The 72,089-nt window shown below is 40.6% G+C and overlaps 3 protein-coding genes across 3 annotated transcripts; 1 reads left to right on the top strand and 2 right to left on the bottom strand.

Annotated features, from left to right (window-relative positions):
• Positions 1 to 8,483: 8,483 nt before the first annotated feature.
• On the top strand, positions 8,484 to 19,896 carry LOC127577836 (ZP domain-containing protein-like). The gene is made up of 6 exons (XM_052029438.1): positions 8,484 to 8,530; positions 9,091 to 9,257; positions 10,592 to 10,974; positions 13,425 to 13,524; positions 15,980 to 16,136; positions 19,486 to 19,896. Exons 2-6 carry the CDS (start codon positions 9,114 to 9,116, stop codon positions 19,623 to 19,625), a joined length of 924 nt encoding a protein of 307 aa, XP_051885398.1. The 5' UTR covers positions 8,484 to 8,530; positions 9,091 to 9,113; the 3' UTR covers positions 19,626 to 19,896.
• Positions 19,897 to 23,618: 3,722 nt separating this feature from the next.
• On the bottom strand, positions 23,619 to 35,126 carry gatd1 (glutamine amidotransferase class 1 domain containing 1). Its single transcript, XM_052029384.1, has 8 exons — positions 34,970 to 35,126; positions 31,112 to 31,188; positions 30,605 to 30,710; positions 29,759 to 29,866; positions 27,524 to 27,618; positions 26,385 to 26,478; positions 25,690 to 25,801; positions 23,619 to 23,933 (listed from the first exon to the last, which is right to left on the bottom strand). The coding sequence occupies exons 1-8, from the start codon at positions 35,016 to 35,018 to the stop codon at positions 23,927 to 23,929; spliced, it is 648 nt and encodes a 215-aa protein (XP_051885344.1). The 5' UTR covers positions 35,019 to 35,126; the 3' UTR covers positions 23,619 to 23,926.
• Positions 35,127 to 41,758: 6,632 nt separating this feature from the next.
• Positions 41,759 to 64,074, bottom strand: tnnt3a (troponin T type 3a (skeletal, fast)). The gene is made up of 10 exons (XM_052029690.1): positions 64,002 to 64,074; positions 58,029 to 58,047; positions 55,452 to 55,497; positions 53,976 to 54,092; positions 53,577 to 53,654; positions 52,680 to 52,793; positions 52,076 to 52,185; positions 51,132 to 51,222; positions 47,608 to 47,648; positions 41,759 to 42,001 (listed from the first exon to the last, which is right to left on the bottom strand). Exons 1-10 carry the CDS (start codon positions 64,072 to 64,074, stop codon positions 41,953 to 41,955), a joined length of 738 nt encoding a protein of 245 aa, XP_051885650.1. The 3' UTR covers positions 41,759 to 41,952.
• Positions 64,075 to 72,089: the final 8,015 nt, after the last annotated feature.

Genomic DNA, 72,089 nt, shown 5'->3' with positions numbered 1-72,089 from the left:
AGAGCTCAACTCTATAAAAAGAAACACAATTTTGCTTTCGGAATCATATATTAAATACGTACCTTTCCTTTGGAAACAACTTCATTGCCTTTCATCCCATGTTTTATAATTTTCTGCTGTTATTTTTAGTGTTGGTTGGATAATTTGTTTGCGTCATGTTGAGTACATGTAAGCTAGAAAATCAAATCAAGTAAGGCTTCAGCTTGTTCATTAAAATAATTCCCATTCAATAGCAAAAGCCTGGCTTTGATCTTTGTCCTGAGACAGTAGACTTCATTGGTTTTATCTCTGAACAAATGAGGAGAATATCTAACCAGAATTTCTGTTCCTTATTATTCAGGAATTCCTAGTGCAACATATAATGGTGGGAACGTCAGCTCAAGAGGAATATTTACTTCTTATGATGCCCTTTATATAGCAAAATTGTGAAATAGGCAGGATCTTAAACCACTGCCAATGATGTGGAATGGTAACCAACAATTTCAGGATAGGCGGGTAAACAGGGCTACATTTGAAAATATGACAATGGAATTCAAATTTGCAAGGCTTAGTCATATCATTAGAACATTAATATTGCCACGTACAGCTGTGGAGGCCCAATCATTGGGGGCGTTTAAGGTGGAGATAGATAGGTATCTAATTAGTCATGGTATCAAGGGATATGGGGATAAGGCCGGAATTTGGGGCTAGATAGGAACAGTTTTTGGTTTAGCTCATGGAGCAGACTCGATGGGCCAAATGGCCTACTTCTGCTCCTTTGTCTTGTGATCTTGTGAATATTTCAAATGAATAAATAATTGTAAACTAGGATTTTAGTAACTATTATAATTGCACATTCCTCAATCAACGGCCAATTATTTATTTAATTGCATGCAGTCACCCAATCAGAAATCTCCAGAGGCTCCAGGAAACAGAATAGGAATAAATGGGACATCCTTGGGATGGTGAGGGATGGCGAGTGGGGTGCCACAAGGGTCAATACTTAAGGGTCAACTATTCACAATACACATGAATAATTTGGATGAGGAAGCCAACTATTAATTGTATTGGCTGATGACACGAAACTGGGTAGGACTGTGAAGATGCAGAGGCTTTAAGGTGATTTAGACACATTGAGTAATTGAGCAAATGCAGATGTAGTATAATATGGATAAATATGATGTTAATCCACTTTGATAGGAATAAAAAAACAAAGATAGGGCATTATTAAATAGTGAGAGATTGGGAAATGTCAATGTTTAAAGGGGCATGGGTGTTCTTGTACACCAGTCACTAAAAGCATAAATACAAATGCAGCAAGCAGTTAAGAAAGCATTATAGTATGTTGGCCTTCACTGCAAGAGGTATTGACTACAGGAGCAAGGATGTCTTGCTACAAATATACAGGGTGTTTGTGAGACCTCACCTGGAATGTTGTGATTGATGGTATGATAGCCTTGTCTAGAAAAGGATATACTTGCCATTGTGCGGTAAAGGTTGATTAAACTGATTCCTGGGATGGCAGCACTGTCCTATGAGAAGAGATTGGTTTGCCTAGGTCTACATTCACTAGAGTTTAGAAGTATGTGGGGGCATCTCATTGAAACAAAATTCTGACAGGGCTAGACAGACTGGATGCAGGGGGGATGCTTCCTCTGGCTGGAGAATCTGGAACAAGGGGTCACAGTGTTAGGATACAGGGAAGACGTTTAGGTCTGAGATGAGAAAATCCTTCACTCAGAGGGTGGTGATCCTGTGGACATTTCTACCACATAAGGCAGTGGAGGCCAAGTCACTGGAAACAAAAGGCATAAAGGAGTGTGGAGAGTAGGAAAGAGTAGGAATATGGTATTGATATGTTTTTGGTTTATCCTGATTACTTAGAAATGTAATAATCAACCTAATTTTTATTTTTTATATATAGTTGCAGATTGGCTTGAAGAACAGCCACTAGCCCCAGGTAAGAGTTTTCACATTCAACAAAAAGCGGCTGTTTCATTTTGAATTTTCATGTCATTACCCTGAGTGCATTCAGTACTTTAAAGAAACAAAGTGCAGGGCTAAAGGGAGGAGGTGCCTAACAGTTGCAGAGAGCTGGCACAGACACAAAGGGCTGAAAAACCTTTGTACTACTGCGTTCTATGCTCTATTCTGAACGGCAGCTGACTGCAGGAAAGAAAGCTCTATTTAAAGCTCCTTCTCTCTTTCTGGTAGCTATAGCCACAAACCAATATAATGCAAATTGATCAGAAAAGTTCTTTAGAATGTAGCTGTGACCTATTTTTGGATGCTTTGACAGATTTAGATATGGTTTTAGATGGATTTATTGGAAAGCAGGTTGTATTTCTGTGCTAAATGAAGTCCCTGAACAAATGCAGTGTTTGAAATATTGGTTGTGAACAATAATTGGTTCTTTAGGACTCTCACCCCTTATAAGGATTGTCTTGTGATGCTTCCTGGGCTGTAACAATGTGTGTAGTAAGTTCCAGTGGTAGAATATGGAGAACCCAGGAATAAGCTACACCTACCTTGTTGAGCTCCTCTTGTCTCGTGTGTATTAATCTATACACTTTGCGATGGACTTTAAAGAGAACCCAATGAGCACGTGTACTTTACAGCAATGATGTTTTGTTATGACATTCTTGTTAATACAGTAAAACAATAATCCGGTACCCTTGAGACTTTGGTACTGTCGTTCTAGTAGATTTCCCAGACTATTGGAGCAGGAAATACACAAGCACTGTGGAGTCTGGCTCCAAACCTACCAAGACTTCTAACCCCCTGGGTGTTTCCAATACCAACCCAGTCTCTGGCTGCACACCTGACCCACAGTCTGGACCCCAGCTCTGGCTTCACACATTCCAGACGAATGAGTGAGCCAGATGCTGGATTATCGGAGTTTCAAACAGCTTTATTTGGAGAAGCTCAATACAGTAAACTACTAAGAGACTACATCTGGAAAGGCCAGTTTGATTCACAGCTGTTTTATCTCTTTCCACTGAGAGCCAGTGCTAAGTCAGAGTGATGCGCTTAACTTTGTCTACTTAAAAAAAGGTTTGTGGAGAAAAAGGCACAGAATGAAAATTCTCTACCAATGTTTAACGCTGACTGGTATCAGAGTAACTAGTGTCAAGGGAGCAGGAACACTGTGGCTTGTTTCATTATTTCTTTATTTCAGAATGTTTGTCATAAGATAGATAAAAAAAACTACTGTGATCCTTAGTCTGTTTGATCATATTAGCTAAAATAAATCATTTGCTGGTTTATAATTCCAGCTTGATTTTTTTGGGGTTTTACTGACAATAAGAAAAACACTCTTGAAGTCAATACCTCAACATTTTGTTTTGACAGTGAAACTCTACATTGGCAGTACATTCCAAAATGTTAATTTTAAGAATAAAACTTCAAAAATACAGTTATTGTGATTAGATTACTGATCAATGGCATCTGTTTGTGAATACATCGTACCGCGTGCTAGGCAATACAAAACCTGGGTATGGAGGGGTAGCTGAAAGAAAAACTGAATAATGAAAGACTGGGAAACATGAGATGACTGTGAATATGCAGGTATTATTTATTTGTCATTACTGATTTACTTCAACGTATTATAGAGATCAAAAGTTAATGCATTTACCTCAAGTTTTAAATATTTGAAAATGTCCAATATTGCCAAATATTATAACTGATAAAGAGCCCTTGAATTGAACCAGAAGTAAAAACTGAAAAAATTCAATCTGTAGCGACTCACCATCCGAGCAAGCAAACCGGCTCGGCGGTCGGGTCGCGCATCGTCGGAGCGGCGAGGCCCAAGATGGCGTTGGGCCTTCGTCTTCCCCGAGTGACGGGAAGAACCCGCGCGCGGGAAAAGTTTGATGACATAGCGTATACGTCATTTCCGTCTTCGGTGGGCGGGAACCGTTCCTCTTAAAAGACCTGCGCAAGGCGAGAAAATAAATCAGTTTTGTTCTGCAGCCCACCGACTGGTGTCTTGCTTTCACATCGCAGTAGCAGCCGCTACATTGGTGACCCCGACGGTCCAAATGGATTTTGGACCCACACAATAGATGACAACATAGCAGCCAATGCAGTGGCACTCAAGCTGCCCACCTTTTGGACACTTCGGCCCAGTGTCTGGTTTGACCAGGCTGAAGCACAATTCCACCTTCGGCGGATCACCTCCGACTCCACAAAGTACTTACCACGTGGTCAGCTCTCTGGACCAGGAGACAGCCGCCCAGGTCGGAGACTTCATCCAGTCTCCTCCGGAGGAGGATAAGTACCCGGCTTTCAAAGACCATCTTATTCAGACCTTCAGCCTCTCCCGTCGCGAGCGCGCCGCCCGCCTGCTTCATCTCGGCAGCCTGGGGGACAGATCCCCATCGACCCTAATGAACGAGATGCTGGCCTTGGCTGAGGGACACAAGCCTTGCCTAATGTTCGAACAGGCCTTCCTCGAACAACTAACCGATGACATTCACCTGCTGTTGGCCAACGCCGATTTCAGCAGCCCACGTGAGGTAGCTGCCCGGGCAGATGTCCTGTGGAAGGCCAAACGCGAGAGTGGGTCGTCCGTCGGCCAAATCGCTGGGCCACGAGCCCAACGCCTACCTAAACCAGTCCCAGCAACCGAGCGACCACACCCCAGAAACACAGACGACGACACTGGCGACCAGCTGTGTTTCTACCATCAGAGGTGGGGCGTGGAGGCCCGTCGATACCACCCACCCTACAAGTTTCAGGGAAACGCCAGGGCCAGCCGCCGCTGATAGCTACGACGGCTGGCCGCCAACACAGCCTCCTATTTGTTCAGGACAAGTAGTCCAGGCGTCGTTTCCTCGTCAATACTGGAGAGAGGTCAGTATTTTGCCCCCGACTGGCCGCGACACTCGTAACAGGCAACAAGGTCCTGTACTCAATGCTGCAATCGGCACAATGATACGGACTTTCGGTACCCATATAGTTCAATTACAATTTGGTGATAGCCGTTTTACCTGGAACTTTACCCTTGCCACCATCGCCCAGCCACTCCTGGGAGCTGATTTCCTTTGAGCCCACAGCCTGTTAGTCGACCAGCAAGGGAAGCGGTTGGTGCACTCCAGAACTTTCCAAACCTACCCCCTGGGAGAAGCCAGACTATCAGCCCCGCGCCTGGACTCCGTTCCCCTGTCTGGCAACGAGTTCACCAAGCTCCTAGCTGAGTTCCCATTGGTTTAGGCACCTCAGTTTACAAATTGGATGCCCAAACACGGGGTGCAGCACCACATCATTACAACAGGGCCACCCCTTCGTGCCCAAGCATGACGACTACCTCCAGACAAGCTCTGCCTGGCAAAGGAAGAGTTCCACCGCATGGAGGAGCTGCGGATCGTTCGCAGGTCAGACAGCCCCTGGGCCTCCCCCCTGCACATGGTCCCCCAAAGCCACCGGCGGGTGGAGGCCCTGCGGCAACTACCGCAGGCTGAATGATGCCACCACCCCGGACCGCTACCCAATCCCTCACATCCAGGACCGCAGCGAACCTACATGGGGCCCACATCTTCTCCAAGGTGGACCTCATCCGGGGATACCACCAAATCCTGGTCCACCCTGACGATATCCCCAAAACTGCGCTCATCACTCCATTCGGCCTCTTCAAATTCCTTCGAATGCTGTTCGGCCTTAAGAACACCGCGCAGACTTTCCAGCAGCTGATGGACACGGTAGGCTGAGACCTGGACTTCGTGTTCATTTACTTAGATGACATACTAATCACCAGCCGTGACCACCAAGAACACCTTTCCCACCTCCGCCAACTGTACTCCCGTCTCCGTGATTTTGGCCTCACTATCAACCCGGCCAAGTGCTAACTTGGACTTGACTCGATCGATTTCCTCGGCCACAGAATCACCAGTGAAGGAGCAACACCCTTACCTGCCAAGGTAGACACTATCTGCCATTTTGCCTGTCCCGACACGGTCAAAGGCCTGCAGGAATTCCTGGGGATGGTCAACTTTTACCATCGGTTCATCCCTGCAGCAGCCCGTATCATGCACCCTTTGTTCTCGCTGATGGCTGGTAAGGGCAAGGACATCGCCTGGAACGACGAGGCCGCGGCTCCTTCGTTAAGGCCAAGGATGCCCTGGAAGACGCCGTGGTGCTTGTACACCCTAGGACAGACGTCCCAACTGCCCTCACGGTGGACGCATCCAACACTGCGGTTGGTGGAGTACTGGAACAACTAATCGAAGGCTGTTGGCAACCCTTGGCATTTTTCAGCAGGCACCTTAGACCACCCGAACTGAAATACAGTGCTTTTGATCGGGAACTTCTAGCGCTGTACCTGGCGGTCCGGCATTTCTGGTACTTTTTAGAAGGCAGGCCTTTCACCGCTTTCACTGACCATAAGCCTTTGTCCTTCGCCTTCTCCAAGGTCTCCGGTCCCTGGTCAGCTCGTCAGCAGCGACATTTGTCCTACATTTCCGAATTCACAACGGATATTCAACATGTCTCCGGAAAGGACAATGTCGTTGCTGACGCGCTTTCCAGACCAACCATCCACAGCCTATCCCTGGGTGTTGACTACACGGCCCTGGCTGACGCACAGCAAGCCGACGACGAGCTGCCCAGCTACAGAACCGCAGTCTCGGGCCTGCAGCTCCAAGATTTCTTAGTTGGTCCAGGTCAGCAGACCCTCCTTTGCGACATTGCAGCAGGTCAACCCTGCCCTATAGTTCCTGCAACCTGGCGGAAACATGTTTTCAACTTGGTACACGGGTTGGCGCACCCGTCCATCGGATCAACTGTTCGACTGGTCACCAGCAAGTTTGTCTGGCATGGCCTCTGCAGACAGGTCAGTGAGTGGGCCAGGACTTGTGTGCACTGCCAGACATCAAAAATCCAACGACACACCAAGGTCCCACCACAGCAGTTCGAGCCTACCCGTAGAAGGTTCAACCACATCCACATCGACCTCGTTGGCCCTCTGCCAGTTTCAAGAGGAGCCCGGTACCTCCTTACCATTGTGGACCGGTTCACGAGGTGGTCAGAGGCAACTCCTCTATCCAACATCATGACTGATTCCTGCGCCCGGGCGCTGCTCACAACTTGGATCTCACGTTTTGGTGTTCCGGCCCACATCACTTCAGACAGGGGCACTCAGTTTACCTCCAGCCTCTGGTCTGCATCAGCGAACATGCTGGGGACGCAGCTGCACACCACCACGGCCTACCACCCTCAATCAAACGGGTTGGTAGAACGTTTCCACCGCCATCTGAAATCAGCCCTGATGACCCGCCTGAGAGGTCCTAACTGGGTCGACGAACTGCCTTGGGTCCTGCTCGGCATACGCACTGCCCCCAAGGAAGATCTCCACGCTTCGTCAGCTGAACTCGTGTACGGTGCGCCCCTGGTCGTCCCAGGGGATTTCATACCTGCCCTTCAGGGCCAAGAGGAACAACCCATGGCAGTCCTGGAAAGACTGCGCGAGAGGCTCGGCAGCTTGGCACCGATTCCCACTTCGCGGCACGGTCAAGCCCCATCCCGTGAGCCCAAGGAACCACGAAACTGTAAGTTCGTTTTCGCTCGCAGGGGCACACCCCGGGCACCGTTGCAATGACCATTCTGGGTCATCAGGAATAATGGGTCCACCTTTATTTTGGACATTGGGGGCAAGGAAGAGGTCTTCACGACGGACCACCTCAAACCGGCCCACTTAGATTTACAACAACCGGTCGCGGTCCCAACACCGCGACAGAGGCCGACCTCCTAAGCAACAGCTAGCACAGCCCACGAACCTTGGGGACTGATTCTCTGGTTCTGGGGGGGTGGGGGGGGGGTGGCGGTGGTGGTTGTGTAGCGACTCACCGTCCAAGCAAGTGAACCGGCTCGGCGGTCAGGTCACGCTTCATCGGAGCGGTGAGGCCCAAGATGGCATTGGGCCTTCGTCTTCCCCGAGCAATGGGGAGAACCCACGCGTGGGAAAAGTTTGACATAGCGCAGACATCATTTCCGTTTTCGGTGGCTGGGAACCGTTCCTCTTAAAAGGCCCGCACAAGGTGGGAAAATAAATCAGTTTTGTTCTGCAGCCCACCAACTAGTGTCTTACTTTCACATCGCGGTAGCAGCCACTACAAACCTCTATTTAAAATTAAGTTAATAATTTCCAACTGCTTAGCCCCTAAAACTGGATTCCCCCACCTAAACCTCATCACTGACCTCTACGTTGCCCTCCATCGATTCGACATCTGGAAGATGCAATCCTGATTTAAAGAAAAGTTCGCTCATCTCAATAACATTAAAGCAAAACAACAAGACTGAGGCCAGAAAAAGGGATAGTGCATTTTAATGTTTAATTTAATATTTAGGATTAGCATTGATGTGATGCCTTTCAGATGTCTATACCCAAAGTTCTGGATTTCCTCCCTAAACCTTCCTGTCTCTACCTTCCCTCCTTTTAGATGCTCTTTTAAAGCTCCTTCTTTGGCGAATATCCTGATGTTTCCTTCTGTTCCTCCATGTCAATTTTTCTTTATTGACAACACTCTTCTTAAGTGCTTTCTTTGTCACCAAAAAGGTATGAAAATGATCAAAACTGGATTTCTCGAGAACTTTCATAAACTGGCTGGCAGTGAAAGCAGTAAATTACATACAAGGACTCAAAATTCCTCTAAACAAAAACACTTTTGCAAAGAGAACCAGCCAAAGGCATTGCTTAAAAAATGTACTTTTGTTTGTAGATTATTAATTACAAAAAAAAATTTCTCCATCCTTCATCAGCTGCTCAGTGTTGGAAGATTTGTTGTGTAAGCTGGCTCCTCAGAACTTGGTCATAAAGGAGTGAATGGCCTGTTCTTGGCTATAAATTTCTATGATGTTGCAAGGTTGTGATGCACTTGGCACATTACATTTTTGGATTGTCCTGTTTTATTGATAGAGAGCGGAGACTGTTTTATAACAGCATATACTGGGCTGGAGATATAATGGCATCATTTGACAGTTGACACCAAATTAGGAGTTTATATTGAGAAATAGCCCCCTTTGTGAAATAGGAATTTAACACTGCTCAATGTGCAAGGACATGTAGGTTTGTTGCAACATAACAGAAAGGCTCACTCATGTCTCTATTTGCCACAGATCTGCGGTGTTTGTCCAATGCCATGATTCTGTCTGCCTCAAGAAATTTGGTAGCAAATCTACCGGACGACAGCTTGCAACTCAATGATGCTTCCTGTAACGTCACTGGCAATAGCACTCATCTGCTGCTAACAATTCCCTTCTCTGGGTGTGGCACTGAATTACTGGTATGTAATAAGTACCTGCCTTTGGGATCATGAGGGGAGGGGAGCTTGGTTACAATTCCTCGTCTACTTTAGATTAGCTGATCCCAGGTGGATCAACAAGTTTTGGTTAAATATGGGGAAATGGCTCGGAGTTCCCAGCTCTAATTATCAGCCATTGAACTAGTATCAGCATCAGTTGTGGATGTGCTTATTTGTGCAGTCCATGCTGACACTCTGACCAGAATTAAATCCTTCAGGTCTGAATTCCAACTGCCCTTCCATATCCTCTCTCACCCACCCCATTTCCCTGGTTCGGGGGACATGGAATGTCTGTGAATAGACTGACGCCACCAAGATGGAGCCAGCCATTGACTGAGAGGAGGGTATAACAGGACTGCGAGGACATAATAGACAAAAGTTCCCCAAGAATAATGAGAGAGGCAGCCCTGTAGGCCTCTGGAGAGTTTGACACTTCCACAGAATGTCACTGGGGCCACTGAAGAGAAAGGAGGCTGCTGGAAAGCCTTCCTTATGCAAAACCAAACCATAGCTGCCACTTTCTGGTACATCCTCTCCACAGCAGCTTGAGAGAGATCGGCTCAAACCGGCTGCCTTTACCCAAGCTATGGTGAAGAAGTAAGAGTCCTTGGCCGTTCTGCCAGATGCAGTGGGCACATCTTAGTCAGGGGCTGTGAGTTCATAATAGGCCTCAGAGCTCATTTTCTGTCCACTGGGTGAGACTGCAGTGATGAATCACAGCCTCATGTTTTAAGCTGTACACTGAGTTGAGCCTGGTCACTGCCCAGCAACCTGGTTTCTCTGGGTATATTCACACCAATGATCCACCAACCCTGACAATCTGGCACTGTGGAAACTACCATTGTCAAGTGTGCCCTCCTTCATCAGTGGCCTTCATGGTTCTTCTGGCTGGCAAAACAACAGTGGATTGTTTTCCACACTGTCACTTCCACTGGTACACTGATTACAATGCCTTGCTTACCCTTTTGAAGGTACTGGAAGGTTATTGCCTGCCCCATTTTAGACCTGCAGCCTGAGAAGGTTGCCTGTAATCTCCAAGGGAAACTTGCTTGTGTTTTGGCATTTTACAGATAAAACCCCAGGAAAAGGAAACATTCTGTGGTCATGGCAATGTAATTACCATATTGCATAATAGCTCAACAGATTGCAGGGTAACTGGAAAGGTAGTAGACAATTTAATTACTGGGTTGCACTCCAATGTTCCTGCTAGTACTGCAGAACCAGGGAAGGGCAAGAGGAAGTTGCCCCACTGTGAATCTGTAAATATGAGTATTTCCCTCACACCTGGATTAATGTTACTTATTTCTTTTTCTCAGGAAGATAAATCTCATTACATCTTCACAAATAAAATTGTCAGCCAAAGCAGAAGTGAAACTTCAAAACAGCTGGAGAGGGTGGCCATCCCACTGATGTGCAAATTCCTTCGATCCAGCAAAGGTAGTGAACGAGCCAATGTACTGAATGATGCCATAGACAAGATCTTTGAAGTCTACAGCTTTGAAATCCAGTTCAGCAAAGAGTTCAACTCGAGCTGGAGGGCGGCTAGACCAGATTCTCCATTTATTGCCACCAGCAAGGACCATTTATACATAAGCATCATTGCCAAAAGCAACGAGACTGCCCTCTCACTCTATGTGGAGTCTTGCCATGTGTCTAAGGAGTATAATTCTTCAACAGGAGTTATGCTTTTACGACAGGGGTAAGGAAGCATTTATACTTTGTTGATGAGGCTCCTTTTTTAAACCTTATTTTATCTGGAACCCCGACACACAATATATGTCCTTCCAGATCAGGGATGGTGTATGATAGCACAGGCTATTAAACGTTAACATAGAGGAGGTGGGAGGGAGGCTTCGGACGTGTCATCCAGAGGCTTGGTTGCCACTTACAAACTGCTCCATTCACAGAATAGCCACTAAACAGAGGCCTTGGGTCCTTTGGGATTTGAAGGGCCTCAAAAGTTTAGTGTGGCCACACAGCATGGGCAGGGAGCGAGTGCGGGCAGCAGGTTGGATTGGGTATTATCCGGCCTATTGTAGCTGAGGTAGATGGATGACTTGATTGTAAATACATGTGCAATCTGTCTTATGGGAGCCATAGAGGTTCACAATGCAGGAAAAGGCCACTTGGCCCATCATGGTTAAACTGGCTCTCTGTTACACTAAACCAAACCCAAACACTCTGTTCTCCTCTCTTCCCTTAGAAATCTTTCTTCATTGACATATGGAGTAGATTATTGGCAGGCATATTTATTGTGTTGGCAATTATCCTTGAAAGGGAAAGTATCTCCATTAAAAGTAAATGCCTGAAAGAAAGAAAAACTATAAATGTTGAAAATTTTAAATGGGGAATGAACACAGGCCTAGTAAGGACATTAATATTTTTGGTGCAAAATCTTCATTTTCTCGTGAAGAGGGGGGAGTAGAAATTCTGAAGGACTCTCTTCGCCAGCAGAAATGTGGAGTATTTGGGCCATAATGTCCATTAACCCAGCCCCTGACCAAACTCAGAGTATGGACTCCTTAACAAGGTGTGGGCAAGTGGTCTGTGTCCATCTGGAAGCATCAGAGGCATGCAATCTAGTCTACCAGCATTACAGCCCAGAGCCAACCTTCCAGAGGGACCCTGAGATCCCAGGCCATAAGGTAGCTTTAAAAAGTTGTATAAATTCATTTAATGTGTGGATAAAATCTGGGGCAGATAAAATCTCTTTTGAAAGTCCTGGAAAAGCATTCTGAATGAAATAGCAAGGATAAACCATGAGCATTAGCTGCCCACCAATGTCCTCCTCCCCACTGCGTACATGCATACCTGCAAAGCTCCTTAATAAAACCTCTGCGATAGGAAGTGGACAGCAGAGGTGAAACCGAAAAGGTATTTGGTGCACTGCTGGACCCTTTGCTTTCTGTGCATTCCATATTTGCAGACAAGTTAAGTAGGTTCCTTGATAGAACAAACTCCAAGTGGACTCTCAAAGGAATAGGTTCAATGTGATGAATGCCATTTCTTAGAGCCATAGATTCATGGAGTCATAGAGCACGGAAACAGACCCTTCGGCCTGACTCGTCCACCTCAACCAAAATGCCTATCTACGTTAATCCCATTTTTCTGCATTTGGCCCATATCCCTCTATTCATTTCCTATCCATGTACCTGTCCAAATGCTTTTTAAATGCCTTCAGCTTATCCATGTACCTGCCTCTACCACCTCCTCTGGCACCCTGGTCCATATCCCCACCACCATCTGTGTGGAAAAACCTGCCCGTCAGATCTCCTTTAAATCTTTCCCGTCACCTTAAATTGATGTTCTCTAGTTTTAGACTCACCCACTCTTGGAAAAAGACTATCGATCCTAACTATACGCCTCATAATTTTATAAACCTCTATAAGTCACACCTCAGCCTCCTTCACTCTAGTGAGAACAATCCCAGCCTATCCAATCTCTCCTTGTAACTAAATCCCTCCATTCAAGACAACGTTCTCGTGAATCTCTTCTGCACTCTTTCTAGTGCTACCAGATCCTTTCTATAGTGTGGTGACCAGAACTGCACACAATATTCCAAGTGTGGCATAACCAGTATCTTGTACAGCTGCAACATGATGTCCCAACTCTGATACTCAGTACCCCTGCCTGTAAAGGCAAGCAAGCTAAATGTCTTCTTCACTACCCTGTCCACCCGTGTCACCATTTTCAGGGAGCTATGAACTTGCATTCCAAAGTCCCTGCCATTTACTGTGCATGTCCGGCCAGTATTAGGTGACCCAAAATATGCTACCTCACACTTGTCTGGATTAAATTCCATCTGCCACCACTCTGCCCAACTGATCTATGTCTCTCTGTATCCTTAGGCAACCACCCTCACTATCTTTAACTCCACCAAGCTTTGTCTTGTCATCAAGCTTACTTATCAGACCCCAGACATCCTCATCCAAGTCATTTACATATATGACAGGAACCATATAACCGATACTTGCTTCTATTATTACTCTAATGTGAATTTAGGCTGTGTTCAAGTCCTGGTGTATTTTTTTTCCTCTTGAGCCAGAGTCAAAGTTGCTCTAAGCCAAGCTGATGCATGGTTAACATGCAGAGCCTGAAATCACATCAAATGGTATCTCTCCTCACTCTTTCTGTTTTTGTTTGTGACAGCTGCTTAAATAACAGCACGGCAAAGGAACATCAAACCAAAAACCAAAACGAGAAAATATATTCCATCAAACTGTCCTCTTTACCATGGCGCACTGCCCAGGTACTCTCTCTAAAAGTCATCTTCACTTTGAGTTAAAATGTATTGTAAAATGTTTGAAAAGAATTTGAATGTGTTAGAAATTAAGACTAGTGGTATGTTGGCTCAGTGAATAAATGTATTACCTAGCCTGGTTCTAAACTATAAACTTCAAGAGGATCCATGCATTTAATTCCCAGTTGGTCTATTTCTGCTGAAATGATCCATTAACAGAATGCCATAAACTTCTAAACAGAGTGTCATTTCATAACAATTTATTACAGCTATGCTCCAGACTATCTGTTTCCTTTCAATCCTTTGTCTCTCTTTCCATTAACTCACTGATTCCCTATCGTGCTCTTTCTAACTCTACTACTGCTGCACATGTGAATATCTCCAAATGTCATTCAACTATATTAACACTTTTATCACAAATAACAACAGGAAATGCTACAAACACTGAGCAGGTCAGATGCTATCTGCAGGATGAGAAACTGAGTTCAAGTTTCGGGTCGAAGACCTTTATCTGACGAAGGGTCTCAGATCTGAAATGCTAATTGTTTTTCCTTTCACATTTGTTGCCTGATCTGCTGATCGTTTCTTGCATTTTCTGTCTTTATTGTACATCTATACAATCTCACATGCTCGTTTTCTCACAGCTCTGTATCTATCTTGAAGACCACAATATCTTGCAAATCCAACTTCAAAAAAATAAGCAATGCCCTGTGCTTCCAGTTACTGTTTACCCAATCGGTCATGGGAAATGGACGACACCAATGTTTGTTGTCCATCCCTCACTGTAAAATGAGCCATTTAAGAGTCAAACACAGTAGTCAGTCTGGAGTCACCCATAGACCAGACCATCTAAGGTTGGCAGATATCCTGAAACATATTAGTGAACCTGATAGTTTCATGGTCATTTTAACTGAGACAGATTTAATTTATGTAATTTAATACTATTCTAAATACTTGAATTTAGATGGTCATAAAGCACAAGAACAGACCCTTCAACCACTGAGTACACTGCCATCATCAAGTACCCCTTTGCACTAATCGCTCTATTTTTATTCTCCACATATACACCAATTTCTGCCCACCCCATCCCGATTCTACCTACATATTAGAGGCAATTTACAGTGCTGTGGAAGATCAGTCAGAGTATATTCAAGACAGTTTGATAGCTTTTTGGATATTTACTGGAATCAAGGGATATGGAGTTAGTGTAGGGGAAGTGGTGCTGAAGTAAAACATCAGAACATCAGCCATGATCTTATTGAATGGTGGAGCAGGTGCAGGGAGACAGATATACTCCAGCTTCTAGTTCATATGTTCTCATATTTTCTGATTTTATTTCAAATTTCCACCATCTACACTACTGTGCTTTAATATTAGTGTCAGACTGGGGAGTGAAACAGGTACATTTTCTGCTCCAAATTCCAGGTTGCACTCAAAAATTGTGGACTACGGAGATAGGATGTTGTTACTGTAAATGCCAACATTAAAATGATCATAGGTGGTTGTGATAAACCAGCTTATAGACTGGATGTGGGTACATATGTAAACCATTTATTTAATATAGTCTAATTTGGCTTTCTACATGTTTGTTCCTCAAAAATAGCAACAACAAAATAATCTGCCTTTGTTGGTCAAAAGTTATCGCTGCACGCTCTGCTTTCAGCCAACCCATTGCTGAAAACACTACAGATTGAACATAAACAAGTTAACCTGTTCATGTTCAAACTGCATTTTTGTTGTTTCACTCATTTAATAATGTCATTTAAGTATTCCGAAAGATCAATTCTAATTAGAAGAGGTAACTTGCCCATGGCAATGAATTAATCTTTTAGCCGAGAATCAAAGAGGAAGACTTGGAGTAGCTGAAGGGGAGAACAAAACAAACAAATACAGAAACTTGTTAATCCTCCTTGGGGAAATTTACTACACCACGTCGTTGTGCCTCCAACGTTAATCCCTGCTTCTCCACATCCCTCTCGCAATCCTTCCACAGGTTCCTGGCCTGTGATTGGGAATCAGCTCTTGAAGATTGCCAAGGAACTTCCCGCAATTAAAGATTTACTTTTATTGTTCACAGGATGCAGGCATCGTTATAAATATTGGCATTTATTGTCAGTTCCTAATTGCTGACTGCACCAAGGAGGCAGTTAGAAGTCGACCAGTTTGGTGACTCTGGCGTTGCATATAAATGACAGATTTCCTTTCCTAAAAACATTACTGAACCGGATGGAAACTACTGTGAGCAATCCAAGAATAAAGAAGTTACAGGAGCTATGTACATAGCAATGTTTTACCCCTTTTGCCTTGAATGTAAACATGTTGAAAGTTGCACAGGCCCTTTAAGAGTAGAATAAATATCAGACAATATTGCCAGAGAAACAAAACCAGAATTGGGGATCAAATCTGTGATCCCTTGCTCTTAGAGCCAACACAATGACTATAATCTGTCTCTTTTCTCCCTCAGGTGTTTATTACTTGCAGTGTCCAGTTATGTGCCGACACATCCGGCTCCAGCCCATGCACACTGGGCTGTGGCTCTGGCAGTGGTTCACAAGCAGATCAGTCAAACATACAGCAAGTCAGCGCTGGACCAGTGCACATTACAAAGGAAAGTGACTTTGGTGAGAATGAAAATACTGATTCTTTTTCCAAGTGCTTTTGATCCCTTGCTAGATTATGGTTCAGACACCAACCTTGCTTGACAGGAGCTATCCTGTCACAGAAGGCTCCAGAGTTGATGCCTATTCTGCTGCATGTACCCAATATTTACACAAACCTATTTCCAGTATAGATTGCTGATATCAATGAGAACAAGTTTTCCCTCCCTTGATTCAGAGCCTGATTATAACAAACTCTGCATGAGGATCAAACCTGGAGTCATCCATTCCTTATGGCTCATTGGTTGGACTCACTCAGTCATTGTGGGACAATCAACAGATTAAAGTAAAACATTGCTGATGCTGGAAATCAAGTAAAAGGCAGAAAGTGCTGGAAACAATCAACAGGTCTTGCAGCTGCTTTTGAGGGGAAAAAAAGAGCTGATGGTTCAGGCCAATGCACTTTCTTCAGAAGTGATTAAATTTCTTGATGGACGCTCAACATCCTGAAGCATTTGCTGCCTGACCTGATAAGTTCTCCAGACTTTCTTTATTTCAGATTTCCATCACCCACAGGGCTTTTCTTCTACATTATTGGTTAAATAATTCAGTTACTATAGAGAGAACGTAAAGAATTAACTACATATTATTTGTCACATCAATGATATATTGCTAAGCATTCCAATGTAATACAAAAGCCATCAGTACAAATTAGTTCCTTATATGTGAATTGAATCCTATTATCATGGTAGGAATCTTTCAGTTTTCTGTGCAGTCTCCAGGAACAAACAGACAGTCAGCATATGCTGTGCTCATCAGTTGGCCAACAGGAGCAATGCAATAGCACCTGGAGAACAACAGATATGAGGAAGTCTCTGGATTTAACTCTCATCTGCTGTTTGTTGGCTCCAGGCCATGTGAAGCAGGAAGTGTGACATCTTACCCTAGACAGCTGCAATATGCTGCTGCTCTCTGCAGCAGGACCATGAAAGGCCAGTGAAATTGGCTTACTGCAACGTTTTTAGATTTCTGAGCCTGGATCTAGGAGTTTTGTCCATTTCCCTAAATGTGCTAACTGTTTGCTGTGATGGGCCTTCATGGTTCAAAGTACAATCTTAGACTTTGTCCAATTACTAGAATGTGTCTGGACATTGGATCGTGACTAGAAGAAAGAATGTCAGGCTGACACCTTCCATGACTCCTTCCCTCTAGGCTCTGGGCAATGCACCACATTGCTGACGTAGTGTATCTAGTTGATCTAGCAGTTAGTCAACTTCAAAATTTTCCTGATCAGTATTACGAGGAAGTATACTTACCTGTGAGTCACTGGGCAGGGCTTGCCTTAAACATTTGCAATATATACAATTTATTTTATAGAGAATGACTCAATACATCACCTTATCTCCTTGGGTAAACATTGGAAACTTCAGGGAAAGAAGTAAATGGCTTACGTTAACTTCTGGAAGTCACACCAGACAGGTGATACACTCAGCAGAAGAGGGCAGCTTTCATTTATTCATCTCAGTTGACTAACAAATCTCACCAGTCCATGAATGTTCAGTTAAACGATGGCTCCATCAGTTGGGTGAATTTTGCCAGTGAATTTTTTTTTTTACAGTGAATGCTAATGAAAAGGAATTCATGGGGAAAGCCCAAAAGTACAAGTTATAATTGAAATGACTTTGGCCTATTTGAATGCATGCCTAGCAGGTGCCAATCTAGTCTGCAGAATTTCCATTACCTTGACACTCATCTATTAATTACACTTGAATAGGCCTTGTGGGTGCCTAATTTGTGATATGGAGATGCTGAAATAACTTGGTGAGTTTGCAGAAGTTGAATTTCCATTAGCAAAGAGCCCACACATGACAAAAATACCCGTGTTTTTTTTTAAAAGAAATAACTAGTCAAATTCAAAACTGAATAATGGGATAAGGGAAAGATAAGAGTTTGCCAGTTCCTTGCCTTCCAGCCCATCATTCTTCCCATTCAACAGATCTTCCTTTGCAATTTCTGCTACCTCCAACAAGATTCCATCACCAGACACACATTCCCCTCGCCTTTCAACATTTCAAAGGGATCTCTCCCTTCAAGACTCCCTAGTCTGCTCTTCCATCCCTGTCTCCTGTTCCCCATTATATGGCACATTCTTCCACAACCACAGGAGGTCCTTTCACCTTTTCAATTCCCATGATCCAGGGACACTGTCTTTCCAGGCAAGGTAACAATTCACTTGCACTTCTTCCAATCTAGTGTACTGCATTTAGTATTCATTATTGTGCCCTCCTTTACACAGGAGAAACCGAACACAGATTGGGTGTTTGCAGAGCCCCTGCGCTCAGTTCACAGGTGTGATCCCGAGCTTCCAGTTGCCTGCTACTTTAATTCAACATCCCCACTCCCAGTCCCAGTCTGACCTCTCCCTCTGGCCTCCTACACTGTTACAAGGCCCAAGGAAAAGTTGAGGAACAGCACCTCATTCTTCCTCCTGGGCACATTTGCAGCCTGCAGGATTCAGTATTGAATTCTCCAATGTTAGGTAACTCACTCTTTCTATCTAGTTATATCAGCACTGTCCATTTTTGACAGCCATGCCTTATTTCCATGAGAGCATAAGATAGACATAGGGGCAGAATTAGACTATTCAGCCCATCAAATCTACTCTGCCATTCAATCATGGCTGATTTTTTTTCCTCTCAACCCCAGTCTCCCACTTTCTCCCTGTAACCCTTAACCCCCTTACCAATCAATTTCCCTTTTTTCCCCATTTGTATAATCTGACCTATTGGGCATGTCACAGTAGGCCAGACTATTACAATATTACACAGACTTTAGCAACCCACAAACAAAGAACTTTAACTGCCCCATTATTTCACCCTGTCAGTGAAACTCCCTTTGTTCCACCCATTGCCTTCACCCATCTTCGCTGCTACCAAGACTAACTTGTTTCTCTCTCTGTTACGAAGGGTTTCAGACATGAAAATGTTAAGTGTTTCTCTTCCCACAGATGCTGCCCAACCTAAGTGTTCTAGCATTTTCTGTTTTGGGTCCTGTGTTTTCTCTAACCTTTGCATTAGTGTGTTTTAAGATATCAAGGCAGTAAATTCAACGTTTCCCTTTTTAAAAGGATTTGTTTAAAAAAAAAATTTTCAATTTGGCTTACACTGTTAAAATATGTTATTAACTGCCTCTTGCAGCCAGTCTCCATCCTGACAGTGTCAGTCAGTAAATTTAACAAGGTCCACAAGAAAGTTATTGCCATCCTCCCTCACAACTTAATAGCTCGGCTGCTGCATGCTGACTGCTGGAAAGCTAACCTGTTGCGATTGTCTATAGCCCTAGAATTTAAATACTCTTTCCTTTTTAATCCAAGGTCCTAACTACGCTGCCATTACAGTTGGACTGGCATTAGGAGGCACCGTGGTCTATGTTGTTTTGATCCTGTTGAAGAGATCATTTGTGGGACTATACTACAGAGGCAATACCAGATCCACTCGATCCAGACGATTCTGATAAAAAAAAAGTCAATTGGCCAAGCACTGTGCCTTGCCAGACATCTAATATGTTTCTGCTCGTTGGATTTTTCCTCCTACAGCTCCCTCTACAGTCAGATGCCTCACAAACGGCACTGGTTGATTTCAGAATTGTGTGTGGCTCGCAATGGATCTATAATTTGTTTTCTGAATTTGAATTCCAGTTCTGCCACTTGCATTTCTGCAAGATCCAGACTATATTCTTCAAACTGCTTAAATCTATAGAATGGAATATTGGATTGAGCTACTGCTTTTTAAAATCCTGCCTCTAGCTTCAAAGGCATTAGAGTTAGTTCTATTTTCTGTTAATGGTTCCACCTGGAATGAGAATTCCCAGCCTCTCCATACTTGCCTTCTTTTCATTTCTCTCAGATCTCCTGCTTTCACCTCAATGAACACCATACTGTGGACCACCCACTTACTTTCCATACTTTTCAGGTATCATCCCACTCTCTATTAAATGCAACTGCTGACCCCCTCAGTCCTCGCATTTCCATCTCCAATCTCTTTTTCCTTTCCAAAGCTCTTGAGCATATTGTATCTCCCAAATGCATGTTCCTTACCTGGAATTCCATGTTCAAATCCCTCTAATAAGGTATCCTCCCTGTCTGCAGTATGAAATAGCTCTGATCAAAGTCACAGATGACAATCTATGCTCATCCTCCTCAGCCTGTGTGCAGGCTTTGACAATGGTTGACCACACACTGCTCCAAAGCTCCTCTGCTGTTGACTAGCTTGGTGGAACTTCAGTTGCTTGGTTCCTATCAATCTAAATGTGGTCACAGAATTACCAGCACTTGCTCCTGCACTGTTACTTGTATTGTCCCCCATGAGTCTATCCTTGAGGACAGTTTCTCATCTACTTGCTGCCCCTAGACATCATCTGAAAACAGTAGTTTTCACACTTACATTGGTGACAGTCAATTTTACCTTGGGACTGCTCCACCATCTCTAAATTGTCAGATTTCTTGTCCAACATCCAGTATTGGATGGACAAACATCTTCTCCCCCTTCACAGCAAATGTCCAAAACTGAACAAGGCAGTTTAAACACTGGAGCTATAATTAAGCTTTGGACCACATGCCAGCACAAAACCTGCTTATTTTCACCTCTCTAATATTGCCCAACTCAACTGCTTCAGCTCCTCTGCAATACAAGCCTTTTTTCTCCAGACTTGAGTTATCTTTTTCTACTCTCAAGGGCCTGAAAGCACTGTAAACCTCTCTGCCCATGTCCTAACATGTAGAAGAACCTATACACTCATCATCTCTGGGGACATTGGCTCACACTTGAGTTTTAAAATTCTCGTCTTTGCTTTCAATCCTTCCATAGGTTCCTCTCAACACCTCTAATCTCTTCATTGTATAACCATGTGCAAAGAGAAGAGATTACAGAGATGTTGAGAGGAACCTATGGAAGGATTGAAAGCAAAGACGAGAATTTTAAAACTCAAGTGTGAGCCAATGTAGCTGTGTTGTACAACACCCCTGCAAAGGATTTTGGGACATTTTGCTATGTTAGTAGTTTATATAAATGGAAGTTGTTTTGTTATAGTTAATTATCCTGGACCTATTTGCTCAAGTGTAAAATATAACTTCATCCATAATAATATTCCACCAATCAGAACCATACCTCCAAGGCATCAACTCCCTTCATCATGTTAACTATATGATATAGGACCTTTAACTTCCACTTGAATGCACTGGGCAAAAATCTTTCTAATGACCAGCACCCCAATCTTCTTAAAGTGCCAACACAAAAAGTGACTGCCCCCCTCGCTCTCCCCATCCATTATTTCAAGCATCAGCAGGTTTTTGCACTCAGTTAAATGCTCACATGCCCATCTTGTGAAAGGAGGACATCAACAGCAAGCAAGAATAGGAACCCTGGCTGAGTTTTATCTGCTCCTGAATTAACACCAAACATTTCACTCTAAATGCCCAACCCAATTAAGGCAAGTAAATTTAGTAGACCAAGAATGAAAGCTGGGACATTTCTAACACATATGGAGCAATGGAAGTCTGGAGCAGAATTTCCAGACAACTTGTGCCATGTATGAGTTTGAAAGTAGAAATCTACCTTTTCTATGTACAAAACACATAAGACATTAAAACTATTTTTACCATTATAACTACAATAGCCACCCTGGTAGTAAAGAAGCACAAACCACAATCCTGTCCCGTTTCGGTTTGCAATTGGTATCAACTCTATGGTTACCTTGGATTTCCACCTGCATAGTTTTGGACTGAACAACCTGACTGTTGAGTGCGATATCTGGAAGTTTCTGAAATTTAAAACTAAACAAACAATAGTTTTATTTGTAAACTACCGAGGACACATTCTCTGCCATACACCTATTAGATTTGCAAACTTAGAGTGGACAACTTATCATTTAAGAATGGGACATTTTAAGCAATTGCAGTGAAGTTGTTATAACTTGTATGCAGACACAGTGAGCCAGGTAAAATCCTACTTTATCCCCAGACCTACTTCCAACGCGGACTGTGGCTGCATCAAATCTTTATCCCTCAACATCTGAGGATACTTTAAATGAAATTAAATAAGAATTTTACCTCATAAGAGTCACATCACTCAGAATATTCTTAGTTTCAAAGTTTTATAATACTTGCGAGCTGCTGATGAGCTCATGCATTTCTCAACCGCTACAGCACAACCCCTTTCTTCTGGTGGGACTGAAACTAGAGTGGATTTAAAAATGGTTTAAAGTCAAAGGAATGCCAACAGTTTGATGCTTTGTCCCCAGTAGTCATTAAAAAAAAATAGATCTTACCTAGGCAACTCTTACCAGTTCAGGTTCCTTCACTGCTGTAGTGACATTGCCAAAAGCGAGGCTTTCAGAGTAGCTCCATTCATTACAGTTGTCCAACTCTAGGAAATATTACTTGGCCAATATAATCAGTGGATTCATTCCAGCATGAACAGCGTATCCCAGTCATTACAGGAGCAACATAACATGTGAACCAACAATTATTCAAGTATGTTGGCCATAGCAATCCTAGATCAGAATGCTTTCTGGATGAGAATCGCCATCCCTTGTTGGAACATCAGGCATAGTTACACTCAGAATTGGAGTTGAAGTGTCAGAGCTCTCTCCAAGACAATACTAATGAACCAGCAGAGACATCCTGTGCTAATTGAAAAGTCCTACTATTTTGGTTTAGCAATGTCTTTTGAGAAGGAACATTTTCAGTCCATCAAGAACTTGTTCTCTTTTAAATGATGGGGAGTGTTCAAATTAAAGAGATTTCAATCTTATTATAATAAATAGTCCATTTAGAAGTACTTCAGGCAAAGCACTCTCAACGTAGTGAAATCTACTTACCATTAATATTTTAGGTTAAAGGTCATTTCTGTCTAGTTTATATATAGTATTCTCAACTAAGATCTCCATCACTATTAGATTATCAGTAGGATCACGATCCCTGCTGCTACATGGCAAATCAAATACATGCACAGCAGTATAATTTCAAGCTGGTCAGGGAGCTACACTGCAATCATGTGACCCTGGATGCCACAATGTACATTGAAATACATGCATGGCTCCCAAGACGTGCAATCCCACCCTGATACTTATATTGGGTTTTGAATCTGTTCCTCTTAACATTTCCACTGCGACTGTTACAGGCTGCCAAGAAGGACAATACAACTCTTTATAAAAAAGTTAATGCTTTCACTAACAATTTTTTTTAAAGGAATCCTTCCAAAATCAAAGAACTGCAAATGCTGGAAATCTGAAATAAAATCCTCAACATCATATTCTAATAAAATGTTAACTCTGTTTCTCTTTCACAGATACTGCCTGTTTTGCTGAGTATCTCATCATTTTCGTTTTCAATGCTAATGTTGCTATTTTCTTACAGAGATTTATATAACAGACCTCCCTCAGATTTTATGTTCTTTTTGGAAACGCTCACGTGGCTGCAGTTGATCTGCAGGCTCAATATACAAACAGTTTAATTCAGAACATTTATTTGGTCACTTACCACAAGCAGGTTCAACATTACTAAACCACATATTTTTTGTTGCTTTTTCTGACTTATTAGAAATTTACAGTCTTTTGCACGCACTAACACGGAGTTGAAAATTAAATATTTGGCAGACTTCTTCACCAGGGTTGGTGCACCTTCAGGAATTGGTTTTTTGCCTGACATGCATTTGTTGGCCCTTGCTTCCACCATTGGAGCTGGAAGTTGAGATTCCGCATTTCCTGTTTACCAGCCAATCCACTGGTTCTCAATAAAATCATGAATTAAAGTGCAATCATTTCCTGAAACAAAGAAAGATTTAAAAAATGATTTGGAGGATCAAAAATACAACATTTACTTATTTGATAACAATTACAAGAAAACTTTTTGCAGAACTAAAAGTTTCAACTTTACAATATTAAAGCTTTTTGATGTTTTTTTTGGTTGCAGTTTGGGAAGAATAGTTAGTTCTTAGCTGCCTACCACTATTCTTAAATGATTATGACAGCATTAAAGCCTTGATCTGTTCCACATATTGTAGGACAGCTCAACTTTCTTTAGTCCACCATTCTTATGGTTGCAGTTTGACCAAGTTGGTGGTTTATTCTAAACAAGTCGTGCCTAGGGCTGCTCATTTGACATGCTCCACTGAATAACTGAGTTGGTCTTCTGGATTACTGGTATTGGGTCATGAAGTTTCAGATTAAGGTGGCATGCAATTCTACTCCTGTTGACTAACATCACTGCATAGATGCTCAATTTTGAGATGCTGGATCATCACACTTGCTGTCATCCTGAAGCAGTGTCTTTACACCATTCTCACTCATATAGAACTGCTATCGTCCACATACCCACATGCAGAAACTCCTTCAACCTACCCTTAACTTCTGGGCTGCAGAACAGCATTGATAACTTTAATATAAATCACAGACATGGGCGCACACAAATAAACTCTCTGGATTAAATGACAATTTTCCCCAAAGTATTCAGGGAGGAGGTTTCAGATGTCACTGCTCACTGTGAGAAAGCCAATGAATACTGGGGTGATTTCAGTGGAATTAGAACAATGCTAGAATGGTACCATTTTCAAGAGGATCAAACAGTTCACAAGCATCCATCAACCCCTACTTCAGTACAATACAAAATAAATAGAATAAAGTCAGATTGACTGTGGAATAACTAAATTAGCATAGATTCTGGCAGAAGCATTCCACTCTACGAATATCTATGAATTCTTTGAGGGAACGGCATTCATCCAGACTTCTAAATGGAAGTTGACAAATCCTACCGATTAAGCTCAAAGTTATGGGGACTCAGGGCAAATCTTGGAAAAACGTTTAAAAATTAGCCAAAGGTTAGAAAACCTGTGTAAGGACTTGTGTGAAGATTGGAATGGTGCTGATGAGATACACAGGATGTGGGACTGGAAATACTACTGTCTCAAATTAACAACAAACAGGATTCAGAAACTCAAAAATAGGAAACACTTACAAATATTACCAAACTAGGAGGACAATTCAAATGGATGAGGCTGCTCAGAAAAGACAAAATGAGCTGTTATAAGGAGGCTTACAGCCAAACAGAACATGATTTCAAAATAAGTACAGGAATGAGAGAAAGTTTAACCAAATGAAAAGGGAAAGTTAAGACAGGCACAGTTTTTTTTCCACATAACGCAAGAGATGGATGAGGCAGCGGAGGTGGAAACCTTTAACAGAAGATCGTTTAAGAAATAAAGGAAGACTGCATTTTGAGACTGTAGGATATATGAATTTTAATAGGCCAAACTGTTCTTCATGCCTCTAATTATCACGTGATCAATGATATAATGGCACAGTGACAGAACGCCTAACTGATGCAACTGTTTCCTACTGATCAACAGGATGCTGCCCCTGCAAACTGTTTCCTTCAAATCATATAAAAAGATCTGCACCTAATAATGCACTGAAGAAGTAGATGAATTTATGGGCACCAAAACCATAGTCTGAATCCTTGCATTTATGTTTAAAACCAGAGTCATTGCATGGGGATATACCATTATTTCAAATAATTTCTCACCTGACATTACAGAATAGAATGAGGTTCTGGACAGCAATGAGGGTAGATTGATCATTCTGCCCGGTTATTAAGTGTCTGTCGACCACCACATGGACTGCATCTGGTTCACTAGCTAAGATAAGAAATGTGAAGAGGATAATGAGACTTTAACAAAACATTCAAACCAGATATGGATACTCTTCCAATGGTTCCCCTCAAAAGCTATAAAGTTGCTTTTGTCCTTAAAGATTGTGGTTCTGCAGTTTCCATATCAGAAATTTCATTGATTCTTTTATGATCTTTTGAAATAAAACCATACACCAATATCAGACTGTTGTTTAATTTCTTATTTTTCTCCTGCCTTCTCGTGAAGGACACGACTTTGTTCTATGGTACAGACCTGCAAGAGCAGCCACAGTGCAGTATATTGCCAAAGAAGCATTATTCATTCCAGACATTGTAAGCATTCATTCATTCAAGACCAATTATCATTTTCCTTTTCCTCTACTGTGATGGAAGTTTTAACACCAGTTTGTAAGTCTTTGCCATAATTCAGACTTTAATCACACTATTGGACTCAAAAATATAATATTCAGCTACGGAGAAATTAGACGATATTTTAACAGAAGATTTGTTAAATGCAAACTCCACTTTTAAATGTAAAGGAAGCTTTTCGATGCAACCATGCACCAACAAGAGGAACAAAACTGACTTACCACTGAATGTGGCTCCTGAGTCTTTCACAAAATCCTCCACAATGACTGGAAGGCTTGCAAAATCTTTTCTCCTCACTAGCTCAAAGACAGAGGGCTGCAAAAAATAAAAATTGACCAACTATACTTACATTTTAATAACATACAAAAGCACAGGTTTGATCACATCACCACCTTTGGACCAGAAAGGTGTTATTGATGCAGTTACATTAGTAAACTGGATTGTTCCCGCATGGTTTGACCAGTAATTAAGTACGACTTGTTTATTTATTTAAAAATGTACAAAATATTAGATTTTCAAAAACATTCTTGGCTGTAAAGTTTACAGTGTTTCCCAAGAATGAGATCAGCAAATTCACCTGATAAAAATTGGCATTTTTAAGACTTCCACTGAAATTAAATCACAGGACATCAGGATAAAATCAAGTCCATTAGATTTTAGTGGCTAGAGAATTGCAAAAAGATCATTGACAGTCAGAAAGTCTCATGTTTGCACCTTGTCGGTGTTTCTATTGCAGTTAAGACAACAGCTCAATTGACCATTTTGAGATTGAGGTGTGTAAGAGGAGTTAGCTAGGATTTCTGGAAATAATGAGTGTAGACTATAAGTGAAGCCAGCGACATAGTTCACGATTCATGATAATGGACTCCATGGTAAAATATCCCATTCATTCCAAGTACAAGAGTTTACATATGAAAAAATGGCCAGCAAAATGGTATCATTGAAATGATATCTACATGACAAGAAATTGAAAAGTATATAGGATGTCTAAAACTTGTTACTCTGCATATGAGGCAGAAGATAAAACCATAAGACACAGGAGCAGAATTAGGCCATTCAGCCCTTTGAGTCTGCTCTGCAATTTGATCATGGCTGATTTTAGATCATGACCATCTTTTAAATTGAGGAATATTGGAATATGCAGAAAAATAATGCTGAAGTAAAAAATCAGCCATGATCTTTTGAATGGTAGATCAAGCTTGAAGCAACAAATGTTCCTATTTCTTTTGTCTTCAGATCAATAGCCAACTGATGACATTTCCTATGACCCTTTTGAAGAGAATGAGGAATGCCACAATAACAAATATGGATATATGAAAATACAAGTCTTATGCAAAGAATAGTTAAACTGGATGCTTACTCCAGTCATGCTATAGCCCTGAAATATCCATGACTTTTCCTGGTTGGTAGCACAGCACAAAGCAGCAACTCCATGTCCCACCACACAAATTGGCTCTGCAGTGAGACAAATAAAAACAAATGTCTGATTACATGTCTGACCCAAACTGGGGAACAAGGGTAGTGGGCTTTTGTTGGTGGGTGCAGATGACAGATCCAGAGGGCAGGAACTATTGGATGAGATGATAAAGCAGATAGAAGAGCTATAAATCAAAACTCAAATTCAAACAGGAAGTTGGTGAACTAGGGCATTCTTTCAATGGTCTAAAAAGGCCAAAGGTGGTGCAGTTTTAAATAAAATGAATATGAAATCTTAAAAGTTAATTCTTTCCCCTCTCCACCTAGATGTCTCTGTTTTTAAGAAAGTATTTATTAAGTAATATTAAGACTTTCCAATAAAATTTCACGGTCAGTAGCAAAACTATGAGTGTATCTTTTTTCCAATCTCAGTTCTTGAATCCCAGTTCAACCCCAATCCTAGTTAAACTGGTCATAGGTCTACTTCATCTGTTTATAAGAAAAGTGTTCAGCTTATTGGTCCTTCAATCATTGGAATCTATCTAAATTCCTATCTAAAGCATTCATTATTTTAAAGACCCCCATCAGATATCCTCTAAACCACCTCTACTTGAAGGAAAACAGTACTAGTTTATCAAGCACCTTTTGAAAGGCCATAAAGTTGAATATCACTCCATACTGCTCAAATACGATCAGCAGCATTTTATGGGTTTTGTTTTATTACTTTGGGATGAAACTAAAAATTTTTTGGTTGTAATTCCCTCAAGGGATATGGGTGATACCAGCAAGGCTATCATTTATTGCCCTGCATATTTGCCATTAAAATGATGGTAAAGAGAAAGAGCTGGAACTTATCATAGCATGATATTAAACTTGCTCATCTCTGCCTAGCATCCCTGCTTCCCTGTCCTCTAGCACATCACTCTAGTTCTAAAGTATAGTTTTCAGATCTCAGCAGTTATATTCCACTTTATTTGAGTAACCTTTTCAGCAAAGTATCCCAGCAAACAGCTTGTGTGTCAGATTCCTGAATACTGTGTGCAGGCCTTCTTCCATTGCAGGAGACTCGTTCACTCTTCTGCTTCTTCAAATGTCCAAAATCACTTCAGCTTGCAAACTGAGGTTTCTGCCAAAACCTGTCTAATGAATATTGTCTTCCCCAATTTCCCATCTGCTGCTCTTGGTCTTCCTTTCCTCCAGCACAACAAGGCATTGTTTTCATTAGGGAGTGTGATATACAGGGTGCTCCCTCACTCTTCTGTTCCCATCCAGATTTGCTAGGCTATGCTGCCACAGGGAATAACAGCCCTGGAGCAGCAATTCCTCTCTGTCAATCACATGTACACCTTCCAGTGAAGGTCACTGGATAATCTGGAGCAGGATCTAGGACCTGGTTTCCCCACAGTCGGCTTCTGACTTGACTGAAATCAGTTTACTCAGTACAGATGTAAATATCAAACAATGACCACAGTCTAAATACATACTTTTGACATTCAGTGGCATTACCATTGACCAGAATTTCAACAGGACCAGTCACATAAATACTGTGTTTACAAGAGTAAATCAGAGGCTGAGTACTCTTTGTCAAATGCCTCATCTCCTGACACTCCCGAGCCTCTTAACCATCAACAAGGCACAATTCAGGATGAGAAATGTTATATCCCTGAATGAGTTCAGCTCCAACAACATTCAAGGAGCTCAACGTGATCCAAGACAAGGCAGTACACTTGGCCCTCACTTACCTCTCTAAACATCTAATTTCTCCCCAACTGTGTACCATCTACAAATTACAAAGCAATTACTCACCAAGGGCAGGACCTCCTAAACCTGTGCTCTTTACTGCCAAGAAAAACAAGAGCCTGAGGCACATGAGACCATCATCACCTGAAGGTTCCCAAGTCACACACCATCACAACCTGGAAATTTATCACCTTTAGATCCAAATCCCACAACCCTCTGGAGCATAATCTGCAGAAGGGCTGCTGTTAATCGCAGCTCAGCACCACCTCCTCAAAGCCCATTAGTCTCACTAATAAATGCTGGCCTTGCCAGCAATGTCCACATCTGATAAATGAAAGAAAATCTCCTCACAAATTTATTGCAAAAGTTTTTCAGAAAGCAGGTACTTCTTCAAATCTCCATTATAAATTATTACTATGACTGTGAATGTATTACTCACTTTTCTCAGCACAGAAATTCTGAAGAATCTTGGCCAGATATCCACTGGTTGCAAGGTCTACCATAGCACCAGGACAATTAGGAATCAAGATAGCGTTGTACCTAGCACCTTGATACACAAAATATGTCAATTAAGAGTCAATTATCAAAAAAATATAAACCAATATGTTAAGGTTCAAGTTTTTTTTAATAAACCAGTTTTAAAGCAATAAAACAATAAACTAGTATTGATCATTAAAATTAGTGAGAGTGATTCACTGTTGGGAAATGCCTGAAGCCACAATGATATCTGCAGTCAAGTTAGACCTATTATTATTCTCATAATCTTTGTTTTGTTAATACTTACATTATAGATTTCTACCTTTTCCTTCATACTATACTCATTTTTTCCTCTCAAGTTTGTTGCTAGTTTGGCTCTGCTCAGTTACTGCCAATTAAATTGCTTCTGGAATTTATAATGTAAAAGTGCAATGCTCAGAAACAAAAATATCCTCAGAGTTAACGACTGAAACTTTTGGGATCCGATCTGGGATTATGCACAGTGCTAAGTCACATACTGTCATTAAAAACAAATGGAGAGTTTACTACATTACTTACAGCAGCCTTAATCCCTTATGTTCTTGTACTTCAATATGTGACACTCATTATTGTGTACAAATTTCTGACCGCTGCCAACTATCAACCTAATCTTCACTTCACTATTATAAACCAAGGGATATTTTTAACCTCAACATCAAAATATCAGCAGAAATAATGACAAGCACCTGAAAAACAGTTATTCCTATATTTCCTGCTGTATGCTAAACTTATCAAGTACTGCACACATCATTGTGGATGAGAACCCTACCGTCAATTGACTCCAACTTAGCCGGGTTGGCATATGGCTTCATGCGAAAATCATTTATCCAACGAATATTATTCTCATCCAGCTCCACAAATTCCATTGGCTTCCCCTATTGCAAACACGTATGGATAAAGGCTTTCAGAAAAAGTTCTTCTCCACAAAATGGATGCTACCTGACTTGGGGCAGAATTATGCTGCTACAAACTTTGAGGAAAGTGCCAAAGTGTTAATATTCATTGACAACAGTTGTAGACTATTTCATTAAACATACAAGGGCAGGTGCTTAAAACGTAGTTGCATTGTTGTAAGTGCTGAAGTAGGGTCTGTGAACTGGAAATTTATGTGCAAACATACTTTGTCCCAAAAGGAAATAGTTTGTGAATAACAACTCCTCTTTGGCCTTCACTGATTCAATGAATCTAGAGTCTACCTGACTGGACAGCCCACCCAAGCAAAGGTACAACTAACATTATAGTTACATCACAAAAATAAACATTTCAAAGTACTTACCCCTGGAGTGGCAATCTGCAGGTTAAAAGCTGTGCTACACAGCATAAAAGAATGATGGAAGGACTGTGCAGATACTCCTGTAAGGTGAGAATGATTTGGGGGTGGGGGGTGGAGTGAGGGAGTGGGTAGGAAGACAGGAAAGAAAATGTCAGCTTAATAGAATCCTATACTGCTACTTTCTACAGTCATTACACACACAATTGCATTTTATCCTAATCATTCACTGTGTTAAAAAAATAATCTGCTTCTTACTACAAAGAAGGAAAACTAGCAAATAAAAAGGCATTGAGTGTTTTCAGTGCTATTTATTTTCAGGCATTGCAGAGTTTTATTATAATGGAAGACTGAGAGAAAAAAAAAGAGAAAATTTCATGAACTGAGACTTCTCATTAAGTGTAGTAGAATGTACCATCAATTTGCCATACCATGAGGTCCAAGAAGCAATGCAAACCTAAGAGGTAAATGATTTTATAAGGAAAGACTTTAGCAAATGACTGGAAAATACAAACACATCATCCTATGCATGGTACGGTTATCAGATCAGGCTCAGACACATTAGTATAACCCAATGTAATCAGTAGGCACGGTGCATAGATCTTATTTGTAAATGGCAACTTTTTTTTTAATATACAAGTCTAAAAGACTTGCACTTAAAATGACCTTTCCCCCAGCTTTCAGCCTGACTATCTTAAAATTGAAAGTTCTTTCTGAAGCTACCAGGTGGAGAGTTGAAAAGCTAGTAGGCAACAAACTTGATGGTTGGCATTAATATAATTGTTAATGCTCAGAAACCCAGCCTCATCCAGCTTATTCCAACTGAGGCAGAGTGTAGCATTCTCACATGAAGATGGGAGATTTTTCACTTCAGTGACTTGAGCATTTAATTGAAACAATCATGTCGGTGAAGTATTGAGACAGTGCATGATTATCTTCTAAAAATCTCACATAAGCTGATTTAGGACACACATTAGCAAACTAAAGTCATACAGCACAGAAATTGGCCCTTCAGCTCACCACATCATGCCAACCATCAAGTTTGTTAATTCCATTTACCAGCACTTGGATCATTGCCTTCAATTCAAGTGCTCATCCAGATACTTCTGAAACATTGTGCAAATATCTGCCTCCACCATCTTCTCAGGCAGTGTGTTCCAGATTGCAACCACCCTCCGGGTGTAAAAAAGTTTTCCTCAGATCCCCTCTAATCCTCACCCTAAACTTGGTTTAGATATCTTCATTATGGGGAAAAGTTTCTCAGAATCCACCCCATCTATGCCCCTCGTAATTTTGTATACTGCCATCAGATGCTCCGTTTCCCTCCTCCCCTTCAAGGAAAACACTCTCAGCCCATCCAGTCTTTCCTCATTATTAAGATAAACTATCCCACACAACGTCCTGGTGGATCTCCTCTGCACCCTTCCCAGTCCAATCACCACACTATAGTGTGGTGAGCAAAACACTCCTGCTGTGGCCTAACCAATATTTTATAAAGTTGTGTGGACCTCATTTATAAATGGCAACACTTTTTAAGTCCAAGAGGCTTGCACTTAAAACATCTCCAATGCCCTTATATTCTATGCCATGGCTAATGAAGGCCAGCAACTTGTATGCCTTCTTTACCACCTTATCTACCTATGTTGCCACCCTTAGGGAACTAGGGACTTGTACAGCATCATAGTGTTTTTCATCCTGCTGAGTTCCTCCAGCATCATAGTGTTTTTCATCTAGATTCCAGCATCTGCAGCCCTTTGTTTCAATTGTACAAGTTCCTCAATATTTCCTAGGGCCCTACCATTCATGATGTACATCCTACCCTTATTATACCTCCCAAAAAGCATCACTCCACACTTATTTGGATTAAATTCCATCTGTCATTGCTCTGCCCAATTTACCAGTTTATTAGTATCATTATGTAATTTAAGACCATCATCCTCATTATCAAAACCACCACCAATTGTCCTGTTATCAGCAAACATACTAATCATTCCTCCTACATTCATACCCAAATTGTTAAAGTATATGACAAACAGTGTGATGGTCCCAACACCGATCCCTGTGGTACACCACTGGCTACAGACTTCCAATCACAAAGCAACCCTTCACCATCACCTTCTGTCTCTCAGTACATGCAATAACAAGTTTTTTTTTAATCATTTCTAGGGATCACTAAAATTATCTGGAGGCTGAGCAATTAAAAACACAGTCCAAATTATAGGCAACTGAGGCTTGTCTTGGGAACATACTGAATTTTTTTTTAAAATGCTGGTATAAATGGGTACACTGCAAACTTTAATAACTGTAAAGGTGGCACAACTGTAAAAGATAACAGCAGAACAGCAAGGCACACTTAAGCAACACAAAATTGAAAATTGGCAGACAGAACACATTTCCCTGAGCATGTTCTTTGTTTGCAAATGATTGTTATGGTAAATAAATAAGTGATGGTTTGATTTTAAAAATGGGAGCTCCAATGGGCTCTGCTGGTGCTCAAAAAATGTAATTCCAAATTGATCATAAAAGTTGTTTGACTCAGTTGGTACACAAGCCATCCAGAGTAGGTTACATGCCCCAGCACTAGCCAGCCAAGTTAGCCAAACTATACAATAAGAGGAGAGGGAGTATAGTTGACAACAGCAATCTGAGTATAGGAAGGTGCAGAAAATTAGCAATCACTATGACATGTGCTACCACTTGCCATGCTCTAACTGCCATTGGAAAATACAGTGGGGACACAAGAGACCGCAGATGATGGAATCCGGAGCAACACAATCTGCTGGAGGAACTCAGCGGGTAGAGCGGCATTACAGTTCCTCCAGCAGATAGTCTGTTGCACTGGAAAGTACAGATTTGCAAACAAATCAGAATTAGTTAGTCGTTAGTTAGTTAGTTGGGAGAACACACACCAGTCCTCATTGAGGGGTCAGCGGGGAGGAGGGGGGGTGGTGGGGAGGGGGAAGGTGAGCAGCTTCAAGTCCCTGGGCATCAACATCTTGGAGGATCTACCCTGGGCCCAACACATTGATGCAATCATGAAGAAGGCACACCAGCGACTCTACTTCATTAGGAGTTTGAGGAGATTTGGTATGTCACCAAAGACTCTTACAAATTTCTATAGATGTGCAGTGGAGAGCATTCTGACTAGTTGCATCACAGCCTGGTATGGAGGTTCCAACGCACAGAGGCTGAAGAAGGTTGTAGACTCAGCCAGCTCCATCATGGGCACAACTCTCCCCACTATCAAGGTCAGCTTCCAGAGGCAGTTCCTCAAGAAGGCGGCATCCATCATTAAGGACCCTCACCATCTGCGACATGCTCTCTTTTCATTACTACCATCAGGGAGGAGGTACAGGAGCCTGAAGGCCCACACTCAACGTTTTAGGAACAGCTTCTTCCCCTCCGCCATCAGATTTCTGAACGGTCCATGAACACTACTTCGTTATTCCTTTTTTTTGTACTATTTAGTTAATTTATAATTTATAGTAATTTAATGTCTTTGCATAGTACTGCTGCTGCAAAACAACAAATTTCACTACGTAGAAGTCAGTGATAATACACCTGATTCTGATTTAAATGAGACCCGGTAGTTTGCTGGGTTGCAATAAAAGAACAGGGAAACCATTTCCAAAGAGGCAGCACAGGCACGGTGGGCCGAATGGCCCCTTTCTGCACCGTTCCCACGTCTGTGGCCCTCTCACTGTTGTGCCGACCCTCACAACCGACAGGACTGCCCTCTGCCCTCCGACCACCGACCAGCCGGTGTCCCGGGCCGGGCTGCAGGTGACTCCCCACTCTGCCCCCGGGCCTTTCACTCACTGGCAAGCCTCCCGTGTCCCCGAGTTCCGCCCACCTCTAACCCACCTCCAGCGGCTGCGCTCAACACCATCAGGCAGCTAGGTTTGGAAGACATGGCCGGGGACTCCGCACCGGAACCCTCAGCCACACAGCAACCTGCGGCGGAACCTCTGCTCACAGCTCTCGTACTCCCCGGGCCCTCCGCCCACTGCTCCTATTGCCTCGGAACCGTCCCTCGCAACTCTCCTCCCCCCGGAATCTCCGCCCATTCTCTATCAGGTAATGTCAAGGGCTGAGCTTCATTCATTTGCTGATGTTTTGTAGCCTCATCTGCTGCTTCACGTCAATCAATTACATTTCAACCACATAAAATAAAAAAGCTTTTTTGTGTTCTTGATATTTAAAAGGTTCTATGATTATATTGGAACTGAACTGCAGTTTTCTCTTGGACTCTCAGTCTGGGTCGCTAGGGTGTATTGGTCTGGTGTTGGTGCCTTTCCCAGAGTATCATGCTGATGATGCTGACAACCTCTCTTTTTTTACCTGGATGCATGGTTAAAAAAAAATTGCATGTTTTTTTTAAACCTGCTTTTCCCTCACTATCTCTGCAGTTCACACACATACACACACACACTGAAGGAGAATCTCCACATTGGGTACAATGGAGAAATAGCACACAGCCAGAACTTAAAAGTGTTTTTTTTTTCCCTCCAAGCTTATGTTGAACTTAATTTCTGTAATTGCAAATGTAAAGTCATTTATGGACCAAGTTCAACTTTATTAGAGTTTAATTGTTTCCAGTTCTTCCTTTGCTGGCTCTAAAGAGCAAAGACCTGATGCTATTATCACCCAAATTAGTATTATCTAATCCTCCTTACGAGAAAATCATTGGAAATACCTTTAAAAAAACTGGAATAGATTATATAACAACGATACAAACAGGGACTCTGTTCCCTTGCCCCCATCTGTGTTAGTTCATCCGTTTAACTAGCTTCATTTCCAGGAAAAACAAGGTGTATTCTTGTGTGTAGCTATGCAGCGCATGTGTGTATTTCCTTCATCTTGCTATTTACTGTCCCTTTATAACTACTGTTCTTCTGTAATATCTTCCAGGCTGAACATTTGGACCATTCCCAAAACATGGTTTGTCTTTACTTGTCTTGGTTGCATAGTTGTTAATCAACATGCTAAGTATTTTTAGTGGTTTCTGTTTTTTAAGTGCGTATCTTTTTATTTAATCTGTGGCATTGCCAGAACCCCTACTTTATTTCCACCTCTATACACAAGAAAATAGGAGCGGGAGTAGGTCATCCCGCCCTTCAAGACTACCCCCATTGTATGATCATGGCTGAGTTATGCTCACCTTAACTCCTCCTCTATGCCAGTTCCCCATAATTCTCAATTGTAATATTATCCAGCTCTGCCCCTCTCCATTGCTAAAATCCTCACCCTCAGCTTTGTTATCTCCAGACTTGATTATTTTGTGTATTCCGAGTGGGCATTCACATTCCACCCTCCAAAAAGTTAAGCACATCCAGAACTCTGCTACCTGTATGAAAATTCACATCTAGTCCTATTCCATCATCAGCTCTGTGCTCATTGGCCTAAACCAACTTCTGAAAAGTTCTCTTCTGCATGCATCAATTGATTTAGGTCAGTTCTTAATTTTAACTCTGAGATTGATAGAAGTTGGAATGAAGAGTCATTAGCCTGAAATGTTGGCTCAGTTTTTCTCTCTACATATGCTGCCTGACCTGATGCACATTTTCAGTATCTTATTTTATATCAGGTTTCCAGCATTTGCAATATTTTGCTTGTGGTAGCAACAAAGTGATACAGTAAAGGGCCAATCTTTTCACATGCTAATATAATTGCATGTGAGTATCATGGATATAGTTTGTACATATTGATAATCTCACTTTAAGAAACCATTGCATTGTTTGGGTAACTATACAGATCATTAAGTCATTAAATATACTCTGTGGTCAACAGCCTTGAAACAGGATACCTTGAGCTGCTCTTCATCACTGCAGGTGACTTCAACCAGCCCAACTTCAAGAGTGTGCTACCAAAATATTACCAGCACATCTGTCCCACCAGGGGCCAAAACACCCTTGAGCATTGCTATACAATCATCAAGGTGCCTACCGAGCCACCCCACCCCCACCCACCCCCCGCCCTCACTTTGGTAAGTCCGACCACCAGGCTGTGCTCCTTCTCCCTGCATACAAACAGAAGCTGAAACGGGAGGATCCGGTACAGAAAGTCGTACAGTGCTGGTCTGAGGAAATAGATGAGCTTTTACATGACTGGTTTGAGTCGGTAGACTCATCCATGTTCAAGGACTCAGCTGTCACCACCATCACAGACTTTATCAGCAAGTGTGTCGAGGACAGTGTACCAAAGAGGACAATACGGGAAACCATAGATGAACTGGGAGATCCCCTCCCTACTGAAGTTGAGGACTGAAGCATTCAAATAAGGTGACCCTGATCTTCACAAGAAATTGAGATACGACCTCCGTAAAGCTATCAGAGATGCCAAGAGACAATATCAGTCCAAAATTGAGTCCCAGACCAGCCATCAGTTGTGGCAGGGTTTACATGTTACAACAGGCTACAAAACGAAGTCAGGCAGCATCAGCAACAACAAATGCACGTTTTAAACAGAAGGGGATTGGTATATCACCACCCACCCCGACAGCCTCTAATGAACCCAAACCCATGGTCACCATTGAGGACAGAAGATCAGTCTTCCAGAGAGTGAACCCAACTGACCTGCACGTGATCTGAGGACACGGATGGTGTCCCTGGCTATGTCCTCAGATCATGCGCAGATCAGCTGACGGGGGTATTTGCAGACATTTTTAACTTCTCCCTGTTTCAATCAGAGGTTCCCACCTGCTTTAAGAAGACCATATCATCCCGGTACCTAAGAAAAACAAGGTAACGTGCCTTAATGACTACTGCCCAGTGGCTCTGACATCCACCATCATGAAGTGCTTTGAGAGGCTTGTCATCGCATGCATTAACTCCAGGCTCCCAGAAAACCTCGACCCACTGCAATTCGCCTACTGTCGAAACACATCTACTGCAGACGCCATCCCCCTGACCCTACGCTCATCTCTGGAGCATCTAGACAGTAAAGACACCTACATTAGACTATTGTTTATTGACTACAGCTCCACCTTCAATACTATAATTCCAAGCAAACTCATCACCAAACTCCGAGACCTGGGACTCAACACGTCCCTCTGCAACTGGATCCTTGACTTTCTGACCAACAGACCACAATCAGCAAGGATAGGCAGCAATACCTCCGTCACCATTATTCTCAACACTGGTGCCCCACAAGGCGGTGTCCTCAGCCCCCTACTCTACTCCCTATATACTCACGACTGCATGGACAGATTCTGTTCTAACGCCATCTACAAATTTGCAGATGATACCACCTCAGTGGGCCTTATCTCAAATATAGGAGTCGGAGTACAGGAAGGAGATAGAGAGCTTAGTGACATGGTGTCATAACAACAACCTTTCCCTCAATGTCAGCAAACCCACACACCTGTCTACATCAATGGTGCTGAGGTCGAGAGGGTTGATAGCTTCAAGTTCCTGGGAGTAAACATCACCAATAGCCTGTCCTGGTCCAACCACATAGACACCATGGCCAAGAAAGCATACCAGTGCCTCCACTTTCTCAGGGGGCTAAAGAAATTTTCATGTCGCCCTTGACACTCGCCTACTTTTATCGATGCACCATAGAAAGCATCCTATCTGGATGCATCATGGCTTGGTATGGCAACTGCTCTGCCCGGGACCGCAAGAAACTGCAGAGAGTTGTGGACACAGCACAGCACATCATGGAAACCAGCCTCCCCTCCATGGACTCTGTCTATACTTCTTGCTGCCTCGGTAAAGCAGCCAGCACAATTAAAGACCCCCACCCACCCGGGTCATTCTCTCTTCTCCCCTCTCCCATCAGGCAGAAGATACAAAAGCCAGAAAGCACATACCCCCAGGCTTAAGGACAACTTCTATCTCACTGTGATAAGACAATTGAACTGTTCCCTAGTAAGATAAGATGGACTCTTGACCTCACAATCTACCTTGTTATGACCTTGCACCTTATTGTCTACCTGCACTGCACTTTCTCTGAGGCTGTGACACTTTGCTCTGCATTCTGTATTGTTTTACCTTGTACTACCTCAATGCACTGTGTAATGAATTGATCTGTATGAACGGTATGCAAGACAAGTTTTTCACTGTACCTTGGTACAAGTGAAAATAATAAACCAATACCAATACCATACGATAAGGATACACGTATGACTTTGTGCAATGATATCTTCTTCTGATATCAGTCCAACTGTTGGGAATAATGAATAAAGTGAGGGCAGAGGTTACCAGGCCTGAGCAAGCAGAGGCGGCCTTGTGTAAATGTCACCCCTGTAATTAGACTGTAGAGGCTGGGCGTGAATCAGTGATTAATGCAGAAAAATTCCATGTCCTTTGCATTTCAGTATGGGATCCCAAGAGCAACAGAGTGTAGAAAACATTGGACAAGAGTCTTGAGTTCATCAAAATCATGAAACAAGTACGAACCAGCAATGACCCATGTAAATGATGCTGACATAAGGGGACATGGGGGATCAGGCCAGCAAGGGTTCACTGGTGAAGTTGAAACTTCTACCCAGAGCTTCCTGTGGTATTGTAGGTTTCAGCTGTAGTCTTAAAACTACTGCCCAGATATCCAGGTTTAATAAAGCTTAAATCACTGTTACCAGTAGAGGCCAACCTTGAGTCATTTTTGGACACAGAGGAGTTTATTTACAAAGACCCAATAAAGATATGCTTCACCTAATGTCTCCATTTAAGTTGCTTGCAGAAATTTAGTTTGAGAAGATAAATCGAGCTGCTAGCCACAGCTCCTAAAAGCTTATAGCTCAAATTTAGTGATCTGTAAATGGCAGATCCAAGGTTACAGTTGACCAAGGATATACAGCCAGAATTCAAACAATTATCCTTAATTTTAATTTGCTTTATAAATTCCTTTATCCTCATTTACAGTGGATATTGTCTAAACTTTTCATACTGTTTTTATAATCTGCAGTCAGTGGTGGAGCTGCAGTGGCCAAGTATAAAGACAACTGAGAAGTTTGCATGGACAGCAAATAATGGTGGGATGGGTTATAGGGGTGAGAGGGGTGTGGTGCTGGGGTGGGGGAAGATTGGCGATTGGGAATAAGTAATGTTGTGGCAGAGGAGACAAAGGATTTTGAGATTGGTTAGCAACAATGATAGGGAAAGTGTGGAGAGAATGTAAGGGGGGGGGGGGGTATTAAGAGATAGCTTGGCTGACAAAGCCGCTGAAGGTCACATATTCTATAGAGATAGGGAAAGGATTAAAAAGATGAAAGCAGTATTTTTTTTAAATGAAATAAGAATAAAACTAAACCGCAAGGAAAGTAAAATGAAGTAAAAAGAAAGTAACATTTGGACTTGAGAACCACTAATTATAGGAACTTTACAACTGCATTTAACGGTTTTGTGCTTTGAGGAATTCTGATTAAATTTTAACAAAGCACATTAAAACTTCAAATCATGACGACAGCTTTCTGGGTCTATAGCTCAGAGTTAAATGCAAAGTTTCTGCTGATAACCCAAATAGCATATACTTTTATCAGCTTGTGTCTTACATTGCTTAGTGCAAGTGAGTTGTTTTGTTAGTAGTACAGAACTATGTCCTATTAAAATGCCTCTTATAGATCAGATTCAACAGTGCAGCACTGTGAATTTGTTTGGCATCTGAAAAGAAAGCAAGTGCTTGCATTTATGCAAGGCTTTTCATGGTAACATCAAACATTTTACAACTAGTCAAGTACGTTGATGTCTAATTATTGCTGTAGTGTTAGAAAACACAGCCAGTTTATGTGCAGGCTACAATGGATTCAAGTTGGCAATAATCAGTGTTTGATGGTTTACCTCGGAAAGAAATATCCACCAGGATTCCAGGTATATTCCGTACTTCGGATAAAACTTTTTGTTTTACACGTTTTTACATTTACCTGAGCTTATCTTATTCAATGTATAGTTCTTCCAATAATCGAGAACTTGCGTCGAGATCCACCCATATGTCATCTTACATTCTGTCTGTAACTGTCCAATTTGGTAATGAATGCACAAAGTTCTGATTCTAGACTGAGATTGCTATCAGTGAGCCAAGACTAACACCTAAGGAGTGATTTCTACCTGTGTAACATACTATCCTTTATGCACTGCAAAACAAACATAGACATTCATCAAGTGTCATAGAACATACAGCCCAAATAGTCTGTGCTGGTGCTTAAACTTACATGAACTTCTAGTCATTCTATCTATCATCATACATAATTTCCTAATTATCTTATGCTTATGTACGAGCCTGTATTGATTTTGAAAACATCTAAACTATTTTCCTCAAAAACCTCTGATGGTAATGTGTTTCTCAATCCACTCTTTGAATTTCTCTTAGTCTTTTCTTAAATCCATCAGTAATTGTCTTAAATAGGTGTCCTCGAGCTATAGGTTCTCCCAAATAGAAATGTTCTTAACTCTACCATTTTCACCCCATCCACCATTTTAAGACCACGGCCCCCTGCACTCCACACACCCCTCATCCCCACCCTCATCACTACCTATCTAAATAAAAGGCCCAAAGCTGATCAATCTTTCCAAAGGCTATAACTTGGATCCTCTTTTATTGAGTTGCCTCACTGTACGTGAGACAGAGACAAATATTCAGTTGGAAAGAAAAATTAGATGCCATGCTTTATTTACAAAAACAAGGATTGTAGAGGAGGATGAGCATTATATTAACACAGTAAATAAAGGGATAATTGTCATAGATCCAATGTGCAACAGAGAGTAAGATAACTCGGTGATTGTTTCAAAGCCTTGGACCTAATAGTGCTGCAGAATGTTTTGCCACTTGAGATACGTCTAGCAAGAATCCAAGGTTGAGGCAATGCAATCGGGTCATGCTGCAACAGAAGGCACCTCTTCAACCGCTTACTTCCAGCGGCCACCAACCTTGCCCTTTCCAGCACCCTTCTTGCTGCTGTAAATCACAAACAGAAAAGAAAACATTGCCAATCTCTTCCTGAACAGCCAACATTCAGTTCCTCTTTGCGAAACTAACTTGGGCTCAAATACAAGTTCGAGAGTTCCACTAGTCTTTTTGTCTGTTACCAGAAGATAGAGTGTGAAGGTTTTGTCATACCTCTAGCTAATAAAGTTAACACCACTGAAGTTATCACCCTGGCTCCTGCTTTTCTTTTCTGGCTTTGCCCGCACCTTGGTGGCCCTGGAGGAAGAGTGTGTTGTATGCTCGAGATCTATTAAGGCCAATGATGTCTGCAGAGCTTTTCGTGAATAGGGAAAATTATTTAATTTTGCCATGTTCCCTTTGTTTTAGTTTATATATTTCATCACTAGTGCTCCTCATATAGGCGGCACCTGTTTGATGACGCTGTGGAAACACAAGCCTCCTTCTCTCTTCATTTGGAAAGTGGTCCATTTAGTGGGCTCGAGGAGAACTGATGAAGTGTTTCATTCGGGAATGAAAACTTCCATCAGATACTAACAGGGTGTCAGCTGGGAAGCAAGCAGTTTTTTTTCCAGAAACTTTTTGCCAATTACCAAGTCTTGGGGCCATCCTTTGTGTAAACTTAAATACAACGTTTCAAATGTTGCCGTACGAGTGGGGCTACAGGGAAGCTCTATTAATCAGGTGCTCTTTGGACTTTAAGATGCAAGATCAGCAGATTCCTTCAGACTGTGCTGATGTTATTTCTATTACTACTCCATCACGTTTCTACTCACTTTTGGTTTAGATGTTACACCATAGAATAACAAGTTTTCCAGTGAACCCAGTATGTTTCAAGGGAGTGTGGGAAACAAGGGCCCAGTAAGTTTCAAGGAAGAATGGGTTACAGACTTGAGGGAACAGGAAACAGAAGCAGATGAGTTTAAAGGAAAGGCGAAAACTAGGACTCTGGTGAGTTTAAAGGGACTGTGGGAAATGGGCCCGATTGTGGTGAAAGGGATTGCAGGAACAGCTGCTGGTGAGTCAGTGCTGAACCAACTGCATTTCCCAATAGTCAGATGATGATTAATCAAAGTTTTACTGGGTAATGGTGTGAAATCAGTAATATCAGAACAGCCAACCATTACACAATGAAAACTAACAGAAATGAAAATCAGGAGAGATGGATACCAAGCAGCTGAATTTTTACCCCTAATTAGTTAGTCAGTCTAGAATAATGGAGGTAGTGACTTCTTCAGATTTAGATAATGCCAATCTATATTATCCAAAACTGAAGGAAACATAAATGTTTTCTTTTTACATTCTTCTAAATTAATACAGCAGCCTCATGCTTTGGCAAGATTGTATACATTGTGTAGACATGAAGCAAGACAACATATTCAAAATCATTTGGTTGTGAAATATTTATCCTAACTGCTGTAATATAAAGCGATGTGTCATTGCCTCATTTATTTCTGCTTCTTGCTCATCTGGACCAGTTTTAGTAATGGATGTCCCTGTTCTACATGCACAGGTAGCTGAGTTCATGGACTTACTCAAAGAAAAAAGCTGTTGTTCCATCAGTTAAATGCATATTCTGGTGTGCCAAGGAGCTGTGATGTGGGGTGGCATGATGTGGATTAATGCACATAGTTATCAAACCTAGTTTTATGATGAGTGGCATTAATGCTGATACACGGTGGTGGATGTGAAGGAATGACAGAAAGATACCAGGGTTAAAAAGAAATAATTCATGAGGACAAAGACTAGGTTCCTACCCTTTGAGATTAGAAGATTAAAAGGTTGTATAATTTAAGATGATTAACAGAGTTGACAGGAAAAGATAGAGAAACTTCTGGGGTGTAGTTCAGGGACCAGAGATAAAATTAAAGTTATGGAATTCAAGTGTAATGACAGCAAGTACTGAGGGTGCTGAAAATCCTGTGATTGATAGTTTTTTGTTAGGCAATGGTATTAGGATTTACAGAACTAAAGGTATGCAAAGTCCATATTCACATTAGCCATTATATACCCCTGCTCCTACATTCTTAGATACTTTGGAGCTTTCTCGGCCCAGGAATTTGTTGTGCATTTTCAACAAAACAAGCACGCAGGTATTAGAAGGAGGTACAAGCCCACCTGCATTAGAACATAGAACAGTACAGCATAGAACAGGCCCTTCGGCCCACAATGTTGTGCCGACATAGCTATTCCCTCCTACCTACAGAATGCCCATATCCCTCTATTTTCCTCTCATTTTTGTCCCAGTGTGGCATTGCAAGTATTTGAAAGTCAGATATGGATACTAAAAGAACGCTTAATAGAAATGATCAGACTGAGCAAAATCAATTTATGTCTGGCATCTTATATTTAACTTACCTGCTTAACCCTAGTTTTCATTCTATAGCTTTGCAAGCTTTATTTTAATAGAATGCATGCTATTCTTTGTGCTTGAAACATAAAAGTCAACATGCCAGCATGGCTTTGGGTCTTGAGTAAACAGACATGCTTCACTTACCAATAAGGACTCTTGGCAGCCTTTAATGTAGATTAATAAATTACTTACATAAAGCAGCAGGAGAGATTGGCCTACCGACCATCTTCTGAATGTTATGACAAAACAACTCTATTGGATTCAAATGAAATTCAAAATAGGTGCTTCCGTGGATGACCTTACTTTATGGCTTGGTCCTCATCCATCCCGGAACAATGTTTCCAATTGCATGTTGATTTTTAACCTTGTTGAAACTAATGCTTATCCTAACAGGATTGTGATACAGTACGACAGAAACACCATGGCGGAAACTTGAGAAAATAGATCATGCTTTTTACTTTGAAATTTAATTTTTGAAATATTATTCAAAATAAAGAAAATCAAGTTGTTTGGTTAAATTACTTCACAACTTTTTAGGAAAATTTAGATTCCTTTTCAGAAGAGACAATCCAGCTCAGTTTTCAATATTTAAACTTTGGTAATTATTGACCAAAAAAATGACAAAACTGGGAAACCCGTTGTCCGGGTCATGTCCATGAAGTTAACTCAATACTTTCACCAGACATCAATTGTTAGGAAGAGTCTTTGGCTAGAGCTGCGGGTGGAATTTGTGGGCACTCAGTCCCACATGTTGTCAGATTATCCATGATGCAGCACAGAACCAGCATCAATCACATACCGTAAACACAAAGGTTACCGCGTAGTGAACAAACAGTAGAAGTAACCACACAAATAAAAGAACCTTAGCACAAAGCATTGTGGATAATTTAAAAGCACGAGGTGAGTGGTCAGGCCATTATATCATGTAGTATTAATAATGAGGTCCAAACTAGAGCCTCTTCTGTACCATTGAGGTCCTAAACTTTTATTATTGTGTCTGGTGGGAATTCAGGAAAACCTTCTCATTGTAGGAGGGTCTTAGAGTTTGCAATATTATTTATCCAAGAGAGCATGACAACCTTCCCATTACCTCAGGCACGTATAATTTAACACTTAGTCTTGTGTATGCATGAAAATCCTTTGGTTAATTTAATGCCAACACTTGTGTTGGATAGTCATAGCGTCATACAGCACAGAAACAAGTCCTAAGGCCCAACAAGTCCATGCCAACCACTGGCCACCCGTTTACACTAATCCCATTTTATTCTCCCACTACCTCATCAACTCCTCTCAGATTCTACCACTAACCTACACACTAGGGGCAATTTATAGCAGCCAATTAACCTACCAACTTGCAAGTCTTTGGGATATAGAAGGAAACTGGAAACCCACCCGGTTACAGGGAAAACATGCAAACTCCACATAGGCAGCACCAGGGGTCAGGATTGAACCCAGGTCTCTGGTGCTGTGAGGCAGCAATTCTACTAGCTCTGCCACTGTGGTGCCCACAGTACTGAAAGCTATCGTGGAACATACTATTGCAAAAGTATAGCACCCATACTGAATCATTGGTGATTGTGAAGCATTTGGGGAAGATTTACTGAGCCATAACTACCTAAGAACATATTCAACATTTAGCAACTACTTGGGCTTGCACCATCTTACTATAAAACAAAAACAAAATCATAATTTTCTCCCCTGATTGAATTAAGACAATGAAACACACTTTGGATATTATAAAATGTCTCCTCTCTTATTTTCAAAAGAATAGGTGTTTTCAAAAATATTTTTCAAGCTAATAAACTGAAAATAAGGGTGTTCTTCAAATATACATAAGTGAAGTTTGTCTCTGTGATCATTGAAGCAAAGGAATGTTTAACAGGAGAGTTATTCACAATGCTCTGCACCATGGTTTGACAGGCTCCATGGAGGCAATATCAGATTAGACAGTGTGTTCTGTGTGTAAGGTAAAGTGAAAATCCATTGGAGAAAATCAGTGAACTAGATAAAATAGAAGAGGTATTAACCAGAAAGGAACATGACAATACATCGTAAGTGTATCAATATGGGACTGAATAGGTTAAAGATCATGGAGTTTCCACACAACTAGATTTCAGATTGGTCAAACTTTTTCTTTATAAAATATCAAAAGCGAAAATCAATTTTATTTTAATCTCTTAAAGAATGGAATAAGTGCAAGGAAACAAATTTTTCAGATGTCAACAGGTTTCCAGTACTTTTTAAGTCTTGTGTGACCCTAGATGTCATAGGTTGACAGACTATTCAATTGTGAGAGGCTCTAGAATTGATCTCAATGTCATCTGCAACTGCTGCACATTGACCTTTCATTGTCACTGAGAAGCAACCATTTTTATTCCTAGCCTGTGAATACTAAGGCCAATTGTAACTCCCTTTAACTGCACCAAGTTCTGTTAATTCTGCATAGAATCTGGAATTCGCATTATTTAATGCTTCTAAGGGGAAATTATTTTTTGAATGGAACTGTGAGAAATCTGACTATAATCTACACTAACCAATATAGAAAAAGAAATCACAAATGTAGAATTGCAGTGCACTGATACCATTCATTATTATCGAACGCAGGTCCTCATCAAAGAGGACACATAATTTTTTTGAAATTGGTTGTATGATCCCTAAAATTTGATTGCATTATTTTCCCAAAATTGCCTCAGTCATGTATTTTGACAACTATAATGGGTTATAGTTTATTGATCATAAAATCACATAACACAGAAACAAGACCTTCAGCCCACTAAGTCTGATCTGACCATCAAGTACCCAGTTACAGTAATGATTAACTAAGTTTAGTTTCTCAGCATGGTTGAAAAGAGCAGGAGTGAAAGAGTAACCTGATTTATGTATGTGCCTCTATTAATGAAGGATATTCTGAAGAAAGTAAGGAAAAGGGTGCTTAAATTATCTTAAGACAGTTGTGAGCCTTTGCTCTAAGAGGAACTTGTTTTATTTATGACCCAGTTGTGTGGAGACTGACATAATTTGTAAATGGTTTCAAATCTTGTATTGGCATTTCAGAAAAAAAGAATTTAATTCCAACAGGCACTGGAAGGCTTTTGAATGTTCATAGTTATAACAGTAATGTATTAGTTGTTTTCACTTGCAGACCAGTACCATGCCTGTTTGAATTGAATTCCTGTTAGCTTTGTCCATAGTAGATACATTAGATGGCCATGCTTGTAAATTCCTTTTGATGAGGCTTTGGAGTCGGGGATAGCAATGTACTTACTGTTTTTGAAGTTCATCAATGCGATTTCTGGCTGTAGTGATCTGTAAACAACATACACTCATTAGTGCCTGTTGCTGAAGACTGACAGTTACCTGTGATTGGAGTTTTGGACCACTTGGCTGTTGAAAGTTTTGTTCTTGCGGAGGAGCTCAAGAAAAGGCAGAAAGGAACCTGTTGGATGAAATGTTGCCAGTCGGCCATTGTGCAATCATGGACCAATACTCACTGTGTCATCTTCTTCCTGCTTCCATCCCACTGGAAGTCGCCCTATGAAAGTGAGGGACCCTGGATTTATGACAACCTGGCTCGAGAACTGTACTGAACTGTGGTAGCTAGCCTGATAGCTTGTTGAGGCGGTAGCAGGTTCAACCAGAGGTCAATTAATAAAATAATGTCAAACCTTCAGGTCAGGATTAAAAGAAATGGTGGCTCTATATTTTTATATTAAGTGCACATCGTAGCTGGCAAAATGAAATTGTTCTTGCTCAAAATGTGTTTCTAAATTATATTGAATGTGATACTCAAATCAACTAGAGGGTGGAAGCATTTTTTTTAAATTGTAGATGCATTTTCTACATCAAGGATGTCAAATAAAATTAAATGTCAATTCTTAATATGTTAGTAATAATGATCCCATAATGCTTCTGATGCAACAAACATTCCCTTAATCAGTGTAATTAACTAAACATTCACTAATTAATTTGGTTTTGGAGATGAATGATGTGTTAAAATGTGCTGCATATGTGAGGTTGTCTCCATGTTTTTATTGGACTTTTGTCTTGAAATAAGAATTCCAGTTTAAATCCTAAACAAATGACTGGGTGGGCAATCTCTGAGATGTTGAAACATCAAGTTACTCAGTGGACTTGGATCGAAGTAGCAATCATATCTAATTGCCACTCACTAAGCGAAGATGTACGCTTAATGTTACTACACAAAGGATTCAATCATCAATGGGTGTTCTTCTTCACAATGAGGGAAAGGTGAAAGGAAAAAATTGAGTCACATAAGATAACATTCTCATGGTTCTCGATAGACAAGGCTGGAATTAAACACTGTCTGGTGAAGGATTATCCATTCACCTTCTAGATCTAGGGAATAATTTGTTGTGAAATTTCTGTCACTACAGAGCAAGCACAAGTCAAATAACAGCATGATAAATACTAACTAACGAACATGGTCCAAAAAGCTTGAGCATTGGATTATTTTCCAGTGAGAACTGTATTTTCGTAATTCATGTGACTGGCCAAACAAGTATGATCATCTGATTGGTTAGATAACCTCTTCCAATTTGAGAGACAGAGAGGAACATTTTGAATTCAAGACAGTATTCTAATAACAATAAAGCCATTTGAACCTTTGGATCTTGTTACTGGGAGCTGGGTGTTAATCAGAATGGTAACCTGCTACCACCTCCCTGCATATCTGGTGGGTCTTTGGCTTACCATGCAGCCGGCCCATGCATATTCCAGGCAGGACCCCTACAGCTGCGGCACTTACAGTGGCAGTGCTTAATACTTACAACTTGGAGAGTAGCTCCAATCTTGTACGTAGTGATACAGTCTAAAATAAATTACAGCAATACGTATTTCAGTGGAATATTACAAACATGCATTATGTATTATGTCAGGAAGTAATGTGTACAATTTTTTTAAATTAAAAAAATGGGTATATGCGTTAAATATTGGGCCGTATATAAAAATATCCTGTTTGTGCTTAAGTCGACATAATGTAAAATAATAATTTCACAATAATGTTTTCATTTTCACAAAATCCTGCTAATTTGACAAGGCTTATTATAAACAGAACATTTGTTCCTTAATCTCTGATTGGCAGCTCTGTTGACCTACTTGGCCATCATTCATAGACAGGGATTGAAAAGATGACACTGAACGACAAGCATAATATACCAACTTACGAGGGTGCTACTAAGGCATTGTGCATTTAAGACATTATGTGTATCACAGTAACCAGGAATGGATAATTTTAATGGATGAAACTACAGCTGAGATTCTTCATTCAGTTTGCTATGCTTGAGACTCCATTCAGTATGTGCAGACTTCTATGAGTATGATTTAATCAGTGCTCCAGCATTGAACACAGCATGAACACGAAAACAGGCCTCAGATGGGACCAGATTTTAAAACCGATTTTCATTGCAGAATTATGCAGCTGTCAAAAGCATCTGATTCACCATGTCCTTTAAAAAAAAATTGGGCTAGGTAAACATCTGATTGGAAATAGCATAGGAATCTAGAAAGAATGATGTAGAACAAGATGATTTGTTGTTCATAGAACATAGAACAGTACAGCACAGGAACAGGCTCTTCAGCCCACAATGTCTGTGCCAGCCATAATGCTAATCTAAACTACACAGCTGCTTGCACGTGCTCTATATCCCTCAGTTCCCTGCCTGTTAATGTGGCCGTCTAAGTGCCTCTTAAATGTTCAGTAAAGGATTGTTCTCTCTTTTGCTGGCAGGGAAGGAATGGTTGTCGTTTGTGAAAGGCAGAAAATCAGGGAAAAGCAGTAGAGCTGTAATATTTTGGACTTTAGTCTATTGCTTCGACTGATCAAGGATACTTTCCTGCAGGAGATTAACTGGATTGGGTAGGATCCATAAAAGGATGGGCAATATAGAGAAATAGCAGACTTGAGGATTGAATGACTTTTCCCAATTCAATTCTATTGGCCTGTCTCTCTAAACATATAAAGAATCATAGTAAGAAATCGTCTGTTGTCAGTTTCATGGTAAGTTATGTGAGTAGTAACAAATGGCGTGTTGGGCCATGCCATAAGTTGAGAGGATGGATATCTTCAATCGAGTTTGAAAGCACTGGAAATCAATTGTAATTAAGTGTACATTTAAAATAACATCGCTAAAGATTTCATACAATTTAATGTTTCTCATTTGCCGCATTTTACAGCATTATTAACTACCAGATCTGAAAAGGAGAAAAATTCACCAGGTAATCCAATGAACGTAGTATGTCTGGATTTCCGGAGACACTTGATAAGGTGCCACATAAGCAGATATTGCACAAGGTAAGAGCACATCAGCTTGTGAATAATATGGAGAGGGAGATGCTGAACAAATGGAAGACAGAGAATCTGGATACATGGGTCATTTTCTGACCATCAGTCAGTTACCAGTGGGGTGTTGCAGGAATTAGTGCTGGAGCCCCACCTATTTACACTTGAAAGAAAGGACCAAGTGTACTAAAGTTTTCTACTAATGCAAAGGTAGGTGGGTTAGAAAGTAATGAGTAGGACACAAAGAGCTTGCAAAGGGAAATAGATAGGTTAAGTTGGCAGAAGGAGTATAATGTGGAAAAATGTGAGGTTATCCACTTTGAAGTGAAGAATAAAAGAGCAAATTATTCTATAAACTGAGTGAAAGATTGTAGAACAAATAGATTCAGATATCGTAGTACAGGAAACACAAAAAGTTAGTATGCAAATACATCAAGTAATTAGGAAGGCTAATACAATGCGCACCTCAGTGAACACCTCACGATACATACCTCATACTTCTGCCTCTTCAGTTTTTCACCCAAATCAAATTTTTCAGATTCTAGCTGGCACAGCCAATCATGGAGCTCCTTTGCTTTTTCCCTAGTAGTATAAGAAAACAATACTGATAAAGATAGTGAAGATACACAAGTTCTAATTTGGTCACTCTCGTATTGGGTTTGGTAATAGTAAAGGCAAAGTGGTATGAAAACTGGTTGGGTCTCTAAACCTCTCCTTCATCCTCACAAATGGCGTGGAATCAGACCATCTAGCTCCTTCCTTTGCGGAAGAAAAAAAATCGGATTTGATGCTCATTACTAGAAACATAACATTCGGACTCTTTATCCAGGTAACCTTCAGTTTTGCCAGTCATACCATTCAATTTCAGATGGCTTCATGGAGGATGATCCTCCCCAAGATGTTTCAAAAAGTGGGGGTCTCTATTCTGTTGTCAAAGACAGAAAAAAACCATAATTTCAAAACTAAAGACTGCATACCAAAGCTCAAAATGCAAACAAGGAGCTCAGTCCATCACATCTGGTGTATTTGCAGCAAGTGCCAGAATATTTCAGATTTGAACATTTCTACCCACCAAGATTTCAATACTTGTTGTTCAATCAACAGGTTGAAAGTTCACAGAAATGTGATTAATTGGATAACTCTATGCTGTAAAAGTGAATGACCTTCCATAAAACAAGTACTACCAATACCCCAAAACCCACATTTTCTTTCCTGAATTCGAATTGATCCCAGTTCTTTTTCTTGAAACAAACATATTAATTAAACCAAAATAAAAAATAATTCTCTAGGTCATGGGAAAGGATACCAATTCCTTGTGCAATGGCTGTGTTCTGAATAAAATATTTGTCCTTCAAAGTGAGTATTAACTTACCTGAAGTGACGAAGTCACAAAGAAAAAAAAACAGAATTTCATCAAAGTTATATAGGGGCTCACCTAAGCTTCTCTTCATTAAGATGGTCAATGTTGAGTGGCTTGCGTCTCTCTGCTAGGATTTTCTTCTTCTTTTCCCTCTCAGTCTGCTTCTTACCTCTCTTCTGGTCAGCCTGATGCAACAACAGGATAATATTTGTAGGGAAACATATTTGCACTTCCATTACTTTTTCAACTAGTTTACCCTAGCAAAAATATACCTTCCACTGTATAGAATGGCCTTGGATTTTCTAGTTCAGTGGTCTTGGTATGCACTGAGAGTATAAAGTAATAAACTATTCATTTTGATATTCAGAAAATTGAGTGTTGTCCGATTGGAATTTCTGAATGTGCTTGTTCAGCACCCATCTGGAATGCTAGGTTTGGTTAATGGTTTTCATTTAAAAGATGGAAAACCAAAGGGTCATTGCTGACGAAGCTCATCTTATCTCTTTATTGCTTGCCCAGCTCCAATATTTCTTTCCTTCCCCAATTCTGTTCCTTGCTTAGTCTTTGAATAATTACATAGTACCCACATAGTGGTTGAAACTAAATCTTCTACAAGAGCTAGAAAAGGAAATGGAGCCTATATTTTCAAGAAATATTGAACCACATGCTGGAATTTTACCCTGGCAAGGTAGCTGCTGTATTGAGCACCCATGCTGGTCAGAGCCTTCTTCTTCTTGGCATCATCATCAGCCCTTCTCCTAGCATCATCCTCCTCCCTTCTTGCTTTTTCTTCCTATTGAATGAATAATAAGAGATTATAAAAACATCGTGTTCAGAAACAGCACAAAGGACAGGAACCAAACAGCTGATTTAACTCATTGAAATCAAAGAGAGAAAGGACATGCTTGCATTTATTAACACCTTATCTCTCGGATAAATTCCAGACTGATAGACATCCACTCACTAAAGTCAAAATGTATTCTGACATATTCCAAGATTGCAAGTGAGGGAAGTATCAGACCAGGTCCAATTGAGTCACAGAGTCATATAGCACAGAAACAGGCCCTTCGGCCCATTATCTGCTCAGAGCATCGAGCACCCTCTTACACTAATCCCTCTCTGTTCTCCCCATATTTTTATCAACTCCCCCCACATTCTACCACTCACCTATATACTTGGGGCAATTTACAGTGGCTGATTAACCAACCCTACCTGTATGTCTTTGGGATATTGGAGGACCCAGAGAAAATCCATGTGTCAGGGGAAAGTGGAAACTCCACACATAAAGCACTGGAGGTCAGGAGTGAACTTTGCTCACTGGAGCTATAAGGCAGCAACTCTACCAGCTGCTCCACTGTGCCATTCTCTATGACATATAATGTTCACGGATCAATAACCCAGCACAGGTATGTGTTTTCAAAAGGGCAGGGAGAAGACTTCATGGTGGGAAAAGTAACTTTGTGATCCACCTTCTCCTTATTATTCATCACAACCATGTCTAACAGCTCTGTTTGCTATATGCCACCTAGGATGGTAGGAGGTGAAGTAGTCAAGCCCACAATAGTCAGTGACTTACTGCCTGCTTAGCCTGACGCTCCTTCTCTTTCTCAGCGCGGATCCTTTGTTGTTCAGCTCTTTCTGCTCTTCGTTTTTCCTGTGGAACAGAGAATAGACAAAGGACTCAGAGTTCGGAGATAGCACCTTTTTAATTGCGGTACATGAAGAAAGTTACAAGTAACATCTCATCAGTGTATGCCTGCCACTATGATGCTGCCAGAGTGCATCTTTACTGTTGCAATGTACAACTGGAGCTTGCACAGTGACACAGCTGTCAAGGTGGGATGCAGCTATGCAACAAAACCACAATCAGTTTGAGATGGTGGTGCAGAATGAGATGTCTCCCTACACAGAACTCCACAGTGAACATCAGCAGCAGGAGTTCCTCACATTATTTTACTGTTGATGCAACACTCACAATCCGCTCCTTCAGAGCAATCAGTTCCTCTTCCTCCTTCTTCCTGTTCTCAAAGTGAAGATCAATCAGGGCTTGCAGCTCATTCAGATCTTTGTTCTGGCGCTTCTTCTGGATGTCCTGAACACCACACAAACATATAAATGATAATGCAGCAGAAGAAATATCGGATCCAAGATTAATTCCAATACCATAACAGAATAGAATTGTACAAATCAGTGGGACATAGTGCTTACACCACAGCTCCATTCTACTGAACAAGATAAGCTTTGCACTTTAGACAGAAGCCCAAATAACACAAATGTGAAAGTCTGCATAGAAATCATGTTGAATACCGTGTAATCTACAACACTGGTGTGTGTGTTATATTACACTAATCCATCAATATATTAGCACCTTGTATTTACTGTACATACAACATACCTCAAAATTCACAATTGAAAGTATAAAAACTGTAAAAAGAAAGATTGGTGCTTCTTGCTTGGTTTGCTGATATTGATAAACTGCCCTCTTCCACTTGCAGGACCAAGCACTTTACATGAACTGCCAGTCTAAGGGAATTTCCCTCAGCAATTAGCCTCTAATTGAATTCATGTAATCACCACAAGTGCCCCTTCTCCACAGCAATATACTCAAAAAAACTACACTTTCAAACATTGCAACCTGAGCTCCATTTAACAATACAACTGGATATTAGCTAATATTAAAAAAAATAGTCTGGTTCGATTGGTGATTCACATGGAAAATGGACTACCTGATGTGGAGATGAGTTTAATTCCTGGTTTATATTCACAGACAATTCTGTTAACTAATTTTGTTTCTGTTAACTGATTTTGTTTGTGCAAATAACTGGAACAGGTTGTCAAGATTAACGGTTGAAATCACGCACTGGATTCATTGCGACTGCATTGGAAAAATAACATCTGTGTATTCCAAAGGGATGTAAGGAAGGGGAATTATGAAAGAGTCTTGCAATCTCACTTTGAGATCTCAGCCTAGAGCCATTATGGGTCACAAAGCTCCTCATCTCAGGCAGAAGAAGAATTATCAATCAATTTCTAGCTTTACTGTGTCTCGTGGCATCCTTGATGGATTGTGCATGTTTGAAATACTGGTGCTTGTCAGGAAAATCAGAATCAACTGTGACGTATATATGATTATATTTTGCCTTATCACTTAGATAAATCCTAAACAGATTTACATATAGTGCTATGCTATTAATGTTCTGACAGATGCATAAGGAATGCCTGATCAAATTAGTTCTAGAAAATTGCCAGTACCAGTGGTGAATGCTGAATTTGATCCCTTACAGAATCCTGCTCAACATAGAAACTGTAGTTCATTATTTTCTATCAACTGGTAATGTTTATAGACAAATAGTATTAAGGAAATGAAGATTCATGAAAATATCACCAAAAGCAGCAGCATATAAATGGTAAATAACATGTGCATTTCTTATTTCATAAATCCTTTACTCACGTCAAAGTCAACTTTCTCTCCTTCTGGGATTTTGGGAGCAGTTAGTCTATGAGAAAAAAAAAGCACCAGATGTTAAATGGCAGTTAGAATTTAAACAGAATATGAAAAATTTTGTAATTGTTCTTCATTGTGGTGAAGATGTGCACGCAGGGGAATTAAACGATTTCTGTTTCAGCAATCCTTCCTAATCTCTCCCTCCTTATACCTGCACATTAATAACATTGTAGTAATTTTCACTTTGCAGGTGAGTGGAAATCTAATAGTTGCAGGCTGTTCATCATTTACTGACCCATCACTTTTTGACATTTACCAAAGTAGAAATGACCCTTACTACATAAAAGAGGATTATTGTTATGGTTGCCCCTGCACTGTTATATTAACTCTGGCCAGGTCTCTTCTGTTCTCTAGGTTGCTGTCCAAACTCAGACATATCTTATATATCTTCATCTGTCTAGTTCCTCTCCATCTGCAGTCTCCCCATTCTGAGTTAATCTGGGTACAGTTAAGAAAATAAATGAATAAAGCAAAATGGTAAATTAACCAATAGGTTGTCGAATTAGGGCTGCTCTATCTGTCGAGGTTAAATGGAAAGAATACGAGGTCACTGAATTACATGGTAAAGCAACTTGGGTAGAGAAAAGGAGAGAGAGAGGGGGAGAGCAAAGTGATGGATCAAACTGAGGAAGGACAGAATAAAAAAAACTTAGTGGTGAACATGCAGGAATGAGAAGAAAAGACAAAGTATAGAGAAAGACAGGGAAGTGACGGGTGAAAAAAATGCCAGAGAATCAGGTGACGTAGAGAGAAACAATGTTGAGCACAACACAGAAGGAGTGCCATAGATAGAAATGGGGGAGAGAAGGAAAGAAAGAAAAATAAGTCGAGGAGAAAGAGTCAGGAAAGTGTGATAGGAAAGGAGAGAAAGACACAGGAAGAGAAAGAAAAGACAGAAGGGAAGGAGAAAGATTGAGAAAGGATGTGCAAAAGTAAATTAGGCTTTGGTTAGATGGGAAAATGAAAGAGGGGAACGGGAGGAAGAGTTACATCGAGTCAGGCACTGAGATAAGCAAAGAGTATCTTATGGCACAAATGGAAAACATCGATTTAACAATTTACAAATCTAAATGTTGTCATGATTTTTTCTGTCAATGGAGTAAGATTTGTGGACAGACAGATTATAACAGATAGTTATCATTAGTTTTCCTGTCAAACCATTTTAATGTAGATTCCCAAAGCCTGGGTTTTGGGATCATTTCTTAATTATTCTTTCATAGAACATGGATGTCACTGGCAACGTCAGCATTTATTGTCCATCCCTAATTGTCTAGGAATTGAGGAGGTATTTAAGAGTCAACCACATTGATAGGTCTGCAATCACATGTAGGTCATAGCGGGGCTTTTGGAACAATCTAGTTAGTAGTTATGTGATTACCATCACTGAGACTAGTTTATTTTTAAATTCCAGTTTTGTTTAATTACTTGAATGTGAATTCCCATATGTCAAGGAGGTAATGTCTCTGGTTCAATGGCCGAGAACTCTGGCTGCTGGTCCAGTAGCTTAACTTCTACACCACCATACCCCAGCTGCCCATGAGGAGCCACAGCCAACAGTACTGCAAGCTATTTTAATTGGGTTGCAATATCATAGTCATTATCTCAACCTGGAATTTTTGGCCATTGATTTTTCCACTGGGTAAAAAAGCCCTCCGACTTTACATGCTCCCTCTTATGGCCTGAAGTGGTTTGTGTGCTGTGCCCAGAGCTTGGAAGGAAGAGACCAGTTGCTTGCAGCGGCCATACTCTGTTCACATTTCAATTGTTTAGGCTGCTGTCATAGAGGAATCACGAAACACACACAGAGACCATTCAGCCCATCACACCTGCCCTGGCTCTTTGAAAGAACTACCTAATTCACTCCACTCCTCTGAGTCTTCCGGGATCTGGTAGATCTTTAAGCTGTAAGTAAATCTGTCAATTTCAAATAAGAGAGTGCTCTTTCAAGCAGTGTTTTCCCAGATCATAATTTGCTACATAAAAAACAAATTCTTTTCCTTTCCCTTTGGCTCTTTTGTCAATTATCTGTTCACCAATCCTCATGCTACTGACGTTTCTTATTATTTCATGTTTCTGCTGAGAGTTCTTTACTGGAAGAATGACTTACTCAAAGGCAGTTCTCAGTCATCATCTGGTATGCTGCATTATGGAATGGTCACTTTTGAACACCCTTCCTATAGAGTTTATAGAGCTTTTTTGCAGTAATGGGGTGAGGTAGAAACACTGTTTACTTTAGTTTTAACAGAGCTACCTGCTCTGTGGATGTCAGGACAGGAACATCTGCTGGAAAGCATTCCTTTCCTTTCTGCTATTGGGAATGTAGGAGTAATAGAAGGACAAAGAATCAAATCCAAAGGCTCAAGTGTTATTGTATTGCTCAGTTATGCATCACTGGTAACCTGTGAACACAAACAGCATAGTGGGTCTGATGGTAATAACAGATGGTGGAGAACTTGACCTTGGCATTTTCTGAGTATTCCTCTATTAAATAAATCTCAATATTCATAACAACTCTCTACTCACTTTGGTCTTGGCTTTTCCTCTGCAGAATAGAAAGAAAACAAAATAGAAATTAGCCTCCTTATGTACAATTAAAAATAAATATGCAAAATAAGATCAAAATATTGTAGTTTTTTTTTAAATAAACAAGTGAAAATCTACTGCACTACAAATGCAATTTTGCTGTCCAATTCTTTCCTCTGATGGTGTTGACTCCTTGTTGGGGACAGCTCTGCAGGGGATGGACATCACTCAGTATCCCAATCCAAATGGCCTTTCTCAGGTATGAGCTTTGACAATTTATCCCAGCAGGCCATTCAAACATGGTAGGCATCACAGCTGAGCCCGATCCCCTGCTCACATGCAGACTTCTCCCACCAGGAGCTTTAGGACTGTAGTCAGCCAGTCAATTGTTGACCATTTCTTCCCATAGATAAATGATGAGGCATCCAGTGCCTGGAAACTGTCCATCAACATAAGTCAGCACCCTCAGGACAAAATCGGAGCTGGGACTGGCAGCAGGAGGGTGGGAAAGAAACAAATAAAAAAAAATCAAAGAAAATTAGCAGAAAATTACAACAGCGGACTGGAGCAATTTTAAAAAATGGAGTGGCAACAAATTATCGCCCATCTTGTGTTCAACAAAGTAAAAAAATATTGTGTAAAAGATTTTAAGACTTCAAAAGTGTGCTTCAGCTTGTTAGGCACAGTGAAATGAACTGATAATCAACCTTACAATAAAAAAAATTGCTTTTCAGTGATATAATATTACAATTCTTAAAATCAATAAAATTTTAAATCTGAAGGAATTCTTTTGAAACTAATTACCAATAAACGTACATTTATCTGGTAATACACCAGAATGACTCTGACCAATTAACTAGGCCATACATTGAAAAGACCCATCAGAGCTCCCTGCTGCAGAACCTTCTCAGATGTCAGCAGGAATCTTCCAGCTTTTGGAAGGGCACAAGAACACATCCTTATTGTTACGGACAAACTTCAGCACAACAACCAGCAGGAAAGGAACTCTCTCCCCACAGCTTTAATCACAATCCTTGAAGTGCCCATTTGGTAAAAAGAAATTTAAATATCTATTTTAAGTGTGTAGTTCCTCACTTAAATGTATTCACTCCTGTCTGGTCACCCTGACTTTGGAACAAGATTCCGTACACACAAGGTTTTCCTTCCTTGGTCATCTTCAATGCAGCCTAACAGTCAGCAATCCCTCTTCCCAGCCTCAGCAATGTGTCCTGTTGAACTTGTGATCATGGCTGTTGTCCCACCCGTGCTGAAGAGAAGCAGCTGCTGGCTGGACCATGAGTGTTTTACAGAATCGAGCAGCAAACTGAGAAGTAGATTGTGGAGAGACTGTGTCTTCAGTTGTCTTTTATAGAACTAAACTGACGTATGATCTGCAGAAGACAGGTGTATCACATTCCACTGTTTGGTGGAGACAATGTACCCCAGCAGTTCTTCTGTAAATCAAAAAATTCTTGAGGGTGACTTGTGTGTCACATAACCAGTAGCCAATGGGTTCCTCTCACACGGCTGCATCACCCAGGACTCAGTTAGTATTCATGTTTGGGATTCATTGGCATGGAATGAGGGAGTCATCACTCTGCTTGCATGTAGCTTGTCAATAGGGAGTGCCATAAACTCCAGTGCAGTCTTGAAGGGAAACATTGGAAAGATCAAGCAGTCAATGGAGTAGCTTTTTTCAGCATCAGAGGAATTTAAAGCAAGAAGCTGAAGTTAAAGGAGACTTGAAAACTTGAGCAATCACAGCTTGAATATTCCCGGTTCCCACAATGTGGATAAAGATCCTTGTAATTAACAAGGAAATATCCCAACTTGACATGTCTGACCATTGAATTTTGATCAAGTTGAAGAAGTTATTGAGGCAGCAGTGATTGACAAGAAATTAATGTTTTGGGCTTAACTGCATCTTTTGATGCACAATTATATGTTCATTAGATCATTGTCTGTTTCAGGAAGAGCTTAGGACACCTAAATTGAGGTTTATTGAACTCCTCTTCAAAATATAAAGAGCAAAGTTAATTTTTGCCCATTAATCATTGATGGAAACATGCAGATTGTCTATGCATAACAGATGGAAGGGTGATCATTCAAAGGAAGAACAACTTAATGTTGTCACTAATAATGGAATTATGCGAAATTAATTTTCACTTAGTTATAATGGAATAAAGAGATTGTTGATTTTTCACCTTTGAAGTGCAAGAGCCATATGGAAAGTGACAAATGCTATTTTCTCTTTGTTAATAAGCACACAAGAAAATACCATGTCACATTTTGGTACATCAAACATGATGTCACTGAGATGAAAACTATTCATGACTCCCCAACTAAGTAAAAAGAATTTGTTGTCATGAAGCAGTAGCCAGGCTTTCCATGATGTATTTACATTACCCGTTGTCAGCCCAGGTTGGTTGAGTTTCAGTGTTTAATTAGGTGTTTCTGTGGGTTTCTGCATAACCAGTTTGTTAGAGACCCTTGACACCTGGGAACCGGTGACAGTAGCTCACAATACATGGTTCTTCCTTTTTGTTTTGCTTTCCTCCTTGCCCTCCCCACCAACATACAATGCCATGCCTGTTTCAGCTCCAGAGTGACTGTCATTGACTGAGGTCACAGACCAGTGGGATTGTTCAATGGAAAGGTGGATTCCACGTATATTAATTGTAACAGCAGTTGTCATTAAAGTCAATGAACTGGTACAGAGCCTTAGCTTCCCATCCGGCAGATGTTGTTATTTTCCCGGGAGAAAATTAGGGTGCAAAATGTAAACAAAAATACCAGTCATAAAATAATTGAGAATGCCACTCTGTATGACTGGCAAATATTTTGTACATTGGCTTTACTTTAAAATGTTAAACATATTTTCTTTGATTATCATTTTAAGGAAGTTGTTTTTGGAATGTGGGGTAGGATTAGATCCACCCCCCTCCTGCTTTTATCCAGTTGGTTTGACATTTCTGCCACCCTTATTGTCCAACTAGCCACCCACTATGCACTCAATGGCACCTTTCCAATTAACACATTTTGCTACTAACAGACACACACAGACACACACTCTAAGAAACTAGATTGGTTCATGAAATAAAGACAGTTATGATATATCCAATGCAACAGAAAACTTTAACGTGTTAAAAATTATGAGTGTGAATCGAACAAAGAAATGAAATGAAGACAGGTTATGGAATTGAGAGTGTAACGCACAATGTTAACATTTTAAAAATTAGCATTGTGAATCGAACCATAAACAAACTTAATGAACACTGCACTGAAATCTGTTAGTTAAGGTGATTATTGAATCTGCAGCTATATTGTGTACCATATATATAGTCTGCTATTGAATCACCTCAAGCCACACATTTATAAGAATTAACCCCAGAGAACTGAGTGAAGAGAAAAATAGTTAAGAGTTCAGTGGGTAAATTGTTAAATTCTTTGATGATCAAACAAAAATACCGTCTTCTTCTTCATTCCCATAAACTGTGAATTGCAATGAGAAAACATGACAGAGCAAAACAAGATTAAATCAATGTGCTTTGTATAATAATTCCAATTAGGTGACGTTTGCAGATTGACTGAAGGTTGTCAATGAGCCACACAGCTCTGAAGATTCAGCCAGGGTCAGAATGCCTCATTCACTCTGTTGATTGGAGGTCAGAATGGGCTCGATATCCACAAACGTTGATTTCCATTTGGACACATAAACTGGCCATAGTTGAGCTTCAACATATTTCAGTGTTAAACTAGCTCTACGGTTATTGAAGTTTTCTACCGGAACTATTTCACAGGATGCTCAACATTTATTTAACCATTTTACCATCCTCCTTATCCTGTTTAGTTCTGACAATTAATAGGAGTCTAGAGTCGTCAAATGGATGTATACAAATAGAAGTGATTTAGTTTCAGGTATGATTGTGTCTCAGTCAGAATCAACAATGTGCTCATGGACAGCCACATTCTGTCTGCCGACAGGATTTAGTTCTCTCCTTAGATTTAGGTCTTGTTATAAAGAAAGATAAATTGGACCTCACTTGTTCATTAAATTCCCTGATTTTGTTTCTGATTTTGTGGAACAAGGTTCCACATGGTAGGCTTCTTCAGAACGTCAGAGGGCATGGGATCCAGGGAGGCTTGGCCATGTGGATTCAGAATTGGCTTGTCTGTAGAAAGCAGAGGGTTGTGGTGGAGGGAGTGCATTCAGATTGGAGGGCTGCGACTAGTGGTGTCCCACAAGGATCGGTTCTGGGACCTCTACTTTTCGTGATATTTATTAATGACTTGGATGAGAAGGTAGAAGGGTGGGTTAGCAAGTTTGCAGATGACACAAAGATCGGTGGTGTTGTGGATAGTGTGGAGGACTGTCGAAGCTTGCAGAGGGATATTGATAGGATACAGAGCTGGGCTGAGAAGTGGCAGATGGAGTTCAATCCGAAGAAGTGTGAGGTGGTACACTTTGGAAGGACAAACTCCAAGGCGGAGTAGAAGGTTAATGGCAGGATTCTGGGTAGTGTGGAGGAGCAGAAGGATCTGGGGGTTCATATCCACAGATCACTGAAAGTTGCCTCACAGGTGGATAGGGTAGTTAAGAAAGCTTATGGGATGTTAGCATTCATAAGTCATGGGATCGAGTTTAAGAGCTGCAAGGTAATGATGCAGCTCTACAAAACTCTGGTTAGACCACACTTGGAGTACTGTGTCCAGTTCTGGTCGCCCCATTATAGGAAGGATGTGGAGGTGTTGGAGAGGGTGCAGAGGAGATTTACCAGGATGCTGCCTGGATTGGAGAGTATGGATTAAAAGGAGAGACTAAGGGAGCTAGGGCTTTATTCTTTGGAGAGAAGGAGGATGAGGGGAGACATGATAGATGTATACAAAATATTAAGAGGAATAGATAGAGTAGACAGCCAGCGCCTCGTTCCCAGGGCACCAATTGCTCAATACAAGAGGGCATGGCTTTAAAGTAATGGTTGGGGAGATATCAGAGGGAGGTTTTTCACCCAGAGAGTGGTTGGTGCATGGAATGCGCTGCCTGGGGTAATGGTGGAGGCAGATATGTTGGTCAAGTTCAAGAGATTGTTAGATAATCATATGGAGGAATTTAAAATAGGGGGATATGTGGGAGGAAGGGGTTAGATAGTCCTAAGCGTGGTTTAAAGGTCGACACAACATGGTGGGCTGAAGGGCCTGTATTGTGCTGTATTGTTCTATGGTTCTATCACTAGGTGAACAAATATATACGTTCATTTTGAAACACATTAAATTATTCATAGTATGGAAATCACACGTATTTCTACATGTTGCTCTATGCCGAGGTTCAAAGCTCTCCATTCCCAAACACAAATATGTGGGGTATGTGTCACAGACAGCTGTATGTCTCAAAGGTTCTCCATGAGCAAAGTCTAAAAACTGACCAACCTTCTACTGTGTCCCGATGTAGCATAAAAACATAAAACTTTCACATTTAGGCCATTACACTGAGACTTGATCAAGAAAGTAACGTATTTAGTTACACATACTTTACTCAAATATTGTTTAAAATGTAAGCAATCTCAATAGGATTATACCATTTTTTCCTTAGAAAGAAAACTGAAGACCAAAATAAATCAACTTGCTTCTTACTGATCAGGTTTTACTGAGCAGGGTGTTCGAGCAGGGTGTTCAAGCTGGGTGCCTGTGCAATAGGCCATTAAGATGCCATTCAAGTATTAACAATACCATAAGTTCTAAGTTAATGTGGCTGGTCTAAATCAGACAACTCAGCCACCTCTGTAAAGGCAAGATAGCAGCAAGCATGCATCAAGCTGGAACAGGGCAGTAAGACTTTGTACATTTTATCTAACCACATGTTGGCCAGGCTGAGTGGTCAAAGATGTCCCATTTGTCACAGACCTTTTTGCCACAAAATGTCACTGATCTGAAACATTTACTGAAAAAGAGACTTGGAAGAACAGAGCAACATACCTTCTTCATGGTGAACTTCTGGGAGAGGCCAGGTACATGCAATGAGCAGCAAATACAAAGAAGCAAAATACATGTTAATACTGAGCGTTGGAAAAAATGCTAATGCAGCAAGGATTACCCCAAGAAGAACCACCGAATTATCGAATGAAAACCCCTTCAACAGTATCACTAATTCAATCAACGAATATTGCCAATCCCATAATTAAATAATATCCCTGTAATTGTATTTGCAACCCCTCTATTGTTTCTGTGATCACTAAATATTTAAATTACACCTAATAACATTCCCTCAATTTCTGTAAGAAATAATCAGGGAAACTCTAAGACATGAAATAATTAGCGATAATGAGCGATCAGTAATAATTGGCGATAAAATTCATGGAATAATTAGGAATATTGACGGTGCGGGATGATTGGGAATAAAGGAAAATAAAATGAACAAACTGAAGAAAGGAACAAAGGGAAAAGTGGAAACGATGACTGAAAGAGAACAGTAAGTGAAGAAAAAACAGAACATAAGTTAGACAGAAAAATGAAGGGAAGTAGATTCAATGCAGTGAAAGAAAGAGAAAGATAATGAAAAGAAATGACAAGAATGAAAAGAATGGAGAAGGAAAGAAAATAAAAGGGCAATGAAGTGAAGAAAGAAACCAGAAGGTAAATGGATATTTCATTACGTACCTTCTTCCGCAACAACCTCCTCTGAAGGTGTTAGTGAAAGGCAAGCAGCAAAACAGCAGTGCAGGGGATAGAAAGGCATGTTAGGAAAGCAGAAAAGAAACAATATTGACACAGAAAAAATGTTAAAACTTGTATATATACAATTAAAGAAAAATCTGCAGAAACAAAGCTCCATTCCTTGACACCTTTAACACTACGTAAATTCCATTTCACTTCATCATGTACATATACCATCTATTTGTTGAAATAAGCAGCACTTTTGTTGTAAAGGAACGCAAGTGAATAACAATCACATGTCATTCAAACATCCTTGAATTGCAGACATTTCAAGAATAACATCATTCATAGTGACACAACAAAAGTAGACCTCTGGAGCTGGTTTCTTGCCAATAGTCTAAGCTTTTGATCCCCATGCGCAAGTATGAACCTCTGGTATGTGCTCCTACAGCTGTATCCGATGTAGTCTGGCCATGTACAAACTCTGGAATGTTGACTAACTTTCCACTGGGATCTCAACTATTAAATGGTGGCAAATTATACAGAGGGTAAAATATAATGTATAACATGCACATTTAAGTTTGCCTTTAGTTTTGACATGATTGGGAATGTGAATTGTGCATATAATTTCACCCTATTAACCATTCAACCATTATTAGTTAGAATATAAACGCCACTAACAATGATAAGATCATCCACTTTCCAAGTTGGCTACCCACAATTTCTTTCAAATTAAACCAACTACTAAAACAAAATAAAAATCAGGACAGAAATGCTCGAAATATGAAAATAATCCCTGGGAGTTAAAAGAAAGGAACTAATGCTATTAGTGGTTCAAATACTCAACCCACAATCACGACAGTATTTCTAAGCCTCTTTGTGTTTGGGCTTGAAAGATAGGAGAGGATGGCGTTGAAACTGTAGGATAACTAATGGAAGGCTGTCTGAGCAGCTCCTGACATGTGAAGTGCAAAAACTCACCCCACCCTCCAAGTACAAGACATTTTGGTGTCGGGTTTGCTGAATCTTGTTACTTCAAGTCTCCCACCTCCCCAGTAGTTGATCACAAGCCTGATTCTGCCCTGGCAGCTGAACTACCTGATTACACCTCTCCGACTGCACCATTTTGTGCCTGAAGGATCTGCATTCCCTGTGGCAGCTGTGGTTAAAGAGCCATGAGTCATGTACTGGGAAAAAATAGAATATCTACAGGGGGCTAAGGGAACAAAACAGATGCTTGCGAGGAGGTCATGAGCTGGGGTGGGTTTTGACAGGTGGATTGAAGAATCCACCAGTGGTTTTAGATCATGACCTTAATTCCTAGGCATCACTTGAAGGAAACAGCAACCTGTCATATCAGTATTGTTTGCCTGAAAATGACATAAGAGGCAGCCAGCCAAATTTGTGAATGCCAAGTCAAAAGGGGAGAGAAATGACAAGAAGCAGAAGCTCAGATATTCCAATTCTTCCTGGCACCACTGAAGGAAGTTTTTGGACACCGTCGTGGGCCTGGCCCTTTTCTTTCTTACTGTGTTTTACTGAAGTCATGATGGGCATCCCAGCCAGAAAGCTCTCAGGATACCATTTGGGTCTTAATTTTATAAGAAGTATTATTAAAGGTTCTAATGCCTCTGCCTGAGGTTGGTAGCCCTCAACCAACTATAAAGGGGCTTGATGAAGATGGTAGTGAACAGAAAAAGAGTCAGGTGTTAAGCGTTTGCATGGATATTCTGTGTGGCTGACAGAGTGGATAATAATTATCCCCAGTCAAGGACCATGAGTCGCAAAATGTAGCTGGTATGACATAATCCCTTGAAAGGAGATTTGAAGTAACAGAAAGAAACATACCTTCTTCAACATATGCTTCTGGAAGAGGCCAAGTACATGCAGCCAGCAGCAAATACAAAGAACCAAAATACATGTTACTTCTACATGTTGAAGAGCAAAGGCTACTTATGGAACAGACGAAGGACACCAAGAACAAGTAACAAATCATAATGCAAGAGGACCAGTTCCCTTGCATCACTTACTTAATTAACTCAATGACTGTCCATTCAGAGACCAAATGATAGCCCAGTAATTAAGTATTTGCAATATCTCTCCTGTTCATATTATCAATGCCTATTTTAATTATTCACAATAAAAATTCCTGTATTTTTATTCATCTAGGAAACTGCAACCCATCACATAAAAATGGGATAATGAGTGAAATGCAATAATTAGAGATGCTGGTGCATACAGGATAATTTAGTAAAGAAGGAGAAAGAATGGTTGAAAATGATGAGTAGGTCAGAAAGATTGTGATGGTGTAGGTTACTGAATGATCAGAGACAATGAAGGAAATATAATTAGAAATGATGCAAGATGAAAACTGATTGAGGAATTGATGAATTTTGCCCAATAATCGATGATGATGATGACAGAAGTAGAAAGAATAAGGAAAATACAAGGTAATTAGGTAAAGTGAAAGATTCAGAATAATTTTGCAATATACTAATACTATTAAGAATGAGGGAAAAGAATAAAGTGATGAGAAATAAAGGAAAAACTAAAGAAGAAATTACAAATAAAAAAGTTAAAAGGAAGAATAATAGAACGACAGCAAAACAGGAAAGATCAAATCAGGGAAGAGCAAACCAAAGGAGAGGAAGGGGATATCGAAGACAAAAGAACAATGCTGAAAATAAGTAGAAGAAAAATGAAATGAAGGAAAAGAAAAGAGAGTGAGAGTAAAAACAAACCATGTCAAGGGTGAGCAAAGGGATATTGCATCACATACCTTCTTCAGCAACCTCCTCTGAAGATAGTATTAGCGTACAGCAAGCAGCAAAGCAGCAATGCAGGGTATAAGGTGGCACATGATCGAAAAGGCAGGAAAAGGAACAATATTGGCAGAAAAAAATGTTATAATTCATATCAGAAGAGACCAGTGTATAATTAAAGAAAAATCTACACAAAGCAAAACACCACTCCATGGCAACTCACTTTAACATGCATAAATACCATCTAATTATTGAAATAAAGTGCATTTTATTATGCATGAACTCAACTGAGAAATCCCTGTGTCATTCTAATACCTTTAAGTTCCAGATTTACCTTTGCTAAAGGCAATCAACTTACACAGAATGGCAAATTTTCGACATTTTCCACCTATCATATATTGTTCTTGAAGCTTAAAAAATCCACTAATGTTGAGTTATATAAAGTATAATTTTGTTGTGACAATATGGCAGAGTGAAAGCATGATCATTTTGTAATATTCTTGGCTGGATTACAGCAGAAATTTAATTTCAACACTGTTGAATGGGGAAATCACAGGGAATGGCGAAAGCCGACATTGAACATTACCATAAGAGTTCAAAACAGTTGCAGAAAAGGTTAGATAAATGACAAAGGAATGAGTATGAAGTGCCAGACTTGGGTTTTAAAACACAAAATATTTACAGCCTTTTAAAATTTAAGGATTATATATTCATGAACAAGTGCAATTACAATAGAATCCCCACTTCAAATTGGTTTTGATAACTTTTACCAAAATGTCCAACCCATGTTCAAAAGATTAAATTTTCTGAACCTATCTAAAGCACTCACATTCACTGCAACACTTCACAGTTAATATCAATTCCATAACACTAAAACCCAGTTGCAATTGAAATGTTAGAACTGCAACTTCAAAGAACACTTGCTTACAAACACATTTTTCTTCTTTCCAAATTTCAAACCAATGTGAAACCATAATATATGCAAACATTTTTATCTCCATGTATTTTGACCTCTAATTCCAATTTGTTCTTGCGTTGCACTTTGATAACTAGTCTCCCTACCCCAGTAATGTCCTAAACAAACATAAATTAAATTTGCAGCAAAAAACTAAGATATACAGTCCTTGAACTTAATGTTGGTGGGGGGTGGGGGATTAACCTCTAATCTATTCCATATATCAGAACTTCACTTTCCCTTGATAGAAAATAAAACACTGTGTGAATATATTTAATTGACAACTTATTCTGTTAAAATATAATTACTTCCATTAATGTTCAGTGATTAAGATACTTTACTCTTCAACCACATGCCATGATTTGATATAAAATTTGGAAAGACACCCCACAGTTTCTGTTTCATTTCTTTCCACACTGGAAACATTCGCCCTTAAGATCTACTTGAACAGGCAAATAGAGTTTGATTTTAACTGAGTTCCACTGTAGTTATTATTTATTAAAATGTTTGTGTTTCAGACTAGTGCAGAGGGTTTTTACCATTGGAAATTTCAATGAGTTCAACAACTCAATCAAACCAGACAAGTGGAAATCAGAAAATAAGCTCTAACCAAATTTTCTATGATGATATGTAATCACAGTAGACCGAAGAACAGGAGAAATCTTTTTCTGGTACAAGAGGTAATACAGATCCGTTCAAAAAAAGAAAGCTCCAGGTTTAACATCTAGCTCTCGTTCATCCAGTCGTTCATCCAGAAAAGGGTTAACCATCATCTCCCACATTTGAATACTACCTGTAACTTCTACAGTAACTGCAAGTGTAAATATTAAAATAAGTCTGCCAATATTTCTACCTAGATTCACGTGTGAAGAAGAGTGTCTAGGCAAAATAGCAGAGCACCATCAGAGCATACACAGAGCTCGACAACATCAAGGAGACAATGCTTCAATATTACAAATAATGTTTTAGTGCTTGCACAACATGGACATCACAAAATTAAGAGTGCTGCAATTATTTGGTAGTATTAAATTATGTTAGAAAAACGTGGTAGTGGACAATTAAGAAAAAGAAGCTTTAGAAATCATCATCATTACCTCCCCCTTCATGTTCCTCATGTTCCTCATGTTCTGTAATCCAACATCAGAGAGAATAGCTGATGATAATTGAAGATTTCTCGCCCAAGAATACTTAGCCTGTTTTCACCATCAAATATATATTAGACACGAAATTCTGGAGCAGGAACTAGCTGTAAATTGGAGAAGCCAAAATTGCTCTACTTTGAAGGTCCCAGATAAATCCCTAGCCAAACTTGAGTAAGTAAGACAATTTGGAAAGCTACAGCAGAACTCAGCATCCTAAACTAAATATCTCATTCTGATCTTTGTTCAGTGACTCTGCTGGAAAGTACATATGTAGGGAGTTCAGGTCAGTGCAGGGTCAAAAATTATTGTAACACTTTTATCTGGACTGGCCAACTCGAGTTTGCAAAAGCATAGTCATAGTACCTATGGATCGGGCTCGTTTGTGATGCCATTGGCAAATAGCTAATTAACATATGCTGCCTAGGCTTGAGCTGTTTTTCATACCGGTGAAAAAATTCCCAGGAAAAGGAGCTGGCATTAATTGGGCAGGTGCAGGGAAAATTGGCAGATAACTTTTTTTTTAAAAGTCTAATATTTTGGATGTTATCCTTAGAGAACTCTTTCAAATCCAATCCACAAAACAAAAGGCAATGAACTTTAAAACAATAAAATCCAATTAGCTACAAGGTAGAGTCCAAGGGAAAGAACAGAAAGTTGAAAAATAGTAAAAGGGGGACCAAGAACCTGTTATTTTTTTCTCTCTCTTCTCTCCCCCTCCCTCTCTCCTCTATATGGTCTTCTCTCTCCTCTAACTCTCTCCCCTCTCCTAATGGCCCTGTACATCTTTGCTGTGGGACCAAGAATAACCAAGCAAAATTAAAGACTCTGGTCACTTAGAGCTACCACACACACGGGCATTATATGTAAGAAAATTACAAAATAACAGCTGAACATCTTTCAAAATCAGTAAAATCATAGAATAAAATGTTAAGTAAGCCAACTTTTAAAAAAGGAAACATCTATTGACTTCAGGAAAGGGGGCGGTGTACATGCACCTGTCTACATCAATGGTGCTGAGGTCGAGAGGGTTGACAGCTTCAAGTTCCTAGGAGTGAACATCACCAACAACCCGTCCTGGACAAACCACGTGGATGCCATGGCCAAGAAAGCTCACCAGCGCCTCTACTTCCTCAGGAGGCTAAAGAAATTTGGTTTGTCCCCTTTGACTCTCACCAACTTTTACCAATGCACCATAGAAAGCATCCTATCAGGATGTATCACGGCTTGGTATGGCAACTGCTCTGCCCAAGACCGCAAGAAGCTGCAGAGAGTTGTGGACACAGCCCAGCGGATTACGGACACCAGTCTCCCCTCCCTGGACTCTGTCTTTACCTCTCGTTGTCTTGGTGTAGCAGCCAGCATAATCAAAGACCCCACCCACCCGGGACATTCTCTCTTCTCTCCTCTTCCATCGGGTAGAAGATACAGGAGCCTGAGGGCATGTACCAGCAGACTTAAGGACAGCTTCTACCCCACAGTGATAAGACTATTGAATGGTTCCCTTACACAATGAGATGGACTATGACCTCACGATCTACCTTGTTGTGACCTTGCACCTTATTGCACTGCACTTTCTCTGTAGCTGTGACACTTTACTCTGTACTGTTATTGTTTTTTTTTACCTGTACTACATCAATGCACTCTGTACTACTTGATGTAACTGCACTGTGTAATGAATTGACCTGTAAGATCGGTTTGTAAGACAAGTTTTTCACTGTACCTCGGTACAAGTGACAATAATAAACCAATCTAAAAGATTATACTGGTGCACATAAGTATAATGAATATATTCAATAAATTCTGTCCAATTTTGAAAAGATCACATCCTTTAATTGATGTCTCTATTGTAAATGTAGAATGTAAATTATAACTTAAAATATCAGAATTGTATTTTAAATCTAGCTAAATGCATCAGATTTTTATAGATTACATTGCCAATGCAATAACTAACATAATATAAATACTTGTAATAGAAATATTTATTGACTCATTCTTTAGTTAATGCGCATGTCATATATACATACATATTCACAAATATTGGTTATCCCAATGCATCCTTCCAGATTTGGACTTTAAATAACCAGCAAACTTTAGTAGGCTGATTTTAACTTGCCAAAATCAAAATGAATGGGGCACCAACAGCTTCACAACAGAGCTAGATTTATCCTTCCATTCACACTGGCAGTCCGTCCACTATCACTTTTCCAGCCTGTTTCGAGTGGGAAACCCCCTTTTAACATGTATGTGAATGGTACCCTGACTGTGGCTTAAGGACTAAACTGGTCAACATCTTTGCCGTGCACTCTCTGACCAGTCTTCCCGAGTGAAGAGGCCAGTACAAAAGCACATGAAGTCTCAGATTATTTGTGAGGATATGGGAACAAATAGCAGGAGTACTACATCAAACACCCCAAAAGTAAACTGCGCCCCTGCCTACGCATTGCCAGGCAATCCCAACCTCCACCCTCCTCCATACAAATTACTTTGATGCTAGCTGGTCAGCATGCAGATCACTCAAAATTAAGCCAGTCCAAATCTGGACGGGTGCATT

Source organism: Pristis pectinata, chromosome 14 (genome assembly GCF_009764475.1).
Source record: "Pristis pectinata isolate sPriPec2 chromosome 14, sPriPec2.1.pri, whole genome shotgun sequence".
Lineage (NCBI taxonomy): Eukaryota > Metazoa > Chordata > Chondrichthyes > Rhinopristiformes > Pristidae > Pristis > Pristis pectinata.
The sequence above is the reverse complement of the archived record's forward strand: the minus strand, read 5'-3'. Positions and strand labels throughout refer to the sequence as shown.

Bases quoted from the DNA above. Each gene is read 5' to 3' on its own strand.
- tnnt3a (XM_052029690.1), bottom strand. From the start codon at position 64,074: ATGTATTTTGCTTCTTTGTATTTGCTGCTCATTGCATGTACCTGGCCT. The intron at 51,223-52,075 runs GTGAGCCCCTAT...TTATACTACTAG, and splicing joins CTTAATGAAGAGAAGCTTAG to GGAAAAAGCAAAGGAGCTCC. The intron at 42,002-47,607 runs GTAAGTACATTG...TGTGATTTACAG, and splicing joins ATTGATGAACTTCAAAAACA to CAGCAAGAAGGGTGCTGGAA.
- LOC127577836 (XM_052029438.1), top strand. From the start codon at position 9,114: ATGATTCTGTCTGCCTCAAGAAATTTGGTAGCAAATCTACCGGACGAC. The intron at 9,258-10,591 runs GTATGTAATAAG...TCTTTTTCTCAG, and splicing joins GGTGTGGCACTGAATTACTG to GAAGATAAATCTCATTACAT. The intron at 10,975-13,424 runs GTAAGGAAGCAT...TGTTTGTGACAG, and splicing joins GTTATGCTTTTACGACAGGG to CTGCTTAAATAACAGCACGG.
- gatd1 (XM_052029384.1), bottom strand. From the start codon at position 35,018: ATGTCTTCCAAACCTAGCTGCCTGATGGTGTTGAGCGCAGCCGCTGGA. The intron at 27,619-29,758 runs GTGAGTAATACA...GTCTCACTGCAG, and splicing joins GAATTTCTGTGCTGAGAAAA to AGCCAATTTGTGTGGTGGGA. The intron at 26,479-27,523 runs GTAAGCATCCAG...TATTTTTTGCAG, and splicing joins AGGGCTATAGCATGACTGGA to CCCTCTGTCTTTGAGCTAGT.